The sequence below is a fragment of the Eleutherodactylus coqui genome, chromosome 10 (genome assembly GCF_035609145.1).
Source record: "Eleutherodactylus coqui strain aEleCoq1 chromosome 10, aEleCoq1.hap1, whole genome shotgun sequence".
In the NCBI taxonomy this organism is placed as follows: domain Eukaryota; kingdom Metazoa; phylum Chordata; class Amphibia; order Anura; family Eleutherodactylidae; genus Eleutherodactylus; species Eleutherodactylus coqui.
In genome coordinates, this window is record NC_089846.1 from 136,510,304 (window position 1) to 136,582,392 (window position 72,089).

At 44.3% G+C, this 72,089-nt stretch overlaps 1 protein-coding gene across 1 annotated transcript; it reads right to left on the bottom strand.

The window, feature by feature from the left end:
- Nucleotides 1-5,918: 5,918 nt before the first annotated feature.
- Nucleotides 5,919-42,673, bottom strand: LOC136580954 (endothelin receptor type B-like). The gene is made up of 8 exons (XM_066581899.1): nt 42,520-42,673; nt 20,705-21,217; nt 19,100-19,212; nt 16,145-16,349; nt 14,683-14,832; nt 13,379-13,512; nt 10,183-10,291; nt 5,919-8,826 (listed from the first exon to the last, which is right to left on the bottom strand). The coding sequence occupies exons 2-8, from the start codon at nt 21,143-21,145 to the stop codon at nt 8,677-8,679; spliced, it is 1,302 nt and encodes a 433-aa protein (XP_066437996.1). The 5' UTR covers nt 21,146-21,217; nt 42,520-42,673; the 3' UTR covers nt 5,919-8,676.
- Nucleotides 42,674-72,089: the final 29,416 nt, after the last annotated feature.

Genomic DNA, 72,089 nt, shown 5'->3' on the forward strand with positions numbered 1-72,089 from the left:
CAATTTTATAGTACTGATCATTACAGACACGATGATATCAAATGTGGGGGTTTTCTTACATTTTTTTTTATACAAATGTGAAAAATGAGCAAAAAAGGGTTTGGTTTTTTTTTTTCACCTTTTTTTTATTTTACACTCTTTATGTCCCTGAACCGTAGCAACTATGATAAAGTATTGCAGGACTTGTAATAGCAATCATAGACAATGGCAAGCCAGCACCCCAGTATCTGGCGTCCTGTTGCCATGGCGACCCATCTGCCCTCCATGGTTACATTGTAGGGGTCCGATGACGTCACAGAGGGAGCGCCCTTCCTCTGTGAACCCTTTACATGCTGTGATCTACATAGTTTGCAGCATGTAGGGATTAACCGTGGGGGTCGCTGTCTTCCATAGCAGGAGGCCGGCTACCGGTAACAGCTGGCTCCGGCTACGGGATGACACGGGCTCAGCTTCTGATCCCACACCATCCACAGGGCGTACGTTTATGTCCTGTTGCGTTACGTACCTTGCAGCCAGGATGTAAACTTTCGCCCTGTTGCGTTAATGGGTTAAATGCCCCACTTTTTGGAATTGTAAATATTGGTAAGTATGAGTCTGGAATATTTGAACAACCTTTTCCTGTTCGCTATTCATCGTATGTAGATTGTTGCCATGTCTGGTTAATAGTGGGCCGCCCTTGATATACCCAACTGAACGGGCGTGAGAAGACGACCCCTTTAAGGCAGTTACTGTTGCACCGGCCTCTTTCATTCTGGTATCGAAGAGTCTTGCTTTGCGTTTCGGTTACTGAATGTTTCATTAAGATGCAGTCTGAAGCTCGGAGAGCCGATAATCTTGGATTTGAACTTGTGTCCGTGCCACAAATCTGCTTTTGAAAGGTCTTACGCAGAGCTCTGAAGATGCTTATGCTTTCATTCTGTAGAGCATTTCCTCCCAGGTAATAGATTAAAGACTGTGCACATGGCTGGAGTGAGTCAGCAGCTCGTGCGCCGCGCCGGGAGAAGGAGGCTGAGCTGCTCGGAATACGGGAACACAAGCTCTTCACATTAAGCACGATGTTAATTGAAAAATAAAAAAAGTTATGCCTCCTGGGGGGTGGTCCGAAAAAATAAAAAAGGTCTCTGGTCCTGGAGGGGTTAAAGGGGTTATCCAGGGAGGAAAAGAAGTGGTGCAGCGGTACCGGCACTTTGGGCCCGCTTCGTACACGGGTCCGGTGGTCCTTCATGTCTTCTAGGGGGCTAACCGTTTTGTTCATGTTAATAACTAAGCTGGTCCCTTCTTTGTAGCAACCGATGCCAAGACAGAAGAGAGAGCTGGCTTAGCTATTAAAAGGCAACGCACTACCGTACCCTGCGGTGATGATGGAGGGCGCTCTACAGCATGGGACCTAGTTTCGGAACTGGGCCACAAGTGGACCTGCTTCTTACCATAGAGGACCAAGCGTATCCATGCAGTACACAGACAGCTGTTTGTTCTGGAAGTTGTGTAATGCTTCCTTCCCCCAGTGGTGGCGCTGCAGGGAACATTAAACACTTAGTTTTGCCACCGATTACAGTTGCTTGTTGGAAGCCCCCGCTGGGGGACGTCCTGTGATCAGCTTATCACTAGGAGACCCTTCTAACAAAACGTACGAAATGGGGGGTTGCGGCTTATTGTTTGGGCAGCCATGAGAGTAAAGATACAAAAATGGAAATTCAGCTCCACCCGCGTTTGTCTCCTCAGATCCACAATATGATGGGGGAGAATGGAGAAAGTCCGGCTCGTCCAAAACTCCATAAGAGCTTCTTGCTTTATTATACCATGGTACAATCTGTAGAAGAGAAGCGGCTTGGCACATAATCGATGGTTACGGGGTTCGGACTAACGGCTTCCTTGGTTACAGCATAAATGGCCATAAAGGCAGCACAATGTTTAAAAACAAAGCTGACCAACAATAGCAAAGAAATTAGCATACTAGTTAAGGGGGAGGGACTTGTTATTTGTATAGCGCCAATTTATTCCACAGCGCTTTCAGGTTTTTTTTTTTACCCCCCCAGCAAGCTGGATGCTCAGATTACCGACCACTGAAGGGATGAGTCAACCTTGAGCTACCTGAACCAGGTGCAGATTGAACTCACAACCTTCAGGTTGTGAGCAAGAGCTTAAAGGGGTTGTCCCGCGCCGAAACGGGTTTTTTTTTTTTTCAACCCCCCCCCCGTTCGGCGCGAGACAACCCCGATGCAGGGAGGTAAAGAAAGCTCACCGGAGCGCTTACCTGAATCCCCGCGCTCCGGTGACTTCTCTACTCACCGCTGAAGATGGCCTCTTCCTCCGTGGACCGCAGCTCTTCTGTGCGGTCCACTGCCGATTCCAGCCTCCTGATTGGCTGGAATCGGCACGTGACGGGGCGGAGCTACACGGAGCTACACGGAGCCCCATAGAAGACTGCAGAAGACCCGGACTGCGCAAGCGCGGCTAATTTGGCCATCGGAGGGCGAAAATTAGTCGGCACCATGGAGACGAGGACGCCAGCAACGGAGCAGGTAAGTATAAAACTTTTTATAACTTCTGCATGGCTCATAATTAATGCACAATGTACATTACAAAGTGCATTATTATGGCCATGCAGAAGTGTACAGACCCACTTGCTGCCTCGGGACAACCCCTTTAAGACTGCTGCCCCACATGAGACTAGGATATACCTACTAAATATATAATAGACGATCTTCCTGCTTCGCTCCTAATGGGAATCTTCTGCTTTATTTACATGAGCATTTTATTGTGGCAATTTTGCTGCAATACAACGCTCTCTGAAAATCGCGACCGTCGGATGCAGTGGATTCCGAAGCATCAGTTCAGATGGGCGATTTTCCGGTGTGCAAAAACAGCGGGCTAGAAGAGATAGAGCATACGGTGCACATACTGGCCAGCCGTTTTTAAGCTGTCTGGAAAAGATAGTTCTGGACCTATCTTTTCGCCTGGAATATGTCGGCAGGTCCCATAGACTCCTATGAGAGCTGTCTGAAAAGGAAGGAGGGAGTTTAGCAGCGGCTCTGCTACACTCCCTCCCCCTCTCCACCCCTTACTGGCTGTCGGGAAAAGGGAGGGGGCGGGAGATTAGCACACTAGCTCCCACCCTGTCCCGCCCACTCCTATTGCCGTCCTCCCCCGCCTGATGGTATATTGGGCTGCAGCGTATACTCGCCGCACCCGGGCCATCTGAACGGGCGCTTACACGGAGATGCAGCCATGACTTGGTCACGGCTGCCTCTCGCTCATGCAGTTTTCGGCCACGTGGCCCGCCGTAAAATCACAGCGCCTGTGTGAAGTAGCGCTTAAATTGAGGATCCAAAATTTCTCCCTACTGAAAACTTGTCTCCTCGAATTACCTGGTCTTGATGCTGTAACTCTTTCAGTGCCTCTGCAACAACAGGCCGTTCTGCTCCAGAGCTTCCTGCAGAATGGCCCTGTTACATGATAATTGGTCAGAATTAGAGATGAGCGAACCTACTCAGCCACGCCCCTTTTTCGCCCGAGCGCCGCGATTTTCGAATACTTCCGTACTTGGGCGAAAAGATTCGGGGGGGCGCCGTGGGTGAGCGGGGGGTTGCAGCGGGGAGTGGTGGGGAGAGGGAGAGAGAGAGGGCTCTCCCCTGTTCCCCGCTGCTACCCCCCGCTCTGCCACGCCTCCCCCCATGGGAATCTGACTGATAATCGCCCCGTGTACGCATGCAATGACAGAAAACAGAATGCTGCGCCGTCCGGCATCAGGGAGACTCTCTGTTATCAGCACTTTTTAATAGCACATTGTTATTTTTACGTCAATAAATCGCAACAAATTGTTTTTGCTTGAATTGCGTGATATCTACCAGCGGAGGAGGGTATATGCCCATACACAGATTCTATATCTCCTTCTACTAGGTATAGAGACCCCCGTCTGGAGTGGATGAGGGGACGGATCTTGTACTTTAACCTGCACTTTATCAATATCCTAATGATTTCCACGTTCCGGTTGATGAAGCCGACCTCGAAGTAATGGATGACTGAAGCATGGCTCATATACTGCCTTAGAAGACACACATATGGTACGGGGGCTACGCCGATGCTCTCCCGCTTGTTTGGAGTTGCGATGTGGCCCCTGACCACGAGGATATTAACTCTTGCTTGTGTCGGTTTTTGAATCATGCTAAATGATAATCCCTGCAATCTGTATATCACAGGTATTGCGCATTCTCCTCATGTGGTGTTTCTGGATGTAGAATTTAGTAGCGATCCAATTTCTGGTTGTGTTGATACTATTCTGTTTTGTAAGACTGTCGCCATCCCCGTGACAATGTAGAGTCGATTCCAGTGGGAGAGCGAGGAAGAGCAGAACGTACATGTTCCACCGCAGCGGGATACTGCAGTGCACTATGAGACAACAACTTCTCTAGAGCATCTATTCGTCAACCATCAGCAGTAAACATGCAGCCAGTGGTCTATGAGTAGCTGGTGGTTGTCTTCACAGTCTCTCTTCATGCCCGCCCTACAGGACTCTGTGCCCGCACTCTACTGCCCTTCACCATTACCGGAGCTGCTCCTTCATGTGTTTCTTCACATAAAAGAATTTCACCTATTATACTGTATACAGATATATAGTACCACCCCTCCCCCCTCCAGCACACCCGTACCCTTCACCATTCACATACATCGCCACGCTGGTCCATGGGCTGTCTTGTATTGCTCTGGCTAGGAACTAAAACATTAAATTCCCATTAATTAAAATCACCTGGACTGAGGGCAATGTATGGGCCGGACACACTGCCACACCTGTAAGCCTTCGATGATATACAGTGGATATGTGTTACCATCCTTCAGTGTTCAGGTCATCAGCCTGGAGAGTGCTGGTGTTATACCCAAGAGGCCACAGTGTTGTTAATAAACATAAAAAATAATGCAGAAATGGTATAAACAAATCATATGGAGGGAAAATGAAATCAATTGTCCGTGGCCACTTACTCTAATATGGAATGCATTTAGGAGGTAACATATATCATCATTTCTCAAGCACAAAGGAGGATAAACATAATTACCTGCAAAACATGCAGGATGAGAATGGCTATGGAAACCTTTGTAGAGGAAAAATCAATACACCCATATCTTACTAAGTCATCACTTCAGAAAAAAATGTTACACTTATCATTTTTTTTTGCATTGAGTTTTCCTTTTCATGCATTTAGAAAGCCTTATACTTGATTTTCAGGCCCTCCTACATTCAAGTTTCTAGCTTAGGAGCATTCCCAGCACTGATCAGCTGGTCTCCCTCAGGAAAGTGCATGAACTTAGCTCCTCCTCCTTCAGAGGCTGTGTAATATAATCACACCCACTCAATACTACACAGGTATCTTTTCGCCTATCTCACCCTCTCTGAATAGCTGCTGATACAGCCCTCTGTAATAGTAACTTTCGCTGCTCTGATGTCCTCCACCATCTCCCTGTGCTGTCATAGCTCAATGGAAAGGTAGTGAATGCACATTCACAACAGGGGAGCAGGCTGGGGCAGGAGCTGTCAGGATTTCAATTGTCCAGTCTGCAGTGCCCTGGAAAGCTACACAAGCATAGAAATTAAGCAATCAGAAGTTTTTAATGAAAACCAATTACAAAACGTCTGGAAGACTGAGAGCAAGTCTGGAAGGGGTTAGGCAGCGGGTCCACTACCCCTATGTGGGAGAAATTGGCCAATTGCTTTAATTTTTCATCCTATAATTTGGGCATCCCCCTGAGTGCTTCATTTGTATCTCTATTGACAATATTAAAGTGAATAGGGTTAAGCTGCAGTACCACGCACGACCTGTAGACAGGTGCGCTAATTTACTGATTAGAAGCAGGTATGTTTTTCTAATTCTGCACATCCCCTTTAAGACACCCGACTCAGCTGGGAAAAAAAGAAAACGAAAAACTTTCATGTTAAAAAATCTTTACTTTTATTTAAAAAAAATCTTTAATTCAATAATATTAAGTCAAAACACACATCCATGACCGGCCGCAAATTACATCAGCAACATGATGATATTATAGTGCCTCCTGCAGGTCGTTATGCTACACTAGTAAAAAAAGAAAAAGGAAAGGTCCTGTAGATTTATTGTACACATCAGTAGGCCACTGCTTGTTCCCTATGACTGACTGAACCGCTTGGCCAGGTTGGTGTTAAGGGTACTTCCACGCGGGACGTAAATTCTGCAGCAGAAAACTCAGGTGTTCAATATGGATTTTGGTTCACCTTTCACCCCCTCATTTGAGAGTTCAAAAAGGTTGAAATCCAGGGTGACAATCTGCAGCATAGATTGACATGTTGCATATTTAAGGCATACGTGAGTTTTTGAAAACTTTTTGAAAAGTAGCCCAAGTCTTGCTGCGGTGTGTAACAAGTTTGAGCTGCATTGCTTCATTTACCCTATAGGTCTTCCTATTTTTCTGCTCTCCTACTATTTGTAATCCACTTACAAGTAGGGGCAGTTATAAGACAGTCATTCTGCCAGTACTCTACTGGCCGGGATTTCCTCTCCCACACTTTCTATGCTGCCTTGCATTGCCCTGCTTCAATCAGCTCCAATCCAGCATCTAAATGCCCGCCACTCTTTTGCATTCAGTAATTAAAAGTGTCCCCATATTCCTGTTACTAGAGAAGCCAAATGCCTAAGGACAGGCAGTGGATTTGCAAAGCTGCTGGAAGGGAGACCCCTAGTGGCCGGCACTTCAACTTGATTTTCAGTGGTAAAACAAAAAAAATGTAATGCAAGTATATTATAAGATTGATAATACACGTAGGCTGTTGGATGAGCAGAAGTTGTTAGAAAAAGTGTCCAATTAAAATCCTCTTCGCAGGTCAATTAATGCTGCAGTGTTTACGCAACATGTGGCTGTACCCTTAAGGACTATTAAGGAATATTATACTTTCATTTGCCAAAACAGTCAAACAGAAAATGTGTTTTTTTTTTTGCCCAGCACAGCCAATCAAAGTCCAGCTTCCATTTCTTAAAGGGGCCCTGTCACCTCTCCTGACTTGTCTATTTTAGTAAATACTTGTATTCTCCATACAATAACAATTCTGGAGGATCTTTACTTAGAAGTCTGTGTTGTGTCGTTCCTCTGTTATTCCTCCTAGAAATTTAGGAATAAATTGACAACTGGGTGTTTCTTGATGCTGCCTCTTGTTGAGCCATGTCCTTACACGGTCTGTAACTGTCAGCACTGATGGCAAACTGTGACTGTGTGCTGGGATCCCACAATTGATAACACCCATCTCTCAATTTATTCAAAAATGTCTAGGAGGAATAACAGAGGAACGGCGCAATGCAGAGTTCTAAGAAATTACGATCTAGACTTGTTATATTATGGTGACTAAAGGTATTTACTAAAACAGACTTGTCAGGAGAGCCCCGAGAAGGATTAAAGGGGTTTTCCAGGCTATAGCTGATCAGTTGGGGTTTGCCTCTTAGCAAGCAGATTGCTCCGACCCCAGTGTAGTGGCCAGCGCTGGTAATTGCAGGCACAGCTTTCATTGATTTTAATGGGAGCTGTGCCTACAGTTACTAACAGCAGCCACTACACGTGGGAGCTATCTGCTTCCGCACTGTACCCTGTGTTTTGCTAGTGTTAGTTAGCACCCTAACAGCTAATCAGTTGGGGTCCCGAGCGGCGGACCCTAGCTGATCAGTCATTGATAACCTAACCTGAGGACAGGTCATTGAACATAGCCAGGAAAAAACCTTTAAAGCTGCACTGTGATTGGTTGCTTTGAGTTATTTGCTATACCTGGAATACCCCTTTAAGTTTGTTAAACCTAGCAATAACTGATTGATTACATATATACAAACAAGATGTGGTTTGTGTGACTCAGTCGTGTTCCTTTATGGTGGCTGTTGTCTAGAAGAAAAATAGGCAATATTAAAAAATACATGTAAATGGCAGTGTTAGAAAAGTCCTACCAGCGACCTTTATTTAAAGGGCCAGTAAGCACAAAAATCCCCCCTCTGTAACAATAGAAACTTTCTTCTGTACTTCGTATTTGTATAAACTAATCCCACTCCTGTAGATGAAGAAACCTGCTTATATTTATTTTTATGGCCTCCTGACATCCCGCTGTAAGATTTACCAGGTTTCTAGCTGCACTTCTCAAAATGGTAAAATATGGCAATGCATTTGGTATCCATGTACTGTGAACATTTCCAATTTCAGGCTTAGCCTTGGGATTTATGCCTGATTAAGCCTGCCCTTACATCTGTATCGGGGTTCCGTTTTACTGCTCCATTTGGGGAGCAGGAAAGAGGAATCCCCTCGCCAAACGGGTCTGTCTTATGACAGAACCAAACAACGCCGAATGGACCCCATTGACTATAATAGGGTCCATTCGGTTTCCACTCAGTTTGCACGCAGCGCTATTTCTTGCAGTGTTTTGCGTCGGACCTGCGATGGAACCTCCAAACCGAGGTTCCAGCGCAAATAGGAACTCGGCCTAATACAAGTTTGTTGCCACATTAAAGCATTGATTCATTGACAAATGTTTGTAAGTGTACAGTCCAACACGGTGGCCCAGAAGAAATGGGAACCTTCAGAGTGCTCTTAGGGCCTAAGGAACTTTTTGAATTTCCGTGAGCAATAAGGTAGAAAATTGGGGTCTATGTCCATTACATATAGGTATTTGATCTTAAGTTGTCTTCAAGAAGAGCTGTATTTGTTTGTAAGGCGAGAACTACTTCGATCCAGGACCAGGTCATGGCCATTGGCTTTCCACTTTCCTCCTGAACCTTTCTCATCCATAGGTGTGATTGCTAGACTTGGCCTGTGGCACCAGCAGCAAAGGCACGACTAAAGAAACAAAGACATTAAGATAATACATAATTAAAGGGGTTTTCAGGGACTTGACTTATCTATTGATGAACTATCCTCAAGATCAGCTGTTTGAAGTGGTTTTTCACATTTTGTAGATCTAAATGGGTTGCCTCATCAAGTTGGCCTGACAATCAGCTGATTACCGCAGGTCCAACTTCAGAAAGCCCCAGAGTTCAGCTGTTTTCACTGGAGAGAGCTGTGGCCGCTTCAGGAGAAATATAGGATTATCTGCAGTTTTTTTAATGAATAGCTAATCAGATATTATATGGACAAGAATGGTCTACTAGACTGAGACCAACTCTCTATTAGTGACTCTTCATCATGGCTAATATGTGGGGTACGAGGCTCCTGTGACATCCATATACCCTAGAGGAGCGTATGGAAAAAAATTGACCCCATGAGACAACTTATTTAACTCTTTCCCAATCGCATAATATAAATATACATCACATGGTCATGGAGGGTGTATGGAGCGGGCTCGGGAGCGCTCCATAACTGGTGGGTGTCAGTTGTTTTCAACAGCTGACAGATGCAGGCAAAGTCCACTATTGGACTTAGCTCCGATCACACTGGTTAACTATTTAGATGCTGCAATCTAAGCACCTAGCTGGAGGGGGAAGCCACCCTACAACTTAATTGCGCGCGGGGGGGGGGGGGGGGGGTCAATGTGTTAGTATGACACCCCAGACGTAGTGAAGGCTCTTAGGGCTGCCATGCATGGGTTCCTATATGTCTATTAAGCCCTGCCGGTGGCTGGGCTTAATAGGCAACATTGAAACGTACTATATGTTGCAGTATTGAGGTATTGCAGTATATAGATCACGTGATCACAAGTTCATATCTCCTGTGGGGGCTAAAAAATTGTGAACACATTGTAAAAATTAAATCCACCAAAAAATTGTGACATTATTTCATTAATTCATCTTAAAAATTTGTGAACATTTTTAAGTACATTAAACAGTATATTAAATGGTACCATTAAAATAAACAAACAGACCCTCATATAGGTATGTCAACCGAAAAATAGAAAAGTTATAGTACTTCAAAGGTTGGGATGAAAAATAAAAATAGAGAAACTATCTGGTTTCTTCAATAATTGATCGAATAAAACTATTATTTATATGTATGTATTTAGGGCTGGCTCTACTCTGGTATTACTTCCAATTTGGAGAGACACAAGGGAAGTGCTACTAATGTCTCCTTGGTGGGTAACATTCTAGAATGACCCTTTTATGAAAATTCCTGTAAGTTCAGAAGTTTCTTTTAATTGGAGAATAAAACGTCCTTCCTGGTTGGGGCGTTAAAGGCTTCATGATAACACGGTAATCTTACCCGGAAACAGTTTTTGAATTTTCGGCTGACAAAGTAGAGTGCGACGGGGTTAATGCAGGAATTCAGGGAGGCCATATTGATCCCAATGTAATTTACGACCAAGAAAAAGCTGAATAAGGAAAGAGAGAAGTGTGACAAATGTGAGCAAAAGCTGTAGAGATGCAACAATGTTACATCTAAGCATAAACATATTCTTTAGCTTTCTTCATTCAACCCTTTCCAATCCACTGTCTGACGTCTGAAGACACTATAATTTAAGGCTGTACAGCTCCGATGTTGGAAGACGTCCGTCGGGGTTCTCTTACTGTATATTGCCAGCCTCTCTGCTGTCGTAGCCTATCCAACGTGTCACCTCATGCAGTACTGGCTTTAGCCAGCAGATAGCGCCGTTGTATAACAGCAGTAAAAGACTAAGACCCCTAGGAAAACTGGGATACAAATTGGATTGGAAAGGGTTAATGGTTCTTCACTTAAAGAGATTATGCAGGCACAAGAAATTCTTGGAAACCTGCACAGCTTGCTGGAAGAAAAGCCTTAGGGTGCCTTCACACTTGCGATCGCGATATCGCTACGTTTTTTTAAACGCAAATGTCAATAGAACTATCTAATGTTACAAACACATTGCGATTTTTGTGCAATGCATTATTAACATTAGAAAGTCCTACTGACATTCGCGTTTAAAAGACTCAGCGATATCGCGATCGGAAGTGTGAAGGCACCCTAAGGCTGAAGGCACCCTTACTCAGCTCACCTGAGTTCTCACCGCTCCTGTACCACCTGTGCCTGAACTCCTGCTGTTCTCTACCTGCAATCATGTCCCATGTGACCACTGCAGCTAATCACTGACCGTGGCGGAAAATTGGCAGCAGCAGTCACATGTCCTGTTGTCAATGATGTCATAGCGGGAAGTAGAGAGCAGTGGAGGATCAGGCACCAGCAGAACGGGAGCAGTGGGAGATTGGGTGAGGTGAGTATGGCTTGGTTTTAGTTTTTTTCCAGTAGACAAAGCAGATTTGAAAAAAAATATTTTGTCTGCATAACCCCTTCAAAGCTTCTTGGTTTCAATGCAAATCCTGTAACAGGGCCTCTCCACCCACCATATGCCATTTATAATACTATAATAATAGTAGTAGTAGTCAGAGGCGTAACGTGAAGCTCCTGGGCCCCAATGCAAAAAATGGAACGGGGCCCCCAACTATAATGCTTTATTCATAGTACTGGGTTCCCTATATGGAGAAAAGAGACCTTATGGGCCCCCAAAGGCTCCTGGGCCCGGGTGCAACCGCATCCCCTGCACCCCCTATAGTTACGCCTCTGGTAGTAGTATTGTATTATAATTGGCTGAGGAGCCTTTGGGCGCCAGGGCCCGAGTGCCACCCGAATCCCATAGACTATTTTACAGTAAGGCCTCCCTCACACAGGCGTTTGCAGAAACACAGCGTTTTTCAACTTTGCGTTTACTGCTGTTTCAGCAGCGTTTTGGCCAAGGAAGCTGAAAAAAAAGCAATACTTACCTAGTAGGCGCCGTCCGATTCCCTCCCGCTGCTCCCCGGAGCTTCAGGCAGGCTTACCTGCACTTGTCAGCGCCAACATAGCATATCTTGCTGGTAATGGGGTTTGAAGACCCCATCTACAGCAAGAAATTGCTCTGATTGGTTCATCAAGCGTTGGCTCAGCTAATCAGAGCCAGCACTCGATGCACCAATCATAGCCATTGGCTGTGATTGGTTCATCAAGCACTAGCTCTGATTGGTTGAGCCAGCAGCTGATGAACCAATCAGAGTAATCTCTTGCTGGAGGTGGGGATTTCAATCCCCATTACCACTAAGAGATGCTTTGTCGGCGTGGACAAGTGCAGGAAAGATGCATCGCTAAACGCTGTACAAAAGCGCCTGTGTGATGGAGGCCTTAGATGATTGATCTACCCACATGGTTTTTAAACATGAGCACCTGGATAAAACATAATGCTGTAACCATATTACAACCTACAGGTCCAATGTCATAAGGCTGTAATATTAAAAAACGTATACATTTTATGGTTTCACAGGTTATATCTCCTACCTGACATATTTCATTAATAGTGAACATTTTAATAACTTACTAAATTGTAATAGTAAAAAAAACTAAATTAACCTAATTATCCTGCTGAGGCATTGTAACATCTCCCATTTGCATACCAAATTCCCTAGAGGAGCATGGTCCTTCAAAGTCTCCTCATGCCTACTAAATGGTCTCCACAAAAAGAAACTGTACCACTCCCAACCCACATCATAGGTCTCTTGCCCAGTCACTGATGAGGGACAAACCCCCCAAAACAGTCTGTCTGTTCATGGTTATCTTTTCCTTCTGGATATGACTTTGATTTTGAGTTTTATTCCCAGTCATGGACTCTTAAAGGTCAGACTTTGACTTGTAGGTAAGCTGCTTTCTAACAGGTGGAGCTGCATTGTATACCATTTGCATACCAAATTTCCCAGAGGTGCATTGCATGATCTTTTAAGTCTCATCACACCTAAGTGGTCTTCACAAGGAGAAACTATACCCCTCCCAACACACATCCTAGGCCTCTCGCCCAGCCAAAAACCTACTATACACTCATAAAGGGGGAAAACCCCCAAAACAGCCTGTCATGGATATCTTTTCCTTCTGGAGAAGACTCTGATTTTGGCTTTTATTCCTGGTCATGTTGCAAGACCTGTTAAAAGGTCAGACTTTGACTTATAGAAAAGCTACTTTCTAATATGTGGTGCTGTTGAGGCATTGCACCATCTCACATTTGCATGCCAAATTTCCCAGAAGAGCATTGCATGGCCTTTTGAGTCTCCTCACACCTACTAGGTAGTCTCAACAAGGAGGACTGTAGCATCCCAACCCAAGTCGAAGCCCAACATGACCCATCTTCTTATGCCCACTTATTTTCCAAGTAAAGAATGACATGTTGGAAAAAACTTGGACTCTGGTTAGAATCTCATAGTAAAGTTTAGCTTACGTTATTAATATTTATCCATGGTTTGATGGATGATTGAAGTTAAAGTTCATGCATAAGAACCTTAGAGAGTGATGGGGCAACATCCATGAATTAAGAAGATGTGTGTTTTTTCCATTTGTGAGGTCAGTATACCATACAAACTCATTTGCCAGTCTAGTATAGAACTCATTGTGTCCATAGAACAATCAGAAATAGTTGGTATCTTACCTGAGCAGCTCACACCTATGGGGATCAGTTCCGTCATATACAGTTTTCTTCAGTATGCTGCTTACATGAAGAGGCAACCAACACAGAGCAAAAATCACCACCAGACAGAACACGGTCTTAGCCACTTCCCTCCTCTGAAACAATAAAAAATATAGTCAAGCAAGTACCCTTTTTCTAAAGACACAATATCTAATTCACATTCAGCAGTTAGTAGTAAAAACCCCTAATTTTCTTGTTGGGATTAAAATTGCCCTTAAGCGTTAAAGGGGTTGTCCCATCAAGACAAACTTTTTCCTGTATGTCTTGGTCCCCCGCAGATAACAAAGAGAAACTCTCTCTCTGATAAACAAGACCTATCCATATATTATATGGGCAGCCATTCATTTGAAAGGCCAACATGTAATATTACAGTGGAGTGGTCTTCATGAGACAACCCCTTTAAAAGAGAACTCTACCTTTAAAGGGGAAACTAAATTTTCAGACAACTTATGTTCATCTAATAGCCTGTATGTGTCTCATCAATCTTGTAATATACTTTCATTAATTTTCTTTCATTTTACCACTGTAAATCAAGTTTGAAGGAGCTGCCACTAGAGGTCTCCCTTCCAGCCCCCGTGCAATCCACTGCCTATTGTCAGGCATTCAGCTTCCCTATTAACTGGGATGTTTGAATGTTTTCGTATCTGTGAGGTGAGAGCTATATTCACAGGCCCCTCCTCTGCACTCACACAAAGTGAACCAGCAAAGACATGCTTCCTATATGTATGCATATCCTCTTTCTTTTCGAATATAACAAATAAATCCAGCAGATAAGTAAAGCTAGATAAAGCAAGATAATAATTGCTGTGATCATGCAAACACACAAGACCTAGTAAAGCAGCTAATAAAGATCAGTTCAATAAGAGTGATACTACTTTGCCTACAACATAAAGATAAGTACACATACCAGGTTAGGAATATAACATTAGGCAGAGATTTTGTACACACTGACTGCGGATCTGAGAGCTGTGCGAGTGAAGGGGGCTGAGCCTGCAAAATAAGCGCTACCCACAGCTAAGAAGATGACATTCAAATGTCCTAGTTACTAGAGAAGCTGAATGCCTAACAACAAGCAGTGGATTGCAAAGGGGCTGCACTTAAACTTGATTTATAGTGGTAAAAAATAATAAAAGTATAAAACAAGATTAATGAGACACATACAGATGAGCATAAGTTGTCTTAAAAGTTATTGTCACTTTAAATAAGCTTTGCCCCTTCAACATGTTGGAAAATGGACAGCGTTTTAGCATAACACTTTGGCTTACCTGCTTCATGTGATCATTAAGTGCAATCCTCATCCCGTTTTTCATGCTTAGCATCTCACAGGACATCAAGGTGTAGAAGATTCCAGTACAGGCCAAGGGTAAGCAAAAGTAGAAACCAAACAACCACCAGACCTTCACTTCTTGATAGAACTAGAGCATAGAGACATATTATGTTAGTACAAGTTTTGTGGACTTACAGGGTCATTTATACTACTTGTAGGGTAAGTGTGCAACTTCCTTTAAAGGGCCACTTTAAGGAGTGATTTTCGTTCATTGTGTAGCTATCCCTCCGGTATATATAAGTAAGCTAGTGTTACATTGGTTAGTTATTTCTTGCTCAGATCAACTTGGGTTTATGCTGCCTGAAAATAGTATATTTCTGAACCTGTGTTATGCGGCTTCATGAATCCTACCACAGAAAGTGCCTAGAAGGGGACACAGACACTCCTATCACAGCTACTGACGATGATCATACAGCTCCTGTTACACAGTTACAATAGAGGAGATCACAGCTTATCCTCATGACTATATACTTATGGTCTGTAGGTCATTTAGGTGACTATAGAAAGTAATGATAATTAAGCTGTCCCCCCAGCAGGTACAAATAGTACAACCTCTAGCTAATGATGTGCTGATGCACATAAGCATAGATTTGAAAATGAAAGTAAAAAATCTCACTGTCAAGATGGTGCCTGATAAGCATCAGACAGGGGGCGGCACTACATGGAAGTGGCTGCACTATACAGAGAAGACCTCCAGAGTGAGACAAGCAATCAGGTGAGGGGATCAAAGATGGAAAAATGTGTTTTTCCTGAAGTGGCCCTTTAATGCAAGTTTTTGTCCATTGAGGGTATAGAAAATTTATAAGATTTTAATCCATTCAATAAAAAAGTGTCTCTCCTTGCACTTTATACCATCGTGGGTGGTTTATGACTTAAAGGGGTCTTCTAGCTCTAGGCAAATAAAGTTTTTTATCTGTATGCAAAGTTATACAACTTTCTAACAAACTTTGTGTTTCAGTTCTTCAACATTTTAATGATCTCCGCTTACCAGAAATATAAAAAAAACCTGTCCTGTCCACGTCCAACTCACCACACCTAATCAGTAGGCCAAGCGGCGAGCCGACTTGTCTATAGGAGTTATAACATCCATAGGCTTTAAGTTGTGAATGTTTGTCTATTTATGTAGTCTCCTCCTATATATTGTTGAACTGAGTCAATAAGTAGGAGGTCACGGAAGCTGGTGCTATAACAAAGATTTAAACCCCAATTATAGAAAGTTACAGAACTTTTCATTATGCAGGAAATAAGCTTTATTTGCATAAAACTGGAATACCCCTTTAAGTCTTTGGGTAGCCACATTGGTATTCTATGGATTGTTTTTCTATACTTCTGAGGAGGAAACATGGAAAGATGTGGAAGCACACACATTAAAATGCACTTGAAATATTTGGGCTATTTACCACCATGAACCTTGACGACTGCTCCAGTGGCAACATGCACACCAGAATGGTTTGCTCCTTAAACTCCAACTTGACCAAGTCAAAGGCAATGGCTTCTGGAACTGCCAAAGTGATGGCTACCGCCCAGATCAGCGTCAGCTCTATGGCCTTCCACACTGGAATCCCAATGCCCTGAATTCGGTTCCAGGAGGCCACTGCTCTATATCTGCAAAAAGATCAGAAATGATGTAAGAGCTGTTTTTGTACAGTTAGGATCAATATTAGATAAGTAACATTTGTATATGGAGTTTATTATACTGTTTTGACCATTAAACAGAAGATCGTAATGTACTGCTGCAAACACAGCTAATGATAGTGGATCTGGTTGCACTGAAATCTGGCAGGTTGGGATTTATGCCGATTGCTGTGTCACTATCTGTTTTCACTTACAGGGTGCAGAATTGTGAATACTGCTCTGGGCCATAATAGAGCCTGTAACTCAGGATCAGTACAAGATAAGTAATGCAATGTATTTAAAAATGTACTCAACTGTTTACCTAGTTGTAGATGTCTATACATAAAAGATCTATGATGTTCTAAGTGAATATATGATTTAACGGAAAAGTACATTCCATCTATTTCCAAAACTGAAACTTGGAGTCAGCAGCTTACAAAAGGCTGGTGGATGTGATACCTGTATAGGTGTAGCATAGGCCTGCAAGGCCGTAGCTGGAGGCCACCATGACAGGGTTAACAGGTAAGGTGGAAAGGAAGGGGTTAACAAGGGATAGAAGAGTGGGAGACAGTGAAGGGGGAGGAGCTACAAAGTACGGGAAAGCTGGGGTGGAGTTGGAGAGAAGTGCGGGAAGTGACAGTCTGAAGACAGGAGAAAAGAAGAAAGGACACAGCAAGGAGAAGAGGAAGGTTCCACGCTCCCGCACAGGGATATAAGTTAAGGGGTGAATTTTAGGGTTCAGAAAAAGGGGAAGGGATGTGTTGAATTGTCATGGCAGCGCCGCATAGGGGGGTACTTGGAATCGGCATGAAAAATGGTTAGGGGTGGAAGGCGGGGGGAGGGGGGGGGGTGGATGGCCACTTCTCCACCCTTCCCCTGTGATATATGGTAACTGGTGGGTCTCTCGCCTACTGGTGGATCTGTCGTCTTTGCAGAGATGGTGGAGTGTTTAGTCTTATAAAGGCTGGTGGGTCTCTGAGTCGGGATGTGCGTGGCTCAAGGCAATTGGGAAATTGGGTCTCCTGAGTCAGTTGGTGTGCGGCGGGAGGTATTTTGGATATTTCCCTTTAATAGTGAAGCGACAAATTTTGGGGGGCTCCAAGGATCTACCCTGTTCTGTGCGGCAATGTTAATTATTAATATTATAAAAATTTGTTTAATAAATGACTGCTGTGGCCAAATTATCCGAAGAGAGAAAGCGTCTGTCTTCATTTGGACATCGGGGTTGGAGACTTGGTGCGGTTGAAGGTGGAAGGCTACAGCTGGGAACGACTCCGTTATACTCGAGTCGTGCGTTTTGAGGCAAATGAGCCTCTTCTTTAGCACATTGTCCCAACATTACTGATGGAGGAAATACGAAAGATAAGGTGAGCATAGAAAAGGAGAAGAGGGTAGAAATGGAAAGGGAGCAAAACAGAAATAAAAAGGTGAAATACAGAAAAAACTGTATCAGTAAAGCGTACATTCATGAACAGACACTAATCATCTTCCTTGTTGTCTGCTCAGGTCGGCCGCTTCTCATTTTCATTTTAGTTTTGAGATGTGATGTAAAGTTTTTGTAACTTAATGTTTTGTGTTTTTCAGGCGTCTCTGAATGTTGTACATTTGCATCTATTTGACGTGTTCCATTATTTTATTCTTTGTGTGTTTAATTGAAACCACAGTTTTTCTGTATCTGATCTCTTTTCTTGTGTTTTTGTTTTTACTTCCTTTCCATTTGTGCCCCCCTTTTTCTTCTGTACTCGCCTTACCTTACATATTACTTTATTAGTACCTTATCCAAGAATTACTGAAGACGAGGCTTATTTGCCTTGAAATGCATTTTCCTGCTAATCTAAACAGAATAAAAGTGAAGTCGGCTACTCCTCCTCATTTCTATATTTGTATCGTTGGAAGCTTGTGCCATCCCATCCATCAGCCTTTTTTTAAGCTACCGACTTTTTGTTCTCACAAATCTCTACTAGAGATGAGCGAGTATACTCGCTAAGGCACATTACTCGAGCGAGTAGTGCCTTAGCCGAGTATCTCCCCGCTCGTCTCTAAAGATTATGGGCCGGCGCAGGTGACAGGTGAGTTGGAGCAGGGGGGGGGGGGGGGGGGGGAGAGAGAGATCTCCCCTCCGTTCCTCCCCGCTCTCCTTCGCCGCTCCCCGCCCGCTGCGGGCCCCCGAATATTTAGAGACGAGCAGGGAGATACTCAGCTAAGGCACTACTCACTCAAGTAATGTGCCTTAGCGAGTATACTCGCTCATCTCTACTCTCTACATATCAGTATCCTCTTGGTCGGGCAGCACCTTCATATTGCTATGCCATATCTTTCCGCTTCCATTGCTCATGTTAACTGCTAAGCATCCACCCATTTTTTTGCTTCTTTGCGCCAATCTCAAAATTGAAACTTGTCAGTCTTGATTATGAGATGGTCAGATCGTTATGGAGTCTAGGATGGACTATCATCAATGTGAAGACCATGTTAAAAATCCTAGGGTAGTTTTCCCTCCCTTTGACCACACAGTCCATATAAAAAATAACATCTCTCGAGCCCTGACAGAAGACTGGTCCAGTATAGGAGAAGTATGATGAATGAGTCTCCTTGCCGCTAAATTAAAGAGTCATTACTTTAAATCACAGTATACTATATGTGACATATTATAGCAGTATATCACATGTAGAAGTTATTTGGAATTCCCACAGGGACATCGTAATACATATGAAAATTCAGATTGTGGGAATCTTTGGTGTTACCTGTCTATGCTGAGCGCACAAAGGCTGAGCACTGTGACCCCAACTGATGCCTTCTGGATGAAGGGGAACAGCTTGCACATATAAACTCCGAAGGGCCAGTTCTCTGCTAGCAGCTGCAAGAACACAGAGGATCAAAAGTGTTTGTGTCAGCTAAATAATAAAATAATTAACCTTAACAAGTTTATTACTAATTACGGCAATTAGAAAACAAAGTATCAGTTTGCAGAATATTAGTAAGGCCTCTGCACTTCTATACCAGTAGTAAGGTAGGTCTATACATCTGTTATAGCCTCTGGTCCCTGTTTTAGGCTAGTCTCACATGAGTGGATTTGACTTACAGAATCCGCGACCGCCATCCATGTGTATGATACGCAGGAATTGACTTTCGAAGTGTCGCTCACTCTTGCAGATAGGAATTGCAGATAAAAATCGCAGCATACTGTATTTTATTGTGGATTCTGTGCATATGAACTCCATTGATCTATATGGATGCGTTTGATCCGCAATACATTGCTTATGGATGCAGATTCATACACAAGTTACTAGGAGGCCAGATAACCAATGGTATAAAAAAAGCAGAAATTTGTGGGCAAACAATGCAGGAAAACGTCTGGGGGGGGCAACACAACCATCCAGACTGCTGTCTATAACCTCCGCTCAGTCTTCCGGGCTCTTCCTGCACAAGAAGTGTTTTTTGTTTTTTTTAAAAGTGCTTTGTACTACTTTTAAAAAAGTAGTAGAAAACCAGCCGAGCCCAGAGAGCGGTATCCTTTTCTGAAAGTTCTCAGAACATCTCACCACAACAACACAGAAGAATGTCATCTGTCCCGTTGCCTTAGCGATAGAAGGGCATTTCCAGGGGCTTGGGCAACTTTGTGGTACGGACAATATGCTGTCATACACACTACATCCGCGCAGAAAGCCGCACGCATACGCGACCATATGCAATTTGCTTCCGCAATCATTCGCTGGTCTTTCGCTGCGGATTTATGCATGTGCAATCCGACTCACTCGTGTGAGCCCGGCCTTGTGTCAAATGAAACATCCGTTTACACTCTGAACTAAATGCATCTGTTTGAATCTGGATTAAACGCCTAAAAACAAAGCAACTGAAAACAAGGTAATTTTTCAGCACATTCTAGAAGAGTCCACATGGTTGGGGGTCAAGATAGGCATTCTGTTGTTTGGACAAACATCTAGCCCAGCTCTCGGGAGGACAGACTGTGCCAGCTGAGAAAATTAAACAGACTTCCTATCATTGGCTCCAGACTCAGATCTATGGTATGTACAGACTCATGTCATTTTGAATGTTCCTTTCAGCTGACCACAATTGGACCCTTTAGTTTGTCCGCTCGTGGAGGCCATGATTGGCACTCATCGGTTGGCTCTATGGGTCAGACACATTCATAGCTGCATCTATAGACACTTCTCACTTATGCTGCCTGTACAGAAGGTCTCTCAACTATGGCTTCCATATTGAACCCGTTTAGTATTCATCATGGCATGAATATGCAAAATAGGCATACATGTAAAAACAGTTGTTCTTCATTAATCATAAGTACCGTTTTCAGATTTAACAATAGCAATGGAAGCATATAAACCAACCTTGTAAATATTGATGGGAATAGCAATGAGGATGTAGAACAGGTCACCCAGTGCCAGGCTGGCGATGAGAACGTTGGGTCCATTCCTCATACACTTATTTTTGTATATGATTCTTAAAAGTGTGGAATTTCCTATAATTCCCACCAGGAAAATGACGCAGGACAGTATTGTTGTGACATATTTAAAGGCATACTTGATCTTGAAGCGGGATAGACAAGGAGGTGGTTGACGAGGGGGCATTCTTCCATAGTTTTCTTTGGAGACATTGCCGGTATCATTCGGTAGATTTGTATCCATCTGCACAATGTGGGAGGCTGGCTCTTGGTCTATTGTCTGTGACAGCTCAGAAATTTCTTCAAGAGACGACGCTGTTGGTGAATACTGACTGGAAACACCCACAAGTAGGCATAGGATCCAAATGGCAACTATACCAGGAGGCATGGTGTATATAGGTAGCTGTGCCGTTAGATGGATCGGGAGTTTCCTGTTGACGTCTCTTTTACATTTAATTATCTGTAGAGAAGAGAAAGACCCTGACATGAAAATAATCCCATTAATTACGAAAAACAGTATTTATGTGGGAAGCAGAATAAATGAATGTTTAGCGAAAGTGATCCAACTTAAAGGATTTGTCTATTTTGGAAGGGTTACCCATTCTACTCTGGGTAATATGCAAATAAGGAAGATTGAACCATACCTCTGCAGTGCCACCTACTGGATGGCAGTAGAGATGAGCGAGCGTACTCGGTAAGGACAGATACTTGAGCGATTATCGTCCTTACAGAATACCTGCCTGCTCGCCCGCAAAGGGTGCCGGCGGGGGGCGGCGGGGGAGATCGGGGAGGAACGGAGGGGAGATCTCTCTCTCCCCCCGATCCCTACTGTTCACTCCCACAACACAGCGCTCACCCCCGCCGTCACCAAAATCTTTGCGGGCGAGCAGGCAGGTACTTGGTAAGGATGATACTCGCTCGAGTATCTGTCCTTACCGAGTACGCTCGCTCATCTCTAGATGGCACCATTCCTTCAAATCAACGCTTGTCCATCTATACAGGTCTGAAGAGCAATGAGTGAAATTGAAAACCAAGATTTGAAGGAATACTGCCATCCAATAGGTGGCTCTGCAGAGGTATTGTTCCATCTCCCTTATTTGCATATTACTCAGAGAAGCATGGATGGCCTTATAAGTCTCCTCACTCACCTTCTTGGTGCTCTCCCTAAGGAGTCATGTTACTCTTCCTGACCCACATCATAGGCCTCTCACTAGCCAAGCGAGGAACCTACTGCTCACTGATGAGGGGCAAAGACCCCGAAACAGCTGTCTGTGCATGGATTCTTGCTTGGTTTTCAATTCCCAATCATTGCTCTACAGCCCTATATAAAGGGTCAATCATTGATTTGAAGGAATGCTGCCATCCAATAGGTGGCACTGCAGAAGTATTGTTCCATCTCCCTTATTTGCATATTACCCAGAGGAGCATGGATGGCCTTATAAGTCTCCTCATTCACCTTCCTGGTGTTCTCCCTAAGGAGTGATGTTACCCCTCCTGACATTTCCTAAAATCTATGGTCTGTACATGTAATCCAGGGCGTCCAGAGCAAGGCATATTTTTTGAAGTTGCCCTCCTCTCTGAATAATTGATGAGGGTCCAGAATAGGGAACTCTACTATTAAAGGGGTTGTCCAGTTGTAAACTATTGATGGCCTATCCACACGACAGTATGGGAAAAATTAAAATAAATATGGTAACTTTCATTTCATGCCATTTGAGGCAAAGGGAGTAAATTTTTTTTATGAATATTATTATTGTTTAGCAACAAAGATACATTCTGGGGTGAAACCCCCTTCCTCTGCCTAGCTGGGGTCACACTGTTCTTATGAAGATGGATGAATCAACAGTGGTCCCTTCTGAGTCGGCCGGCCATACCATTAATTTATTTAAGGGGAAGTTGGACTCCTTTTGCCTCACATTGTGTGAGTTGGAGGTTTGTGTTGTTACCAGACAAAGACTGCGGCTGTGCAGTTGAAACGTCGCCTGTTTTTTATGCCAATGAAAAATAAAGTGACCTCCATGTAAACTTTTATCATTGCTCCTAATTGTGCTGTTCATACTTCTTCTTGTTTGTGCTGTTACCAGATTTTGTTTTCACTTTTCCCTGTACTATGAATACGCCCTCCCTTAGGGCATATGCACATTTTCTGAATTGGCAGCACTTCTTTGATACCCCTATTTTACAATTTGTGTAGCTCTATATATGTCCAACTCAGAGGAAGCTCTACTTTTTCTTTACACTCTATCCACACAAGCGACCCTCAATACTAGATCAGCACGGGTCTGTGCCCTAGAGCCCGCCAGTCAGCTGTTCACTTGTTCAGTTTGATTGTTGTGCACTGAGCTGATTTCTGCAGGAAGCAGATAGCTCCATTCTTACTGCAGTGGTGAGGCTTGGTATTACGCACAAAGTTCTCTTTGCATTGAATAGGTGTAATACCCAGCCAGGCCAATGCAGTGGGAACATAGCTGTCTACTTCCTGCGGAAATTATCTCAGTGCATGACTGCATTGGCCCAGAGGACAGCTGATTGGTGGGGGAACCTGGGCATTACCATTGATGGCCTATCCTAAGTATAGATCATCAACAATTTACAACTAGACAACCTTTTAAAATCAGAATTAACTAATAGGGTATTTGCAAAAGGGTTTCTACACAAGTCAACTTCACAGTATGACTAATTTTTGTAGTCTTTTCAGTTACTCGGGTACGAAACAGAAGCTTGCTTTCCAAATATAAAGCTTACAGAGGTATAAGGTAAACCACTCAGGATCACATGAACCATACAGTTCCCCTGTCTTCAGGCCATGAAGTGTTTGTGACAGTCGGCATACAAGTAAACGTTTGTCCTTGAATGCGCATTGTTTTATTGTCCAAGGTCATGAGTGCCGTGCTTCTCCTGAGGCTTTTCTCATGTAGTGACTAGTGAATCCAAGCTTTGATGACCCATAGTAAGCAGCCAGTAAAGCGGGATATGAATGGGCCTTTCTGAACAACAGCACAAGAAGAGCATTGAGTGCAGTTTAGATTTGAGACATCAGCAAACCATGCCCTAAGGTGGCTGCACTTTATTACCAAGTGTAAATCAGATTGGGGCAGTATAATGGAGTGAATTTAGTAGACTGCTCATTGTTTCCAACAAACATGGGCGTAGGCCTGAAAATAAATGATCATGATGTTTAGTGTGATGGGTGCACAGAAGGGAAAACAAAAAGACCAGAGTTCCTGCAGATGTTCGGAGCTGTTGGCAAGTAGTTACATAAAGTTTTCCCAGGGCTTCAGTGAAGTATTTGAAACTTAAGTAAATTTCTCTATGGAGTTTTCAGAAAATCTCTATGTGATGATTGGCATTTATAGCAATGAAACAGTAGTGGCTCCAAAGTCTATTATTTCTGTCCCCTCCATAATTGTCATAGATGTCATGTCTTCAATGTAGATGCACTGTGCAAAGTGTCTTGTCTGCTGTTATGTGTATTGCATAGCCGCAGCATATGAGGGGTTAATGTCTGAAAGTGGCTGGGATATGACTGGAAAAGTATCAATATCTGTCTAGTCACGTGATGGCTGTACCCTATAAATGTGAGTAATTGGGGTGTGGTGCAGGGGTCCATGATCTTCAAGGGTAGTGAGAGGAGTGGGAGTGCCAGCCACATGGGGGTACCTTTAAACCTCATGTGGTGAAGAGAAAGGAGGCTGAGGAGAGGTATCCTGATGTCCCTTTCCCAGGTACCTTCATCTATGAGTGAGAGGTGAGTGGAGGGAAGAGTCTGTTGTGCACTGATCTCAGTGCTGAATCAAGTGAGTGTCTGTGGAGTGATCCTACCCCCATCCTCCTCCTCTGGAGTGTTTTCCTTCCAGGAGCGGTACCTTACAGATAACGTGGACTGTAGGACCGGTGTCATCCTGTGTCTCCTCCCTGACCTCACAGTCTACTGTCCTGCCTGCATTGGTGTGTATTAAGTTGTACACTGTCAAGCTTCAAGTAAAGCTTTTCCAGCCCCTGTCTGTTCCCAGGGACTGAGGTACTAAATTCAATTGTGTGTGTGGACTTCCTCCATTTCTCCACTGAAGATCATACAGGTGTGTAAGGAACAGTGGCGTCACGTGTGACAAGTCTACAGTCATACACACGTATATAGGTAATCGCTGCCCAGCATTGTCTGGAAGAGGCTTAGCGGTACTTGGGTCGAGCTTGCGTGCGTCCCTCCAGGGAGGAGTCTGGTTAGAGTTACCGTGACAAGTGCCAACTCTACCCTCCCAGCTCCTCAGCGTGGGCACCGTGTTTTGGTGGCTGCTGGGACACCACAAAACCTTTAATTATAACATTTTTTGTTTGACATTTTGATATGTAGACCAGGGGTGTAACTATAGAGGATGCAGGGGACCCAGGCCCAGGAGCCTTAGGGGGCCCATAAGGCCTCTCTTCTCCATATAGGGAGCCCAGTACTATGAATAAAGCATTATAGTTGGGGGCCCCGTTACAGGTTTTGCATTGGGGCCCGTGAGCTTCACGTTACGCCTCTGATGTAGACTTTATTTCAAGCTGTACCACCAGTGCAGTAATAGGGCATGATCAGCTATTAAATGAAGTTGATGAAGTTCTCTCTGTCCCTTTTTGTTTTTCTGTAGATCTCTCTCTTGATACATAGCTCCAAATCTTTTGCATAGATATTGAAGGGGTTATCCAACTCCTACAAATGCTGTAAAATAATGAAAGCAACACTACTTACCTGCTCTTTTCCCTGGTGATCCAGCATGGAAACTTCAGCAGTCCTCCCGATCTTTGCTTACAAATGCCTGGCACGTGACAGCTGCAGCTACTCAGTGGTCGTGTGTTATACTAGTGGCATCACTGCCCAGAGAGGGGAGCAATGATGCTGGGAGTATGGCGCATGACTGCTGTGGCCACTGATTGGCTGCAGCAAGTCAGGTGCTTACCGTTTGTATACAAAGACCGGGAGAAACGTGGGAGTTTCAGAGCTGGATCACTAGGGAAAAGAACAGATGAGTAGCGTTTCCTTTATTTTTTCAAAACCTTTTCACCTGTTTTTAAAAACATTTTTGGAGAGTTGGTTAGCCCCTTTAAATCAAGCAATATGGCTGCATGCAACCACCACCAGGGGAGCTTACTGCCTACTGGTTATACATTAAACTCAGGGCTCAATCACATGGATGTTTTTTCGCACGATTTTTTGTGCGCATAACTGATGCATTAAAAAAATCGCGTGACCGAAGCCAGCGGCACGGCGGAATAAAAAAGGCTGCTAGCAGCGTTTATCCGCCCAAAGGGCTCGGTCACACAGGCGTCTGTATGCTCAAAAAGAGCGCTGCCCACTATCCTCTGCCAGAGCTGTGCACCAGCTGTGGCAGAGGAGAACAATGTTCTCCCATTGAAGTCAATGGAGCCGGCAATACAGCCAGCTCCATTGAAAGCAATGGGTTGCCGGCAAGCGCTGTATTAATTTTCGGGGAAGGGCTTCAAATATAAGCCCTTCCCTGAAAACAATCCTAAAAAAGTGTAAAAAAAAAAAAAAATTCTATACTCACCTCTCTGCAGCTGCCGGGGACCAGCCGCGTCCAGTCGGCTCTTTCCAGAACTGCTTTCAGTAGTATTTAACAGTCGGGGATTTAAAATCCCTGCCTGCTGAATGGGCTGCCTCTGATTGACTCTGCACTGTGACCAATCAGAGGCCGCTCTCAGCTAATGAATGACAGCTGAGAGTTGCCTCTGATTGGTCACAGCACTCTGCCAATCAGAGGCAGCACTCACTCACCCATTCATGAATTCATGCGAATTGCTGTGTCCTATAATTTTCGCCGCATGCGTTTGTGCGGATGAAAAAGTCGCACATGTGACCGCTCCCATTGCAAAGCATTGGGTCTATATAGCTGCGGATCGCAAGCGCAGCTGTAAATCGTGTGAAGAAACGCCCATGTGACTGAGCCCTCAGTGATAAAAGTGTATGCGGTCAGCAGCTAAGCTCCCTCTAGTGATGGATGATTTATCAGCTCACAATATTGAACCAAAAAACTGGTTAGAGGTGAGAATTCATTTTAAGGTCTGCTAGGATTAAGAGATTGTAAGTTCTTAGCCATACAGAACTGTGGTAGTATAGATCTCGAAGGATATCAAGTCAGAAGCCACCCAGGGAGGCAAAAAGATCTATTCAGAAATCATTTTTATTACTTAAAGTCCATGTTCATTCCAAAAACTCTAAAATGAAAATTCAAGAAAGTTCACAATAGATTGTAATTAAAAATTTCCTATCGATGTTTGTACAGTTCCTATGCAGACTTATTGGTAATAGAAAGCAAACAAACTCCATGTAGTATAATCCTGCAGTCCTGCATGCTCATATTTTCTTCCATTTGTCCCTTACTGTGTGCTAACATACAGTCGGCAGTGTTAGCTAAATCTGCGCTTCAGGTATATTTGGGTAAAAGTAGAAGGTAGATAGAAAGGAATATGCACTGACTACAGGATCAGACTACACAGACCTTGTTTGTTGTCTGTTACCATGGAGACACATAAAACTGCATTGGAGCTGTAGAAACAAAATTAATTTTCACTCGAGACCTATTGCCCAGTTGTTTAATTATTCATTTTATATGCATTGAGAGAGTTAAAAAAGGAATATAACCTTTATAGATAGAGAATGTCTTTAATTATTATATTTATGGAGTACAAAGTAAAAGATCTTCCACTTGTATTCGTTACTAAGACATTGGACAATTGGGTCTCAGTTCATAACTAGAGATGAGTGAACGTGCTCGTTTAGAGCAATTACTCGATCGAGCATCACTTCTTTCGAGTAACTGCCTAATCGGGTGAAAATATTCAGCGGGTGCCGGGGGGCGGGGGTGAGCTGGGGGTTGCAGGGGTTGCGGGGTGGAGTGGGGGGGGAGAGAGAGAGCGCTCCCCCCTGTTATCCCCCGCTCCACCTCGGTGCCCCCCGATTTTTTTCGCCCGAGTAGGCAGTTACTCGAAAAAAGCAATGCTCGATCGAGTAATTGTCCTTAACGAGCACGTTCGCTCATCCCTATTCATAACCTATTGAAATTGCTATTTTCACAATTTATGGAGTTCTATATATATTTTATACCAATCAGCACAACAGGACAGAACTTCCAATATATCACAAATATCTTTAGTGTTATTAAAGGGAACCTGTCAACATGTTTGAGCCCCATAAACTACGTTATCAGGCTCAAAGGTGAGGGACCGGGGAGTCCAGGGAGCTGTGTCTCATACTCACTGGGTTCCCATTTTCAACGCTGTGCCCCCAGGAAATCAGTGTGCGCCCACAGTGTTACTTTTTTCAGACAACTGTGTGCGCATGCTCTCATACAGATCAATGAGAGTGCGCATGTGCACAGCGTTCTGAAATGAGTCATTAGGCATCATGTTTCTTAGGGGCACAGTGCTGAAACAGGGGACCTGTTGAGTATAAAAAGCAGCTTCCCAGACTCCCCATTCCCTCACCTTTGAGACCCTCAATCCCTTAATGACCGCCTGTGCGCTTTTTTTATGGTGGCCGTTAAGGGGCTTTATTCTGATGCAATCGCCTTTTTATGGGAATGCATCAGAAACCTGTCACGGGTCTCTCATGCCGGGGGGTGCAGATGCTTGGCTGTTAGATAAAAGCCTGGCATTTGATCAAACAGCAGGGAGTGGAGAAACCTCAGATCCCTGCTGTTTAACCCATTACAATGGGTCAATGTGATTGCGGCGTGAAGAGGGCTAACGGGGGTGCCAATGGGTTGCTATGACATCTAGAGGCTTGAATATAGTCTCTGAGTCTGCCAGCTATGGCGCCTAGAAGGCTCAGTCTCTTTCTGACCTTCATAGGCTTTATGGTACACTGATATACTAAAGTATAGCAGTGTATTATAAAAATAATAAAAGATGGTGCTATTTAGTTTCTTCAGAGGGACAAACCATGAAAAAAAAATGCAAAAACCATGGTGAAAATACTTAATTTTGCCTGCTTCGTCTTACAAAAAACGGAATAGAAAGCAATCAAACATCATATGAATCAACAAATGGTTAAAAGTACAACTCATCCCAAAAAAAGAAAACCCCTTAGGCCACGCTCACACACAGTGTTTCATACGCTGCATTTTACCGCGATTTCGGTCTGCGTTTTTGAATACAGGTTACTGCGTTCAACAGCACTTTTAATGCCCCCCATTATTGTGATGGGTGATAGGGTGCGTCAAAAAATGTGAAAACCCAAGAAAATAGAGCAAGCAGTGCTCAAAAATCGAAGTGTTAAAAATGATGCGAGGCCCTATTAAAATCAATGGGAGTGTTGTACCGCGATTAACGTGGCGTGCGGAACACTACACTAATCGCAGTAAAAAGTGCCAGTGTGAGAGTGGCCTTGCACAGCACCGTTAGGGGTGTTAAAAGTCTTTAACCCCTTAATGCCACAGGGCGTAAGTGTATGTCCTGGCAGGGTGGTACTTAACGCAACAGGACGTACAGTTACGCCCTGAGGATAGCGCAAGATCAGAAGCGATCCTGCGCTATCCAGCAGCGGGAGCCGTCTGTCACCGATAGCCGGCCTCCCGCTGCAACAGCGAGGGTGCATCGGGACAGTGACCCCGCTGTTAACCCCTTACACGCCGCGATCTATGTAGATCACGGCATGTAAAAGGTTCACATAGGGAGTGCGCTCCCTCTGTGATGTCATCGGACTCTCGCGATGTAATCACGAAGAGCCCGACGGGTTGCTATGGCAAAAAGACGCCAGATACTGGCGTCCTGAACTGCCAGTATCTATGTTCACTATAACAAGCGATAAGGCATTGCAGGACAGAAGTCCTGCAATGCCTTATAGTAGCTATCATAGGTGCTGTGGTGCAAGTCCCCCACAGGGACACAAATAGTGTAAAAAAAAAATCAAAACAGTGTCAAAATAGAAAAAAAAATGTTAAAAGAAGTAAAAAAAAACCTTTCTTTGTGCTTTTTCCCCTATTAATATACAAAAATTAAATCCCACGTATTTGGTATCATCGTATCTGTAATGACTTGCACAACAAATTGAAAACACTTTTTATACTGCACGTCAAAAAGCGTTAAAAAGCTGACGCAAAATGCTTATGTTTTTATTTTGCTTTCCAAAAAAGCAATACAAGTGAACAAAAAAGCTGTATGTACCCTAAAATGGCACCAATAAAAACTGCAGCTCGTTACGCAAAAAACAAGCCCTCACAGAGCTCCGCCCATGGAGAAATAAAAAGGTTATAGGACCTTGAATGCAGCGATTTAGAAAAACAAATGATTTTTAAAAAGTGTTTTTATTGCAGAAAAGTGGAGAAACCTAAAAAAAAGAATTTTGGTATTGTGGTAATCGTACCGAGCCGCAGAAAAGATGGATTGTGTCATTCATGCTGCATGATTACAGCTGTAGAAAAAACACCAAATCTATGGCAGAATTGATGCAATTTCTCTCCCTGCGATCATAAAAAAATTAATAAAAGTTTTACAATGTAGTCTATGCACCCAAAAATGGCACCAATAAAAACGAAAGTTTGCCACGCAAAAAACAAGTACTAATACGGCCGTGCCGACGGAAAAATAAAAAAGTTATGGCTTTTGAAAAGTGGAGATGAAAATCCCCTAAAAATCATTGCGTCCTTAACGCCAAAATAGACCGTGTCCTAATGGGTTAAATGCAAGTTGAAAAAAATATCTACATTTGTGTTCACATAATTGCGCCGGCCGGCAGAATTAATGTGACATATTACACCGCCCCGTCAGCGCCATTAAAATAAAAGCAGGCCAGAACTGCAGATTTTGCTAATACAAAGCCGTCATGTGACCGATCCTTGAATTGTGGCTGCTGCTCCGATATCAGAACTAAAAGATGGAATTCACAGGCTTAGTATTTGTGTTTAGCCGAACTTGTCCTCTAAGTAGTGTTTGTTACCGCCCAACTTTCTGCAGATAATTACTCTCGTTGACGAGCCGCTCGTCTCAGCTGGTTTTGCAAATCAGGAAAAATGTCCAATTATGCAAGGGATATAATTAGGCCTGCTCTTTACATGACGAGGTCCTTCTGGACATTGTGAGTTTATATACTACATAGCTGGCTGCTGGTTCCAGTGTCCTCAGCCCTCTGATGCCACATTCAGGGCTCATTATATTACTGTCCTTATCTACATATATAAACAATTTGACTTTGACCTCTTATATAAAGGGGAAATCCAGCACTGAAGCATCTTGGGAGATTCCACAAAGACTTGTCAGAACTGCAATCATCGCTGCTATGTAAGCTTGGACCTCTACCAGTTCCTTTATTGAAGAAGTGCAGGGCTCTACAGAGTACCTGAAATCCTAAACATTTGGATAGACATGACTGAAAACCAAAATTCTCACCATTTGTTTAAATGAACACTCCAGGAAAAACTGCTACACTGTGTTATGTCTAGTGCAGAACCTGAATAGGCGGTGCATGACTACTGTCTGTGGTGTTATCCAAATCATGTACTGCTCCCCTTATGCTTGGTCTGAAACGCGTAAGCATCCTGTCCAATGATCCTGCTTTTTTTGTAATCCTGGTTTTCAGATGCAAGAACTAACCCCCAGTTCATCCATAACCCATGTGGCCTCCTTTGTTGTCCTTATGCACTGTCGGGAATGTAGGGTGCAAAGTCAAGCCATAGCGTTGACCTGGCAAAACACTATCTACTACTGGAGTGCTAGGCATAATAAACAGTTTTTTCTGGAGTGCTTCTTTAAAGGGGTTGTTGCAAGTTTTAAGCTTATCTTCCATCCATAGAATAGGTGATGGGTGTCCATTCACTTGAGACCCCCACTGATCATCAGAAAGTGGTCCGGTCCTATGTCCTCCCTCTTCTGCCACATGAATGGCGCACTGATCGTGCATGCAAGGTGATGCTTCCTCCATCTCTTTAGAATTGCCAAGTACCAAGATGTATGTAGTAGAAGTGCACATTCTCGTCCACCACAGAGGGTCTATACAGACGTGTTTTTTTTACATGGACTACAAAAAAAATTACAGCATAACCCATTCTAGTCCAACTTCTCAGACAACAGTCACCCATACAAACCAATGAAAAAAAAGATGACACACAAATAGACATGGATGCCACATGGTCGTACACACATATTAATATAGGTTTGTTTTCATGCACCAAATCCGGAAATAAAATGTAAGCCCTACCCCAAAAATAAGCCCTGGCTGCATTATATATTTTTTTAAAAAGGAATACATTACCTAGTAGGCTCAGTCCAGGTCCCTCCCGCTGCTCTTCGGAGCAGTATGAACCAATCATAGCCATCGCATTGGTTAATCGAGCGCTGCTAAGCCAATCAGAGCCATCACTTCCTAGAGGCAGGATTTAGGAATCACGTAACCAGGAAAAGATTCCCTGTTGGTGGCCGAGGGCTACCAGAAGCGCGTCAGAGCTCCAGAGAGCAGCGGGAGGACCCGGACCGAGCCGGTAAGTATAATAGGACACCCCCTGAAAATAAGACCTAGCGCCTCTTTTGGGGCAACATTTTAAAATAAGACAGGGTCTTATTTTTGGGGAAAGACGGTATACAATATTTGCAACATTTTAGCAACAGAATTTACTTTTTTTTAAATCCAGTCAAAAATAGCAAATCTACATTTAGAAATATCTAATCCAGCATCCATTCATAGTGGGATTAAAAAAAGATATGACCCAGGTTTATTTTGGCTTTCTTCAACCAAAGGCAGAACTGTTTGCTGGAATCATTTCTAGCTTAGTTTATTAGAAGTTCTCTATTTTGTGTGACGGCGGCACATAACCCTTCATGGCTGCAGGCGGTGGAGTCTCACTGTGGCCACATCACAGGAAGCATCACTCCACTTGTCCATGAATGATGGCCTTTTCTCCCGCAGTACAAAGCTCTGATTATGTCACTTTTAGTTTTTGGCCTCCCCAGACTTTTGGTTATTAAAGTTTGGTAGTAAATTTTCCTGTTATTGGATTACGGAAGAAGGCCCCTTCACAGGAGCCGATACCGTCACATTAGGAGGTTTGTTACAAATGTATCTAAATCCAATATTTTTTATCTTCAGAAGGAGAATTAACGTTTAATTTGTTTTTTTTCTGATTAAATCAGCATACAAAGTTGTCTTTCTATCTCAGCCATCATTTCATAAACACACTTGGACCGTGGGAACATGTCCAAAAATAAAACTATTCTAGGGTAAGAATTCAGAATTCTACGATAAATAGTCTCCGTTATGGACTGCCCGGTGGTTGAGACAGACACACTTTAGGAGGGCCCTCTGTAGGGGCCCATGGACATGGATTAGGCCTCAGTTTTGTACAGAACAATAATTGGGCAGCCGTAGAGTTGCAGGAGGCCTCTACTGAACCTCAGTTTGCCCTAACGTTGGCACAAACCTTATCCCCTTGACATACATGTATGCCCTCCAGTGGCGAGGTTTATATGAAGCTGCCCGGGAGCAGAGCCCACTTCATACATGGCAGGTGCTAATAGTCTTTGATTGCTGACACCTGCCTACAACAGCCACGATCAGAGATAACTCTGATCACAACTCTTAGGACTCACACCCAATGGCGATAGACTTTCCTGCGATGCGAAAGTGAGTGAAAACGCATGATTATGAAACCAATGATTTTCAATGGTTGCATTCCCATTTGTGATGTCTTCACTCAAGGCTCACAACGCTAAGAAAAATCTGCACTATCGTCCATTGTTTTCAGCGGGGCCGGCGGCAGCAGCGTTGGCCCCATTGAAAACATAGGGAGCACATCGCGCTCCGCTCACATCCCTGGTCCATGATACTATCCCATTGCCAGCGCTGCTGCCGCCCTATTGAGAGCAATGGGATAAAGGCATCCAATGCAGCAATAATTTTTATTCTTTTTTTTGGTTGGGGGGGGAGCCTTGAAATATAAGCCCTACCCCTAAAATCATCCTTAGCTGTAAAAAAAAGTTAAAAAAAAATTAACTCACCTAGAAGAGCAGTCCGGCTCTTCTCTCTGCCCCTGTCAGTCTTCATCTGTCTTCTGATGGCCAGGGATTGAAAAATCCCCCCCTCTAGAAAACGCTGCCTCTGATTGGATGAGCACTATGACGAATCACAAGCAACACTCAGCTGTCATTCAATAACACAGGAAAGTCTATTGCCAGTATGTTCGAGCTCTTAACCATGTAGACGCCACTGTCGACTCTGACGGTGACATGTAATTGGCTGACAGAGGAAGTGAGCTCTATCTATGTTCGAATATCTTGGCAGGCCGGTTTCTTGTGAAGGCTGCCATGTATTTATGCCTATTAATATGTGTTGTGGCATGTCTTAATAAAATGCCTGCAGAAATAAAATAAACTGCAATACCAAACTATTGCAGTATACTATACAAGTAAACAGATTATGAACAGTTGAGGGACCGAATAGGGACTTAAAAAAAAAATACAAGTTGAACAAAGTTTCTTTGAATTACAACAAAAAAAAAACAAAACCCCAAAATGATGTTAATACAAGCCGTAGGTTGTCCTGCAAAAAATAAGCCTCCACAGAGGCTTTTTAAGAGAAAAATAAAAAAATATGATTGTCAGAGGTGAAAGAAAGCAATATTTAAAACAAACAAAAAAAAAACTATATCCATTTGGTATGGCAATCCTGCTGACCTACAGAATAAGTTGATATGTCATTGTTTGCCGCATGTTATACACTGTAAAGACAACCCACTCCCCCAAAAAGGGCGAAAGTTTGAGTTTTTTTTCTATTTCATCCTATTTTTAAAAAAATGTCAGTACATCATATGAGCCATTAAATGGTATAATTCAAAAAAACAACCCTCAAAACACAAGTCCTGTCAAGGGTGTCAACGGAAAAATAAAGAAGTGATGATTTTTTTGTATGTGAGGAGGGCAAAACTAAAATGAAAAAAAAAACAAAAAATGGCGCTGTCCTTAAGGCCACCCTAACAGATGCATCCCTATACTCCACTCAGACCCGCGGAATATAAATCTCCTACGTGTAACCAATATACATTCTGGTAGATCTACTATTAGAGATCCGCTAGTTTTCAGGTGTAAATTGCACCAAAAGATAGTTGACATCGTTTGCACCACATTCTATGTTTTTAGACACTTTTAGATAGTTTTTATGATTTTCCTGGCAAAGGGGTGTGGCTCTCTAACAATTAGGTGTGGTCTAAATGAAACATTCTGCTAAAAACTCTGCCAAATTGTGGCGCAATGTTTAGCATACACTAAGCCAAATAATGGGTGGTGCGAAGTTATACCAGACTCTCCGAAGATCAGACAGACTGTTCATTCAGCAGAACTGCTGCAATAAATGTGGTGCATTTTAAGCCTGGGTTCACACGGGGCGTATTCCCGTCGGAAATCTCGCGTTTTGGCCGCAGCAAAAACCGCGAGATTTCCGCCGGGTGAACCGCGGCGGCTTTGAAGCGGCCCGGCCGCTCGCTCTTTCGCTGCGGCCGGCGCTCCCATAGAGGAGAGCGTGGCCGCAGCGGAATGAAAAAAAGAATGGACATGCTGCTTCTTTTGGAACAGCGGCTGCGGTGGCCGCAGCCGCGGTTTCAGCCGGGTTTACCGCAGCAGATTAGCCGTCCCGTGTGGACGAGGTTCATGGCTGGCAAATCACGAGATTAGCGGCCGCGGGCGGATCTGCTGCGGCAAAACCGCGGCAAATCCGCTCTGTGTGAACCCAGCCTTAGAGTTTTTAGTCTAAGTTTACACTGCCTAATTACTGGATAGTATCAGTAAGTCGGCCACATTAGGCCGGATGCACAAGGGCGTATGCTGGTCTGTTCATTCTTGGTGCGTGTTTTTTACGTCCATGTTGCATCCATATTTATTCTATTTTCTGTTTTTCACGCTCACAAAACAAAATAAAAGAAGGTCCAACTGATGCCACTTTTTTGCCAACATGCATGGCATAAAAAACACAATGAATACGTATGCAATGCATATTTACTGCATTTTTACGCAATCCCATGGACTTTAATGGGTGATTTTGGTCTGTGATACAAACCAAAATAAGGGAGATGGAATAATACCTCCACAGCGCCACCTATTGAAAGGCAGCATTCCTTTAAGTCATAGTCAGACTTTTTATACAAGCCTTGTTACAAAGATCGGGAATTAATAGCAAAGCCTCTCACTAGCAAATCCAGACTCCTACTGTACACTGATGAACGGCAAAAACCCTGAAACAGCTGTCTGTACATGGAGTCTGGCTTTGCTTTTAATTCCCGGTCATTGTTACAAGGCTTGTATAAAGAGTCTGACATTGACTTGAAGGAACGCTGCCTTCCAATAGGTGGCACTGTGGAGGTATTATTCCATCTCTCTTATTTGCATATTACCCAGAGGAGCGTGCATGGCTATTTGAGTCTCCTCACTTAGTTTATAGTATAGTTGCTCTCCCTAAGGAGATAAGATAGCGTTTCTGACCCACAAACCAATATAGTACATGCTGCCATTTTTTATGCTCGTAAAAAGACGCACATCTGAATAGACCAATGAAATCAATGGTATTGCTTGCTGTCTGTAGTACGTCTGTAAGAAATATGCCTGGGTGCATGAGGCCCTATTCCCAACGCCCCACATGGTTCTCTCCATGATTGAGTGGGGTCATCAAGGTTAAAGGGGTTGTCTCGCGAAATCAAGTTGGGGTTATACACTTCTGTATGGCCATATTAATGCACTTTGTAATATACATCGTGCATTAAATATGAGCCATACAGAAGTTATATACTCACCTTCCCTGCACTGGCGTCCCCGTCTCCATGGCTCCGTCTAATTTCAGCGGCTAATCGCCCGATTAGATGCGCTTGCGCAGAAGGGTCTTCTCCCTTCTGGTCGGTCCGGGCACGAGCGACGTTCTGGCTCCACCCCCTTCTACGCGTCATCGCGTAGCACCGCCCCATCACGTGTGCCGATTCCAGCCAATCAGGAGGCTGGAATCGGCAATGGACAGGACAGAGCCCACGGTGCACCATGGGAGAAGACCGGCGGTGCATCCTGGGTGAAGATCCCGGCGGCCATCTTGGAGGAAAAGAAGGAAGAAGTTGCAGAGAGGGGGTTCGGGTAAGTAAAATTTTTTTTTTAAATTTCAACACATCCCTTGGGTTTTTCCTGCGCTGAACGGGGGGCCTATGCAAAAAAAAACAAAAAACGTCTCGGCGCAGGACAACCCCTTTAAGGTCCAAATGATCGACTTGTGATATTTAGGATGGAGCAATAGGGTCTTCAACACTTATGATGTAGGTGATAGATGCAGACACCTACCTTCATGTAAGGGTGGGATAAGTGAATATGGCCCCTACCACCTGTAGAAAGATTTTAACTTATGTTTTAGGATTATTTCTGTCAGAATTTCCCCACTTTACTGGAAATCCTCTATTTTTGTCGACCACCTTCTATTATTCTTCTTGCAAAGGTAAAAATGACCATGACAAGTAGAAGGTCCAAGGAAGGACAGATGTCTTAAAGGGGTTTTGTGGGCAAACTGTAATGAAGATCTGTCCTGAGGATAGGTCACCAATAGCGTTTGCCCGTAAGCCCCTCTAACTGTTGATGTCAGTGGGCCATCAGATTGTTCAGGAGCGCCACAAACTGCGAGGAGATGTTGGAATGAAAATGAAATGCTTTCTGCTGGGTACAAAGGGCCCTTTAGTCTCGCAGTGTCCTACAATGTGGTTGGAATTTGTATCACAATTACATATCTAGCGTGGATCCCATGTGTGTAGTCAGTGGCTTACATAGAAGAGAGAGGGCCCCATAGCAAAGATAGAAATGGGCCCCTTACTAAGATGCTAGATTTTGGCAGAAGGGTCTGGTGTTTATTTTCCCTCCAGTTCTTTTCCATGACCCTTCAGACATTTTTGAACCCCCTTGTTTTTGAATAGTTCAGTTCCCATGGTGGAGGGGGTCCTGCACTAGGGTAGTTCCAGCCACCCATTAGAGAAGGGGGTGGGACCAAACCGCTAGGCCCCCTCTCTCCATAGGCCTATATTAGCCACATGGTCTGCTTCTGTGGTATGTATGTCCTTGGCTGTAATATGTCACAGTCCATGGTTATATTCTGATTCAGGACTTGGATCTAACAAGATCAGCGGGTTTAGAGCAAGGAGGAAACTGTAGAGAACACAAATCTCACTCACAGTTTCCAAAGTGTCTATCCTCTTCACAAATTACCCGTAGTATACCATCTAGACTCCCACCAATCAGCTGTTTGAAGGGCTGTGGTACTCCAGCAAATGGTGTGTCCTCTTCAATGCGTACCAGGCACAGCGCTGTAGGTTTTACAGTGGTGATGCCTGGTATAGCAGCCTGTAGGCCACAAGCTGCACTTAGGCCATGGAACAAATGAACGTGATATCGCTGGCATGAGAAGAGGCTGTGGTGCTCTCATCAACTCCATATCCTTTTCAGACAGCTGATTGGCTATGTTCCTGGGCAGCGGACCCCCGCGATCTGATATTGATTACCTATCCTGTGCATAGGTTATCAGTATTTTAGTCCTCAAAAACCACTTTAATGTTCATTATTATAAGATTGTTACTGAATTGATTGTATCTTATTTACGTTCGGTGCACGCTAGCATAAAAAACGTTTCCGTGTTGCAACCGAAAAAACTGCATTTTTTTCGTTTGTGTACAGGTCTGTATGCCGTCCGTATACAGTCCATATACAGTCCATATACAATCCATGTGTCCATCTTCTTCCTTCAGTATGTCATCCGTTTTTCATGCCCCCTAAAAAATGGCGGAAAAAGGCCAATTCTTTTTTTCTGCATCTCTAAGAAGGGGTATTCCAGTTACAGGTCATTTTTTCAAGTTTTCTCCAATCCACTGGATGGCTGAAAACTGATAGAATGGTGGTGGTCCGATAGCTGGGACCCCCACTGATCTCAAGAATGGGGGACCCGTGTCCCCCTATTTTACAGTTGAAAATGGAATAAGCCATTTCTGTAGCCTAGTGCGGGAATGGAACCGTCGGTCCCACATGCGCAGCAGCAGCTTAATTCCTCTCAATGGTGCAGAAACATAGCTGAGCGTTGCGCTCAGCTACTTCCGTCAGCCCCATTGAAATGAATGAAGCGATGCCTCAGACAGAGAAAGTACGGGTGGAAACTTGAAAATAGATGCCATAACTGGAATACCCCCTTAAGAAAAACGGACAGTACAAGGTCTGCACACGGATGGCATCTGAGAGTTGTCCTTTTTTTGTATCATCATTGACTTGAATGGGTGAAGGTCATCCACACCTCAGTGTCTGCATGCAAAACCAATGAGGTGCGTCGTGCCACATTGCATAATATGGGGCTGTATGCTGCCTGAGCCTGATGCCGCCTGCACACTACCAGGTCGGATTCCGTATGCCCCCGGCCGGTGACCTCTGCGTACCTGTCCGCATTCCCCTTTTCTGTACTGGGGATGCGCTGGCCGCACATGTGCAGTAGAGATGATGCTGCGCTGTTGCTAGGCGATGACGCAGATCACGCGACCATTCCACAATGATGATTGCGGAAAGGCCAAGGGTTGGACGACTTCCATTAACTTCAATGGATGCCGTCCACGCGGAATCCGCTTTAAAATAGAGCAAGTAGAAAATGGTAATTGATTTTTGCTCGTGGGCAGGAAAAGGCGGTTTTACGTTGCATTTACAATGCAAATTGTTACGGGCAACAAGGTTTTACTGTTAGACAGTTTTGCTAAATGAGGCCCAAAAAGTTTTATCCCCGAGGTCACACCACAGTAGGCACTGCATTAGTCAGTCGTGATATACTACAACATGTATGACAGGAACTTGCCTACGGGCTCCATGTGTGCCCCGTGACAGAGGGGGTCACACTCAACGCCTCTGAGGTGGGAAACATTTTTGATGTTGTGCAACAAAATTTTTGAGTTTCTGCATTCATTGATACCAAATGTATGTATCTGAGCGTCATTAAAGGGGTTTTCCAGAGAAATACTATTGATGACCTATCCTCAGGATAGGTCATCCATAGTTGATCGGCCGGGGTCCGTCACTGGGGATTCCGACCGATCAGCTGAGCGGGCTGTCAACGCTGCAAATACACAGAGGTCGGCGCTGAAGCAGCGGAAGCCTCTGCGCCGACCTCTGTGTAGTGGCCGGTGCTTGTAACTGCAGGCATGGCTCCAGTGATTTCAATGAGAGTCGTGCCTGCAGTTACAAGCTCCAGCCACTATGCAGAGGTCAGCGCGGAGGCTTCTGCTCCGAACTCTGTATTTGCAGTGCTGACAGCATGCACCCGCTCAGCTGATTGGTCAGGGTCCTAAGGGATGGACCCCAGCCGATCAACTATTGATGACCTATCCTGATGATAGGTCATTAATAGTATTTCCCTGGAAAACCCCTTTAAACAGAATTAATGAGGCTTTCACATCAGGAAGATCATTTGTAATAACCCCGTATATATATATTTGAGCAGGAGTGTAGCTATAGGGCATTAGCGGTCGCAGTTGCACCTCGGCACTTGGGCTTGTGAGGGTGCCCAAAGGTCCCTTTCCAGCTGAAAGGAGCCCAGTATTACATGATAGATGAAGACCCGTGATACAAATATTACATTGGGGCCCTCTGTCCACAGGACCAATGAGTAGCAATACATGAGCCCACTGGGGCAAATTTACCAATACTTGAAATAAACAATGCGGCAAGGCTACACGGTGCGTGCTATCTTACAACACCAAGCTCATACATTGGTTGTGATGAGTAAGTGATAACCAGCTGTTTGGTGACGGTCCGTCTGCTGGGACCCCCACTGATCCCCACAATGAGAGTCCCATGTCCCCTGGGAGGCTGGAAAAATGTGCATCCTCAGCCACCACTCCATTCATTTTATTGGGAGTGCCAAAAATACTCAAGCACCCAGTTATCTCTTGGCGTATGTCTAGCTATTACTGGGGGTCCCAACGGTTGGATCCCCACGATCAGTTAGTTATCTACTATCCTGTGGATATGGGATACTATTGCCAACCAATCAAAGTTTAGCTTTAATTTTCAAAGCTACTCTGTAGAAATTTAAAAAGGGGACAATGATTAATTTCTTTGTGCAGCGAGACCGTTCTGATACATCTGTATATTATAGAAGCGGATGCAATATTAAGATTAAAATTCTCTTAATTAAAAAAAAACAAACAATCTGTATTGACAATCATCTATAAGACATTTAGACGCCACAGAGGGGCGGGTGCCTCCGCCGGGTCACCTCCCTATTAGTTAGAGCAGAGCAGATGCATAGATTGGCTCTTGCTCTGACTGATCTGTAAAGCACACTATACGGCCAGTTTAATACAAGCGTTCTGTAACACGTCCGTAGGGATCCATATCAGTATTTCATCTATATTTACGGTTATCGATTTTATTTTCTACTGGATAAATACGGATCCATATTTACCTGATAGAAAAGAATACAGATGATTGCAAATATGGAGGCAAAAATGGGTAAAAGGAGTGCAGCCCTTAAAGATACGGTCATGTGAACAGACACATAATGTCTCCAGCCCATATAATATGATGGATTGGATTTAAATACGCCTCTTCCACATTTGCATTGTTGACCCGTCCGCATTTGTTCACTATTTTGTTTATCATCTGTATTGCTACAATATAACAAAAACTGCAAAACAAAGTTAAGACTTTAACAAAAAAAGAAACAAACGAACAAGGATGAAAAGTGGAGAACGCAGAATACAATACCCAGTAAATGAAACACATTGTTAAAAAGTTCCGTATTGTGCCTCCGTATTTGATGTGTATTTTCATGACCATGTGAATGAGCCCCAAGGTCCATTCCATATGGGCATAATGCCGGCACACACAGTATCTTCGCATCATGTGGAATTAGTCTTAGCTGAACAGGTAACGATGATACAGGAGGGCAGGAGGAGGCGTCGTGATTTAGTATTGATTTCACCTACAGACTGATAGCTCAGTATTGCACCCTGGTGTCTGATGCCATCCATACCTACTATGTCAAGTGGGTGGCACGTAGAGGGAGGCACTAGTGTGTCCTCAGATTGCCATGGGGGCAGCTGAACAGTCCTGTCATGTCTCCTACCAGGGACATTTGTGTCTGACAAGTTGGATTTGATCTGTCCAATCTCATTGCTATCCTGCAGATAAGCGGTGCCAAAGATAAGCAGCTGCCCACCTATCCATCGCTGTTGGAAAAAAGCCTGCCGGTCCAAACTGTGCAGAACGAATCTTACAGAAAATACAGTTTTATAGCCAATCCAGATTATTGTAGCGACACATTGTTGTGGAGTCTTCTAACATTTATCACGTTCTTGCTATCTTCCCCAATTAACATAAAGAACTTCATGTCTGTAAACTTGTCGCTTACTTCGAAGTTGACGATTTGCAGTAAACTAACTTCTAATACTGTACAGAATCCTCTAAAATATCCAATTTGGAGTCTAATAATGTAACGCCTTGTGCTGAGCTTTACTTATTACATCATAGTTAAAAATGTGCGGTATAAAGGGGCGACCGGCCCGGCGCCGCATCGCACTTGTGTATATATACACTGGGATGGAAACTTTTGCAAGTGTGATTGATGTGGAGCTGTGAGATATATATATACTGTATATATATATATATATATATATATATATATATATATATAATATATTTTATATATATATATATATATATATATCTGTAAATATTGAGATAACGTATAATAAAAGAAGCTGCAGGTCTCTGATATTCTGTAATCCCATCTCATACCTGATCGCCCAGTGATGTCCTCAGGCCTCATGGATACTGGAAGTGTATAAATAAACCAAAAGTTACAGAAAGAGATCCACCGAATGATTAATCCTCTTCATGGGTGTCTGTGTAAGGACTGCTGCTCTATATGACTGGGACTATGACCAGTGACTTTATACTGATCTGCAGGCTGTCTTCTGATGTGTGTGGCCACAGCCAATGAGGTCTAACAGGGGGCTGTAGGACAGTCCCAATACTATAATAAGCACTGAGGTCTAGAAAAAAACAAAGTGCCTGTCAGAAGGGAGCGGAGTGATTAGTGCAGTGAGAACCGGAGGCTGTCCTGGACTCAGTGCTTGATGTTTCTATAGGGACTGTCCCCATCTATTATGGAAAGCTTCAGATATGTTTTGCTCAACAACTCTTATGGATACAAAAATGTACAGAATTAAAGTGATAGCGTCATTCATCAGCGGCACATGATGGCGGCACATTGGATTGTGTTTGAAAGGCAACATTGCCTCTGTTTGTGAGATTTTTTTGCTCTGAACCTTGTGATGTTTTTCTTTATGTTACCACAGTTGCCATAAACAGTAGGGGGTTTCTCTGACTAAAGTATTGATGACTTATCTTCAGGATAGATCATCCATAGCTGATCAGCAGGTATCTGCCGCTCAAGATCCCCACCGATCAGCTGATTGAAGTGACAGAGGCGCTTGGATGTCACCTCATTCCATACCAAGCACAGCGCTGTACATTCTATAGTGGCTGTGCCAGGTATTGCAGCTCAGCCCCATTTATTTCATAGTGACTGAGCTCTCAGGCCATGTGACTGATGAGCGTGATGTCATATGCCTGAGTAGAGACATCCTCTTCAAACAGCTGATTGTCAGGGATCCAGAGCGGAAGACCCCAGCTAGTCAACTATTGATGACCTATCGAAAAGCCCTTTAAAGAGAGCTTGTCATGTACTTATGCTAATGGGATTGTTTCATGGGACAATCCCTGTAATGATGTTAATGCACATGATGGATTATGGGACAAATATTATAGATATTCTTTTGCAACTAAAGTCACTTTCACATGGGCCAATGTTTGCTCATTGCCTTCTGTAATATGCCTGTGATAATTTCTCAGCCACTTAGAACTTTTATCGCCGGTGGCGGCATCGCAATGCAGATGCAGGATACGACGCAGCAGGTGAAGTTACTAAAATATGTATGTATGAACAAAGATATAAAGAGTGGATACTACTATTGTAGCAAGCAAACTGTTTAACTTGTACCATATTTGCAAATCACTAACTGCGGCTAACTAGATTCTGGAATTCTAAATACATTATACACGAGACAGAATAATACCAGAAGAACATTATCAACAATATCCTGCGAGGATCAGCCCTGCGAAATAGAAGAGAAATCATATAACGTAATACCGAGTTTCTCTATAAATGGGTTAACAAGTCACTGGCTGCACAATGGCGAGTGAAGAACACAATTGAAATATTCCCCAGTGTTAATGTCTCTGAGGGGGCCGTCCCAAATCTGGTCAATGCAACTATCTTTAGCTCAGTCCTAAGAGTTCAAATCCAGAAACTGAAATCACGCTTTGGATGCTCACTAATATCTCTATCTCTGCATACAACAGGCCTGCTGGCTAATTATTTGGTTTGCGGTGGTGTGCAAACTTTCTAACTTTAGTGAGGCTGGACTCACTTACAAATCCAGTGGTGTGCACACTTAGCAGCTTTAATGAGGCTGAACTCACTTACAACCCAATGTCAATGAACTTCTCGATATCCATTTTTGGTGCTGATCTGTGTGTACTGTAGTGCAGTCCTACACTCCCTCTGTCTCCGGGCAGTAGCTAGGCTCAAGTCTCTCAATGCAGCACCCACTGACCTCCAGGCACTCTCTCTCTCTTTCTGGTTTTAACGGAATCTTGGCACGGTTTTTGGTGCATCTTTGCATATTGTCATAGCAACCTGTAAACCATTTGGGGCAGCCCTTTGTATTCTCATGCAGGCATTAACCCCTTAACGCTCCAGGGTGTACATTTACGTCCTGGGAGTTCGGGGTTTGTATGGAAGGAGATAAGGAGTCAATCCCTCTCCATACAATGCGGGTGCTGGCTGTTTCTCACAGCTGACACCCGCCACAACAGTTTCGATCAGCACTCCTGCAGGTCGTAGCTGTTAAACCTTTAAATACCCCGATCGTTCATCTGCTATCTTCTGTTTTGGTTTTGTTCTCGCCTGAAGCTTTCACTTTCCTTTTTGAATTACTCCCACCCTTTTAGGTAGGGGCTTCCTTTATTTGGTTCTTGTTTCTCACGCGGAGAGCTAGAGCTTAACACCATCACCCCATCCTGTGCACACGCTACTGACTAGATGAAAACTAGATCTCTTAGCTGTTATATCTCACTTCCCTTTATGAGGATTTGTATTGCATTGTGTTTGTGACATTGTATGAGCGATCCAGTGATTTTTGGCATTTGTTATAATAATACCAATAAAATATTTTTTAACCAGAAATGCCCCGATCGGAGTTCGAGAGTCCAGAACGGCCCTTTGCAATGAGATCGTGGGGCTTCCTGAAGGCGGGGATTTACAAATCCCTGACCAAGGAGAAATGCCTGAAGACCACTGCCAAGGACCGGGAAGAAGACGCGCCGGAGCTGATAGTGCTTCTTAGGTGATGTATGTGGGGTTTTATTTGCATTTTTTGATGCAGCTAGGGCTTATTTTTGGAATAGGGCTTATATTTCAAGCCCGCTTTCCCCTGAAAATCCTTGCACGTGGCGCTACAGAGTTGCAGTGACTTTGTAGCACCATGTCCAACTTTGTAGTGCCCCATAATTGTGTTATTGGCGTGAGAATACAGCGATATTGCATGCACCGCCGAAGCCATATCGCTGCGCTTTTCTCAAATCCATATCGTGTCGCCCATGTGGAAGCGGCCTTAGAATTCGGCTCTGTTGACATCTGTGTTATGCTGGATTTGTTGTACGATGGATACCAGCAGCACCCATTGATTTATACTGCATGCTGGGCTTTTCTCTCTATCGAAAGTAACAGAACAACTAACTGAGTCTTTAAAATAGATGTGAACGGAGCCTAAAAAGTAGTACTTATAAGGCTCATATGAGCAGCTTGTACTGGCACCACTTCCTGCAGAAACAGATGCCTGAATGTTGGGCACCCTTGGCAGCTACAGAATCCTCTGGTGTACACGGTTTAATTTATCTTTGTTTCTGAGACTCTGCAAAATAAGGTGACCAGACGTCACAATTTAGGCGGGACAATCCTGCTTTGGGATCCTGTGTCCCGCTTTCCCTTGGGTCTGAAGCAGGACAGACATTTTTCCCACTTTCGGGATGTTTGCCCCGCTTTAGGGATGTCTTGTCACCATGACCGTGATTACCAGCCGGGGTGCCACAGCTCCCGGCTGGTAATCACTTAGCAGCACCACTGCTGGATACACACACTGACGGCACTGTGTGCATCTGGGATCTTCCTCCCCTGACCTCTCCTCCTTGGTTATGTAGAAGAAGAGGGGAGGAGGCGTTGCTACCGGGGCACACACTTCCACCCACAGCAGAGCCGAGAAAAAGAGCAGCGGCGCTCTGAAGACCAAATAAAGGTTGGATGCAAAAATGCTGCGGAATTTACTCCCTATCTTTTTTGAAACGGCCTTGTACTTTTTATAACAAAGGTGGTAAAAATCGTACAATGTGATAAGCCCCGCCTTTGACCACACCCCTCTGTCCCGCTTTCACCCTGGGAAAATCTGGTCACCTTAGGCAAGACTAAATGATGTATTTACAGTAACAAGATTATCTACTTCTATTTCATTTATTTGGTGGTTCCTGGTAAATACTTGAGTTCACGCAAACAGACGCTGCCCCCTACAGGCACCATTAATTCTGTTAGTTCATCAGATGCATGGGGAGATGGACTAACATATTACCACATATTACTGTCATTTCTGTTTTTGGCTGGAGTTTCAGGATAAATTAGGCCACATCAGTTGTTTCTCATCCCCACCAAGGGTGATGTTTGTACTCTAGTAAACACTATCTACTAAAAAGTATTTCAACACCACTATTAGTTAGCATGTCACATGTCCTAAACCATGCTACATACGATGCCGACCCTCAGAGGTGTCAGGCACAGCTTGTAATGGGAACTATACGCTATTGGACATATGGGTTGTGCCGCTGCACACAAGCCCTCCATCATGAAGCACAAGCATCAGCTATCTACCTTGGTGCAAGGAGCGTCATCATTGGACAGTTGAACAATAGAAGAACTTTCTATAGAGTGACGAATCACACTACTCCTTCTTCAGATCAGATGGAGGTACCCGGGTGTGGAGGAGGCCTGGGGAACGCCTTGTATTGTGTGTTGTGCCAACAGTTAAGTACAGTAGAGGTTCTGTTATGATCTGCTTTTACGTGGCATGGTCTCCATTCGTTGGTTGTAGCGGCAAGAACCACGGAGGTGGACCCTGACATTGTAGACAATAATGTGCTGCCAACAATATGACAATACTCTGGGAATGGTCGGCCATACTTCCAACAAGACAACGCACCTTGTCACTTATCCAACGCTGTTTTATGTTGGTTTGAGGATATGGATGCTCCATGATTGGACCGGCTGAACAGAGTTCCAACCTGAACCCTACTGAACATCTTTGGAATGAACTGGAACGCCGGGTCAAGAAATGTGAACAGCGTCCATCTTCTTTGAAAGAGCTCGCCAGACCCTTGCAGGATAATTGAGAGGAAATACCAGCTGAAGTGTATCAGACGGTGGTAGAAAGTATCCAGGGAGAGTATCCGACGTCATTAGGGCCACGGAGGCCGCACTAAGTATTAAGATATGGAAATAACGTAATCTTGTAGATGTGATACAAAAATATCTGATGTTAATGCGAGCTTCTGAACATCATGTATGTCAGCCAGTAAAAGGTCTCATATCTACAAGATTACTTGGTTTCTCTTGCTGAGAACAATCACATTTTGCTCTCCTGGCGACACCGGACCGAGCCTTCGTTTTCATATGGAAATAAATGCTACTTTTGATCATGTACTTCAATATGTGGGTCAGCTTCCAGACATCAGATATTTTTTAGGTTTTTACCTTGAAGTTCACAAATTTTTTGTTGTTTTTCATGACTTATACCTATCGCAGGCTTACACAGCATGGAGAGGTAAAAGTTCTTTCACATGGTGAACAGGCATAACTCACTCCTCACTGCCTGTTCTTTGGTTACCGATATCAGCGCCAACCTCAGTTACTGTATCTGCCAAGCAGACATATCAGCTGGATTATAAGTTGTATCGCAGCACTGCGGCTCTGACTCTTATTACTGGGTTTGATTCCCTCCACGCACCACATGCCGCTGTGTTTATTCATACACTGAAGGGCACCATTATTTTTGTCCTTTCATGCCCCATATTTCATCTTTCACTGTACTAAACACAGGATGACTGACCTAGCAGAATCAGCATTGTCCATTCAGAGCATTATCACATGACTGATCATCCAAAGGTTCGCTGCCCACTGCCTAGATTATATCCCATAGTGCATCACTTCAGATGTGTAAAAATTCCTTTAGACATTACCCCGTGGTGCAGCTTTCATCCGCTGAATATCGTGCTAGCAAATACTTATTCCTCCAACCAAGTTAAAGCTTCATCTAGGTGAGGCCATGTGCCCTATGCTTCAGCCTACAGTGGCAACACTGGGTATTTATTTATATATGAAGTAGAAACAAAGTGGATGAAATGTTCCAAGTCCCATTCATACACTGCAGAAATGATCTGTGCGGGACAGTAATCTTCAGGGCTTATTCAGACAACCATCTTTGCGCCGGCATTTCTGCACGTAAAAAAGTCGCCCGCAGATCGCGACCAAGTATGTGAAAAAACACGCTGAAGCGATGGCAAGCAATGATCGGAAGAAAGGCCCGGAATGTCAATAAAATGCCTAATTAGGGCGAGCCGTCCTTTGTTCCCAGCGTTGTGCGCAGGGGGACTCCCTCCCATTCTCTTTTTTACAGCTGCCATAGAAGTCTATGGGAAGCTTGCTACGTAACACGGTGAAAGATAGTGCAAGACCTGTCTATTCACGCCCCGCATGAAAAAAATAAAGATAGAGCAGGTCCTATTTTTTCTCGCGCAAATGTTTTGCACCGAAAAAAACACGTTTGACTGAACAAAGCCATTGACATGGGGGTGAAAACACACAGCATGCTTGTGCATGCGAGTGCGATGTGAGATCTCCAGTTGTAAGGACCGCAATTGTACCTCGCGTCCGCGGGTACATGGCACGTTCTGGAGCCCGGTATTGGGCCAGATTTCATGGCTCGGGCTGTGAAGCTCGCCTCAGTGTGGATTTATTTAAATCAAGGGCGTGTCAATTTCTGCCGCCGATTAGTTGTGGATTTGCTGTTCATATAGCAATTCAAAATTCGCAATAAAACCCAGTTGTTGTGGATTTTAGGCCTTTTTTTTTTCCACCAGATTTTAGATTTACCTTTTGATGTGCCGGCGGGTCCCATAGACTCCTATGATAGCCGAACGTCAAAGGGAGGGGGGGGGGGGGAGGGAAGGATGGGGAGCGGCATACTCGCTAATTACAGCCACGGCATGCTCACAGCTGCTATTCGTTCACCCGATGTAACGCTCAGATAGCCACGTGCGGTTATCTGAGTGTTAAAGCAATGTTCATGTGAAAGAGCCCTTACACTGCCCAAGACCAATAAAAGCCTTCTGTAACACCTAATGGCTCTTAGGGCTTATTCAGACGACCGTATATCGGCTCGGTTTTCACGCCGAGCCGATATACGGTGTCCTTGTCTGCAGGGGGGGAGGATGGAAGAGCCAGGAGTAGGAACTGAGCTCCCGCCCCTTCCCCGCCCCTTGCCACTATTTGCAATGGAAGGGATGGGATGGGGGCGGAGCTAAGCGGTGACACTTAGCTCCACCACCATCTCACCCCCTCCTATTGCAAATAGGGGCAAGGGGCGGAGAGGGGGCGGGAGCTCAGTTCCTGATCCTGGCTCTTCCATCTTCCTCCCCCTGCAGACAAGGACACCATATATCGGCTCGGCATGAAAACCGAGCCGATATACGGTCGTCTGAATAATCCCTTAGCTTGTATTCACTTAGGCAATTGTCATGCGTGAGTTATGCATGATAGCGATATGCATGGAACTCGCACCGGAAAAGATCCCATTAACTTCAACCAGTTTATTCACAGTGGCGATTTTTCTTTAAAAATTACAGCATGTTCTATTTTTGGGCGAATTCTTGTTCAATAATTGCCCGTTATTTCCTATAGGAGTCTGAAAAAAATGCATTGCACTCACTTGCCATGCAATGTTCATGCGAGTATGAAACTTTTTTTAAATCATTTTAACTATTGGAACCAGTTGTGAAAACCACAAGTAAATGTAATGCATTTTGTACAGTTTTAACCCAAAATGGATTGTTTACTCTTGAATATTGTGTGTGAAATCGCAGGTAAAGGAATGCCATGTAGGTCAGATTTTCTTAGTCCTACATCTCAGGCATTCCTGCGATTGCAGCCTTAGACAGGGCTATATGCACGGATTAGGGGTTTTGGTGAACTTCTGGATTGGTTCAAACTAATTTGGATCAAACGGAACTTTTTGCTAAATTTTGGCTAACTGGCCGAACCAAACTTTTCAAAAGTTCTCTCATCACTACTCCTGACTCCCCAACCCCATGACATGACAAATAGTGCCCAGAATTCCCTGCCATAATCCGGTAGGGGCCAGGTTATACCTCATAAAGGCACGTAGCTGTCCTCTTGGAAATGTTAGGTCATAAATAACCTCTGCCTGTATAGAGGAGGACAAAGAGTGCGGAGGCTTCCTGTGCAAAAACTGTGCCCATCCCTTACATTTACCAGCCCCATGTAAAAGTTCAAGCATTGAGACACTTTCTTACCGAGTTATGCTTAAAATAAAATAAAAAATTAGTCCACTACGTGTGCCCTTAGGAATAGTGTAACAGAAAGGTAACTCTTGATGTTTCCCCAGACCAGACCGGTATTATTGTATCTTGGGCATGCCCCCAGTTTTAATTGGCTGCAGGGCTGCCCCCCTTGCTTGGGCTCTCAGGTCCTGGCACTCACGGCAGCACAGCGGCTTCTTGACTCTGCTAACATCAACTCCCCTCCAGCCTTCCCCCCACCACACCCTCACTCTCCCTCACTGTCACCCAGCGCTGTCCTGTGCAGTGTTACTGCAGTGTCCCCGCTCCCCTCTAGCCTTCCCCACAGCCAATTAAAAACTGGGTGCGTACCCAGCCTGTCAAGCAGCCTGCATCTTGTCTCCACCCACACTTCCGGTGGTGACAAGATACAATAATACCGACCAGACCCCTAAATTCATTCAGACCCCAGAACAAAACCCCAAATTATATTACATACCTTCTATACAAGGTGCAAACAATATTACTACTCATATTACCTCCATACTGTTACTGAACAAAACCCACTACACCAACATTATCAATAATAAAACTATATGACCACATAATACCATCACACCATCATCACATATCACCATCACATAGTGACTAACTAATACCGCCATACTGATACTGCATAAAGACCACTACAAAGATCAACATTATCAATAATAATACCATATGAGGGTCATATAATACCCTTAGAACACGACCACACAATACCACCACACTATTAAATTAAAAACACTATTCAAATACCAACATTACCCCAAAAGAGTGACCACATGGTAGTAGATATCAGCTCTAAACTGGTGTTCTGCAGACTGTATAAATGATTATTGAAGATTTATCTCTAGTGATTACAGGTGATGTCCCCTGTGACTGGAGTCATTCACTTCACCTTTTCTTCTCCATCTGGTCCAGACTGCTACGATGACTTCTGTTCCCTGTAGAATGATACACAGATGTCTTTGGTGCATCAATGTTTAAGCTACCTGACTTTTTTCTAGAGACTTAGACAATTTCTTCATCCATAGTATTCAAGATGGTAATAATACCACCCATGGTGCCCCACATAGCAATGGTATCCCCCTTTTTGTGCCTCCTATAGCCTCTTTACAGTAAGTGCTGCTTTTAGTGCCCGATGCTCTATGATTCTGATCACAGGAGGGGATAGGTACCTGGAAGCATCTGTTGATTGAGGCTCCTAAACAGCGACTAGCTATTATAATGTCTCTCTGAAGGCAGCTAACTCTTGGTTCTGGCACAATATTCAATGTACAGCACATTATGTTATGGACTGAAGTACTTCATTTATGCAGGTACCTTATCATTACAACATGTCATATCATGCGAAAAATACTAGTCACATATAATAGACATACAACAGATGTACAAAAACAAATTCAATGGACTGCGTGGAAGTCATGACGATAACCGCGTGATATAATCATGGTCTAATTGTCGCTTTACACATCTCTTATTCCTGTTTCTAGACAAGGTTGGTTCTAGCTGGTTTATTGACTCTTCTAGTTCTTGGCAAATGTATCCAATTGGTCAGGTTTGCTCTGGTAGCGAACAAATATCTGTCACATGGAAGCTGTTTCTTAATCTGCAGCCGTCTGACAGTTCTCATCTGTTCTACTGCGTCTGCTAATTGATGTCCCATGGAAAAAGGCTAATAGCTGTTAGATACGACTATAGAGAGCGTTTAATGGACCTTTCACACGGGACGGAGTGAGTCCGTGCGGACGTGTCTGCCTCACAATATTATCTCGTTGGTACATGAATTCTGCATGTTAATATTTGTGCGTCTTCAAAACCGCAAGATTACATTTCGCAACGGAAAAGCTTTCTGCTGGGGGGTTCAGGACGTCTTGTGGGACTGCTGTTACAGATTTCTAACATATAGGAGATGTGATTCCGCCATTAACCCCTTCCCGCCCCATGACTTAAGGGTACGTCATGGGAGCAGGGTACTTCCCGCAAAATGACGTACCCTTACGTCATAGGGATAGCGCGAGATCATAGCAGATCTCGCGCTATCCTGCAGCGGGAGCCGGCTGTCACTAGTAGCCAGCGTCCCGCTGCGACAGCGGGGGGCATCAGAGATGTGCCCCTCCGCCCCCCGCTGTTAACCCCTTCCTGCCGCGATCTAAGTGGATTGCGCTCTCTCTGTAACTTCAGCCGGCTCTCGCGATAACATCGTGAGAGCCCGGCTGGTTGCTATGGCAACAGAACGCCAGATACTGGCGTCCTGTATTGCCATAGCCTGTGATCGCTATAGTAAGCGATAAGGCATGGCAGGAGAGAAGTCTTGCCATGCCTTATCTTAGCGATCTTCAGTCCTGCAGTGTAAGTTTCTCAGAGGGACACAGACTGTGTAAAAAAAAAAGAGAAAAATAAAGTACAAAAAATAAAAATGTAAAAAAAGTTTAAAAAAAAACATTTTTAATGCTTTTTCTAATATTAGCATAAAAAAAAAATTCAAAAATCCCACATATTTGGTATCGGCGCGTCCGTAATGACACGTACAATAAATTGAACATGCTTTTTATCCTGCACGGCAAAAAGTGTAAAAAAAAATGCTAAAAAACTGAGCCACAAAACGCAATAAAAGTCATTTAAAAAAACGTGTGTACCCCAAAATGGTACAGCTCGTCTCGCAAAAAATAAGCCCTCACAGAGCTTCGTTAATGGAAAAATTTAAAAGTTATAGCACTTTGAATGCAGTGAGTTTAGAAAAAAATAATAATTTCCAAAAAAAGGGTTTTTATTGTGGAAAAGTGGAAAAAGAATTTTGGTATCGTTGTAACCGTACCGCCGCTCAGAAAAAATGTAGTGTGTCATTTATGCTGAAACCCCCCCCCCCCCCAAAAAAATATCTATGGCAGAATTGATGCGTTTTCTCTCCCTGCTATCATAAAAAAAATAATAAAAGTTTTACAATGTAGTCTATGTATCCAAAAATTGTACCAATAAAAACTACAGTTCGCCACACAAAAAACAAGCCCTTATACGGCCGCGTCGACGGAAAAATAAAAAAGTTATGGCTTTTGAAAAATTGAGATGAAAAAATACCAAAAATCATTTGGTCCTCAACGCCAAAATAGGCCTGCTTAAAAAAAACTCAAGAAATTCTGCAAGAAGTTCTATTGTTATAAACTCAATAGTTCCGAGGTCTCTTTTAAAGTCTCCTTTCTTTTAAGCGAATTTTGAGCAATTCTCGTTGTATCTAAATCAGTCTTTACCTCATCTCTCTTTGCAATAGACTTATTAATTCCCCAGGGACCTCCCTCTACAATAGCAACATGTTAGGAAAACAGAGATTATAGGACTGTCTTGCAAAACTTAAGAAGGTGGATGGGTTGACAGATTAGCATAGGGATCTATAGTTCCTGCCAATTTACATCATAAGGGTGGATTCAGACGACCGTATATCGGCTCGGTTTTCACGCCAAGCCGATATACGGTGTCCTCATCTGCAGGGGGGGGTAGAATGGAAGAGCCAGGAGCAGGAACTGAGCTCCCGCCCCTCTCTGCCTCCTCTCCACCCCCTCTCCGCCCCTTTGCACTATTTGGAATGAAAGGAGGAGGGATGGGGGCGGGGCTAAGTTCTGGCAATTAGCCCCGCCCCCATCCCACCTTTGCCCATTGCAAATAGTGCAGAGGGGCGGAGAGGAGGCAGAGAGGGGGCGGGAGCTCAGAGCACTGCTCCTGGCTCTTCCAGGCTCCCCCCCTGCAGAGAGAGATGACGTATATCGGCTCGGCGTGAAAACTGAGCCGATATATGTTCGTCTGAATCCAGCCTTATATTGTAAGTTTGGAAAAAGACAATCTAGATTGATCACCTTGATGCAGGGTTGTTCAAGAGGAAGGCTAAAGAACCCTATTGTTACGATATCGATCAAAATGTAGACCCTTAAGCCACAATCAGTTTAGCATCGACCCATTCTTCACCATTAACCCTTGCAACATTAGGTATGGACTTTCCCAGTTGAATTCCTAGGTCACTGTTACAGACTAGTCACTGATCGACAATGGACAAGCTACTAGGGATGTTTGGATCAGAGGCACGAATTAAACCAAAGGTAGTTACTAAGAGAGCAGTCAGGGTGCAAAAGTCAAAGGAGGAGAGAAAATGAAATCAGAAAACAGGCCAAAACACAAAACCAGGAGATTTAACATGGGTACCAAGCGAGAAACCTGAAGGAGCGAGATGAGAGCAGAATCGAATTACAAGCAAACCTCAAGGTCAGCATCAGAGTCAACATGTTAGCCAAAGAAAGTACCTTGATTCACAGGCAGGCATTTCAGACCTGACTCTTCTTTAAGTGGCCACCAGACCAACATATTAAGTGTGCGATGGATGCCACAGCAAATCGTCACAGCCGGCAACTGAGAGCTGGGTAGCTGTGGTCACCATCCGGCTGGTTCGTGGAGAGATGAGTAACACTTATGAGATAGAAGACAATTTTCCTCATTTAAGGGGGAAATGAGGCCAAATATGGAGATCCGAATACATTTCTGGAGCCTGAATCTAGTTTAAACAGATCAAATCACTGATTTGATGAATACAGACCTGATTGGTAGTGTGTGGCTTACAAAAAGTCATTTTCAAATACCCTATGGGTAGAGAGTGATCTCCCACGTAGAACCTTCACTTAGTAGCCAGAGCAGAGAGAGGCAACAAAGGGAAACATGTGCATGTGCCCATGCATTATGGAAGCATTTTGTGATCAGTTTATCTTTAGAGGATCCCTTCTTACAAAAAGGCATTGTCTAAAGCAGAGAAACCCTTTAAAGGGAACCTGTCAGCTGCCCATACTGTCATGTTGTAGAGCGGGAGGAGCTGAGCAGATTGATATATAGTTTTATGGGGAAAGATTCAGTACACCTTGTACTACTGGTATATTCATTTATATCTCTGCTCATTCTGAGCTTAGAGGTCCAGTGGGCGGTCCTATCGGCTATTTCTGTATGTACAGTCATACACAGCTAGCTGTCAATCACTGATAGGACCGCCCACTGGACCTCTAAGATCAGAATGAGCAGAGATATAAATGAATATAATACAAGTTCTACTGAATCTTTCCCTATACATCTATATATCAATCTGCTCAGCTCCTCCTGCTCTACAACATGATGCCGCAGAACGCACTGCGTTTTCACGGTGACAGGTTCCCTTTAAATCTTATGCAGTTGGTTTCAGTGAGTGCTCATTAGTCCATAGTTAGGCTATTGCCAGAAGAACACTATTGCAGAAGTGTCACAAACAAAGAATTCTTGTACATTGTGTCCCCCCAGAGGAAGGGGCCATATTGTCTCCCCATCCAAGTCTTTCTATAAAATTATAGAATTAAGAAGTGAACATAAGTTCACAGTCTAATGCAATGGATAATAATTTACAAGTTTAGGTCAAACTGAGGACAGCTAGAACAGATGGGTATGCTAGCCTTGTTCCCTATAGACTCTGGCTGGTGATCTGGTCAGCCCCAGCTGAGCCTACACTCTTCCACAGCCTGCACACAATGCAGTGATTGCTCCATACATGTAACTGCAGCGCTCCTGCAGCCTCGGGATATTCAGGCAGACAGAATGATACTCTCTTCCTTGACAATATCTGTTTTCAAAAAGGTTTCTATATATTTGAGAATCAATAGAAGAATTGGGCACAGAGGCTCTATTCAACCAGGACTGTAAAGCCCCTTTATTGGGCTTAGTCTGTCTTTCTTCACCCCTTTGCAAAGAGACATAATTACAAGTGAACTGAAGAGAAAAGGGTGTTTTGTTATAACCTCCACTTAATACAACCCTGGATTTCTTTTGCCATGTCGATTTTCTGGGATGAGAGATAAGGAGTAGAAAGTACACTGTAGAAATAAGTTAAATTCAGCATTTTTGCAAGCAAACTGTGAAAAACATGGTCAGAATTAATGCCTTAACATTGCAAAGCACAAAAAGACAAAAAATGCAGCTCAAATTTAGAATGTTTAGAAGTAAATTCACAGCATAATTCTGTATAAGATGCTTCTGCAAGAAAGAAAGCGCATTGCATTTGATACAATCTGTATATAATGTCTTATTTAAAGGGTTACAACACTTTTTAAAAACTTTTAACATGTCAGAGTGACATTCCAAAAAGTTTTGATCAGTGGGGGTTCCACTCCTGAGAGCTCCCTCACTGCTTAAATGAAGTAGCTGCTGTGCCCCTTTGGCTTTTTTCGATGCCTGTCGGCTCCTCTCGGCAGCTGAAGACAAACACATAGATGTCTGTAGAAGTCTATGCATCCGTTTTTAGTTGTCGAGATGAGCCAACAGGCAGCGAAGATAGCCGAAGGGGCACAGTGCTCAGATGACCTTCATCCCCACTGATCAAAACTTTTGACATGTTAAAAGTTTTTAAAAAGTACAAAATAGGGAGTCGGCCAGTGTTGCAGTGGTAGTAGAAGGAGCTTGAGGGAAGTTTGTAGCAGACAAGAGAAGTAGAAGTTGCAGATCCTCTGCCGAGGTCACTAGTCAGTGGGACTATCTATTGGACTTCCACAATACCACGGGGCCTTGGAACATCTATAATGGTGGATATGCTCTAAAGGAGGACGCTGAGTGTAGCGAAGGGAACGCTGGGGAAGCACTGCTGGCTCTCGTAGCCATTTACTACTGTGTTTGACGCTGGTGAGATTAAACTGTGTCCTGTTTTGCTTGTTTTATTAGAATTTACTCCTGGGAGAGGGAGATGCAAGAGGGTCCACGGGGCAGAAACGCACAGAGCAGGAAAGGGGGTCTACTCATCTAAAAAGAATGAAAATTAGTTTTGGTAAAGAGTTTTGGCATTATTATAATGAGAATTATAAGCTGAGTTAGGCTGGTCTCACACAACCGGATTTCAAGTGTGAATCCGCCTTCATCACCCCCAGTATTCCGCATCGATTGACAAAATAGAACATTTGCATATCTGCTCAGTAGAACGGATAGTGTTTGCCATTTCTGCTAGTGGAAATAAAATCACAGCATGTTCTGCTTCTGTGCGGACTCTGCATTGACTTCAATGGAAGCCGTCCGACCCGCGGCCCATCTGCAATTGACGTTGTGGATAGGCTGTGGTTACCCGCATCATTGCATAGCGACGGCATGGGAAATACAAATATTTGAAAAAAATCTTTACTGCACATAACTGACGGCGAGCGTCCACGGTCATCCACAGTAAAGATAATTCAGGTACACGTGGGTTGTGGACCGCGGTCAGAGCCGTATCCCTCTGTGGGCTCCCGCATGTGGAATCTGACCCGTCCGCTGCTTATTCCAGCACTAAAATAACTGAAGGAAATCAATTTAAGATGAATTAGCATAAAAAACCAAATAATTTCTGATTGACAGTAAAGGATGAAGACAAATGCAGGACCTGAAACTAAAAAGTGAACTTTATTAACTCTCAGACAGCCGTCGTCAGCAGCTATGTAAAGTTATACAGTGTTGAGCGTTGTGGAATGGACAGCGCGTAGAATTTTTGAAGTTACTATTTCGAAAGGCTGCTCTCATTCGTCTCTTCAGTTCACAACATCAGAGGTGCCGCTGGGTATCCATCATAGACAGCTGCCTTAAACTGACCCTACAGGGTCAGAAGGATTAAGTCTATGGAACATAGTGGCCAAAGGAACAGGGCCGTGTTGTCCAATCCAGCAGGTTCTAAACCAATCTGCGAGCCACTAATGCAAGTCTCTCTGGAAGTTGGGTGGAGCGCCATCATGCTGGAACCAAACCCATTGACATTGTGCCATCAAGACCCATACACAGACCCTCGTGCAATGCCGGAAAGCTCTCTTTGGCCCCTTGATAGATAAGTTGTTGAACACTCTGTATAAGTTACATCAATAGGTAATCTATAACAAAGACAGACGTACAGATCTCCACCACCGCAGTCAGTTGACATGTCTGCAGAGTACATTTCACAAGAGTTCCATCAGATTACATTTTTCTTCTTGTAAGTAAAAAAAAAGCTAAATTTCTCGCCGAGAGCTCAGATAAATAGATCATGAACCCAGAATGTAATGTTCTGTCACTGACATGTTGTAACAACAAAACAGCGAGATAGCTGGATTAACACAGAGAGTGTTGGCCGCAACTGTCATCGTCATGTGGTGTGTAAACATCACTCAGTTACCATTATCTGATGGCTTAACCCGGGTCTTCTTTCAAGTGTTTTTATTCTGCATGGGGAGTAATGAGGGAATGACATTTTTGTAGCAGATGACATCATATTACAGTCTTATCTGGTTCCACTTCCTGACATAAATGCTTTATTAATTGCCAAGTAGTGTGTCCTTATGTTGATGTTATGAGATCGTCAAACCTCTACTTGCTGTTTGAAGGATCCACATCCTTTAAAGTCTGCTTTATGCACAACAGGGTAGATGACATACATTCAGTTCTTCCCATGTTAATAAAAAAAACATGGGTAATTAAAAGGAAATAGCTAAGGTCATCCCATTCCAATTTAGAGTTTAGGGAGGTTTGTGGCTTGACTGCCTTATGGGAAAGCAGGGAAATGGGTTTCTAGGAACCACTTAAGTTAATTGGTGTATAGTAGTGTAGCTGGAGAGGCTTCTTGCAAGAATGCAGATCAGCTTACCGTAGGGAAGACCACTTGACCCACCAGAAGCTTTACTTTCAGTTGGACCACTACAGGAAACCGTTGGGTGAAAGGCTAATCCCAGGGCCTGCCATGTACCTTACAGAATGGGTGCATCCATGGCCGAAATGATGACATCTGCCACTTGTTCACACAAAAACTTGACTCAGGTATAACGGAGTCGTCTTCGCTGCAGCCATACCCTCTTCAAATAATCTCCCCCAATCCCAGTTTAACTAAAGTAACCACTGACACCAATTCTTTGGATTAATTTGGCCACAGCAGCCATATTTATTAACAAACAAGACATTAACATAACACAACATTTTATAATTCTCTGGAAAACCTAAGGAGAGATCCTTGGAGCCCTGTAGAAACTCTGTTGCGTCACCAACCCAGGAAATAGCTGTACCTGCCTCCCACCACAAGCCAACCGACTCAGGAGGCCCACCACTCACTAACTTGCCTTTAGTTGCCGACCTCCCGACTAGCCAGACCCTGGCTAGCCACTCCCATGAACTTTGCAGGGCACCGCCCTGGCAAAGCAAAGATGCGACAGACCCACCAATTAATCAATCAAAGGGGAAGGTAGCTATCCAGCCCCTGTCCCCCCCCCCTACCAAACGTTTATGCTGACTTCAAGGACCTCTCACTGCCACAGCCAGCATGGCTTGACCCCCTGCAGCCTGCGCCGCCCTCCGCCGCCCAACACTATAGCTCATTCAATGCCCTCCTGAACGCCCTCTGCCCTATGTCATTCAAGTGAACCCCGTCTGATCTCCAATAATTCCCTGTACCTGCCTCCAAATCTACATGCCTAACTGCCACACCGCCATGGCGACCCACAAAACGAGAAACCTCCCTGTTCAGCTTTATCCTGGCCTTATTCATACACTTTACCAACTGTACCCCACTCCAACCCCTTTCTAGGGACTATCTCACACCATACAATCACCAGGCCCCGGTATGACGCTGACAGCCGCAGCATATCATACCTGTTTTCTCTTGAGAGGTCCCTAAACAGTCCCCTGCCTAAATTGTTCCCCCCCCCGCATGCAAAACTAGTATATCCAATACTCTATCCAGACTCACCATCCTCTCCACTTCCTTCAACACCCTACACCATGACATCCCTCTCAAAACCATCCACCAAATGTCCGCCTTACTCCTCCCAAACCTCAACTGCCCCCCTTCTGGTCTAACTACTGCTCTTTCTACCCCCCCAAAAATAGCAGTGTCCCAAAATCTACACTAACGCAGGACAATAACCTGCACCAAAACAAAACCACAGAATTAATAAACCTGCAGCGACCTCCACCTGTATTCCCCCCCCCTTTTCTAAATAAAATGAGGACGCATGTACAACTTATAACGCTCCGACTCCCAACGCCCTATTCTTTTAACTTCCTCTTCCTTCATGCCCTGCATGACACCTCTGTGGCTGCCCCCACTCTAAATGAATGTGACCCAAACTGCCCACTGTCCAAACCCAAACTCTCCACCACCCTCTTAAAAAACTGATGTGAATTGGAATTTAGATAAAATTTGCCCATCCACATGTCTCAGAAGAGGGCCAGACACCAACCCTGCAATCCACCTATAGTCTTCCTACACCCATACTGGGCACATTTACGCCCCTCTAACCCTTCCAAAACAAACCCTCTGTCCATCGCCCCCCTGATCTGTCTTTGACCGACGAATAAAAAGTCCTAGCCTCCCTTCCACCAATCTAACATCCGCCGCCTGTAAACTACCCCCCATCGTTTTAGTAGGCAAAACTAACTCCCTTATCCTTAATGCCCCCCAAAAAGCCAATGAGAACGCTGCCCTAAATAACGTTCTCTCAAATGCATCCACACAAATGGTAACCAAAGACGTCCCCATCCTCTCCAACAGGCTAAACGATACCGGTCTCCTCAAATCACGCCACACCTTCCCCCTCCTAAATCCTATTAATGCCTGCTTAACCAAAAAAGGCTTTGTAACATCCCTCCACCCTCTCAACTTACACCCAAACGCCACCGCGCCATAAAGCGATTCACCCGTGCTACCGACCACTCCCCCTCTGAACCCGAACAGGCCAACTCAATAATGCCCCCACCCTCAGAGTATGTACCCCCACACTGCAATATCCATGCCTCCCACTCGCACCACGCTGCATCGAATGCCACCCCGCTCGAACACTGTGCTAGTGACCCCTCATTCAGGTGTTCCACTGCGCGCTTACCACGTTCCAGAGCTGAGCTGGACAGGTCTTCCCCTCTTTGTCTGCTTGCGAAGCCAGCATCCTGAACCGTTTCCATTGAAAATAAGAGAGCATCCACAAGTGAGTTCTCTACCCCCAGAGCGTGCACTGCCACTATCCACACATACAATGACAGTGCTTCCAGAACCAGATGGTACAGCAAATTCACCACTTGGGGAGATGAGGCCGTCAGTGTGTTAATCACCTGAACCACTCCCATGTTATCACAGTGAAACCTCACCTTCCCATCCCAGAAGTGAGCACCCCAAAGCACAATGGCCACCACTATTGGAAAAAGTTCCAATAACACCAGATTCCAAGCCCGCCTGTTTGCAAGCCTTAGGCCACTCCCCACACACCATTGTCTCTGGAGGTATGCATCGAACCCAGCGCTGCCCGCCGCGCCCGTATACACCTCCCGATCTGCATTTTTACTTACACCCTCCACTATTACCGATCTGTCATTGTATTTCTCCAAGAAGGAGGCCCACACAGCCACGACACCTTTGTGACCCTTACCCATTCTCCTACAGAAGACACGGCCCATGGGCATTATTCTGTAAGCAAAGTTAAGTTTTCCCAGCAGCGACTGCAGTCCTCTCTTCTCCGCGGCATATTCTAGCGTCTCACTGCTATTCCTTGCCGAGTCATTTCCCTCCAACGTACACAACATCATTTCCAAGCTACATCCCCACCACAGAAAGCTCCTCCCTGCCGTCACATACCCGTAGTCCAGCACCTGGAGGCACAACCAAATTTTAAAGTGAATGTAACAACATAGCTAACAAAATATATTATGCCAGATTTTCTATTTCTGTCTATAATAAAGGTGCATTAACCCTCGTAACACCAACAACAGCAGCATAATTCCAGAATTACATGAACCTAAAATAAATAAAAAACACAACAGCCATTTTTAGTACTTCTGGAGCTAGAAGTTGGTAATGGGCTTCATAAAAATGCAAGATCCCTGCACCATCTACCATCATGCCTCCTTTCTTCTCTGCTCCTGTTATATTCTACTTTACAAGGGTATCCCCAAGATTGACTTTTATCACCTTATTCACCGATTCAGAAAATGGGCGTCCCATGTGCCAATTTTCTCTTCAGTGCGGCCTCACTGCACCCCTGGCAGTGATGTTGAGATTGCGTGGAGTGGCGATGAAACGTGTGATGCCACTCCATTCATTGCAATGGGGCTGACAGAAATAACCGGGTATAAGTACTCAGCTATCTCTGGCAGTCCCATTGAAGATGAATGCAGTGGCACCGCGTATGTTCAACTGCCGCTCCATTCAAGCCCCTCCTCACTGTGGGGGGTGCAGTTATCCCACAGTGAGGAGGAGAGGGCAACACAGGGCCCCCATTCTTGGGATCAGTGGGGGTCTCAGCCCCTACTAATCAGATTTTTATCAGCTATCTTGTGGGCAGGTGATAAAAGTCAATATTGAGAATACCCCTTTAAATGGTCACTGCGCTTTGAAACAATTTTGCTTTTGTGATAGCCAATATAATAATTATCAAAAGTGCAAATCACTTTATTACATAAAATAACATTTTTTGTGCTGGAAAATTCCTCTAAAGTGCTGGCCACTAGGGGTCTCCCCTCTTTCTAAACTGCTGTCCACTGCCTGTTGTCATGTGAACTTGGTGTCTAGTGGCCGAGATAACATTTATGGGGAAGTGTGGTAGGGAATGTTTTATTTATCAGCCCATTCAAGTCAATGGATTGTCTGAGTCATGTGGAACAGGACGGGTCTTCCAGTGCGATTTATGAGATTCTGCTTATTTGATCCATTAACCCTTTCCAATACAATTTGTACCCTGGTTTTCCTAGGGGGCTTACTCTTTTTCTGACGTTATACAACGGCGCTATCTGCTGGCTAAAGCCAGTACTGCATGAGGTGACACGTTGGATAGGCTCCGACAGCAGAGAGGCTGGCAATATACAGTAAGAGAACCCTGACGGACGTCTTCCAACATCGGAGCTGTACAGCCTTAAATCAGAATGTCTTCAGACGTCAGACAGTGGATTGGAAAGGGTTAATACGACTATAACGTCTGGGATTTTATTGTATCATTTCCTTCGAGCAGATTACTTGTGTGGTCAGCGTTAGCGCTAGTTTAATGTTTCCTTTGCTTTTACCAACTGTTGACCAATGAGGTCTTGTGGATAAGAAGCAGTAGAACTATGTTGTGTTTTCTCTTTCTTTTGGGGATCACAGCCTCGCCTCGGTGTTATTTTATTCATGGCTGTCTATCTCTGTGGCCTGCGGAGTCGAGTCATTATGTCACATGTTAATGTGCTGCACAGCCGGGCAATGCTCTTCATGCCCGTGGGCACGATGGACTCACACAGCAGAGGACGTCAGGCATCACAATGGGTGGCTGGAGGTAGGTTGTACTGATTAAAGTATATTGCTCCTTGTATTGTCTCTCTTGCTTTCTGTGTTCTCCTCACTAAAACTATCACTTCCCGACTCTCTTCAAAGTTTGATGTTTGCTGTAAAACATTTTATTATTGCATGTTTTATTTTTTATTTAAAAGCTGGGTGATTAGATATTAATATGGAAGCGACGTCTGCGGCTGAGAATATGCTTCTGTTCTCACAATACATTGCAGTTCACACTACGGGCAGCTTTACACGGGCATGGGCACTTCAGCACAACATACGGGCACAATCAACAAGCTAGATTTGCACACGTATCGGCGCATTTTAATGCACTTTTTCACATGTGGGGCAGGTTTTTTTTATATGCAAGACCCCGATTTAAATGGCTATTTAGTCTAATGAGGCCCAGATGTGTTCCTTTTTGCACAGAGTTGCACAGCGTATATGGCATTGAGTGCGCATTTGTGACCCCCCCCCCCCAATAGACTTCTATGGGGCCCTGTGGTGCCCAAATTCGCACAAAATAGAGCGTGTTCTATTTTTTCAGCACAAGAAAAGCTTGCGCAAAAAAAAAAAGGGACGTGAGCGCACCCAATGAAGTCAAAGGGGTCTATTACCTGCACATTGCGCACGCGTGTAGAAAAATGTGCAAATACGCCTGTGTGAAGCCGCCCTAAAATACACATAAATATATTGGATTATTTATGGTAAGAAAGACAATTATTGGTTCGGAACCTTGCAGCCCGAGATTCTGACATTGTATGATTGCTGAGGCAACCAGATCTCTGATTCTTACAAGGGGTGCCGAAAGAGATGGCTGCTTTATTTCAAAAATAGTGCAACACCCGTCCATGCATTGTGTCTGGTGCTGCTCTATGAAAGTGAAGGGGGCTGAGCTGCAATACCAGACACAACCTGTGGACAGGCATGGCGCTGTTTGTGAATGAAAGCAGCCATAGACCCATTTAAATTGGTTTTTAGAATTTACAAAAAGCATTGCTGGTGGGGGAGGGGATGAAATAATACTACAAATAAATGGATAATCACCTCTCTGCTCGTATCACAACACGCTCGTCTGAAACTGGCCTCAGGCTGCTTCCCTCATCGCAACGGCATTGTGTCACTATTGATTACCTTTCAAATGTACCAATGGTGCGCGTCATCTCCATGTCAAGATAGGAGCCTTACATTAGGAGCTCTTAAGATGGAATCCCCCTATGTAGATCCCCTCATTACTCTCAGTGGTTTCTTGCAGTCGTCAGAACTATCTTCATTCCACATCGACGTCCTAAACAATAGCCGTGAAAGTTGGAGAGACTGCGGTCTGTTAGGAAGTCTGTGGCTGCAGGCGCTGCCCAGTAATACCACTGGCATTCATCTGGAAGCAGCATCTACCCACCATAGGACAAGACAGCATTGTGCGTTCTCCCCCGCCGTGTGAAGTCTTCTCTTAGCTTATATTCACATGAATGATTTTTTTTTCCCGAAAATTGGGCAGAAAATTGGGCAGAAATGGCAGCCATTCATCTGTACGCACACGGGCTTTTATTTAAAAGAGCGTTCTCTTCTTGTCTGATTCTCGGATGATGATAGCACATGTACATGTGCGGGGCTCCGTACATCAGGCAGCACACAGATGGGGTGCCCATGTGCTGTGAGATTGGAGATGCGCCTGAGAATTTTGGGCACAACTTTTCTCAGTGCTTGTACAAGTAGACTCAGCCAGAAATCAAAGCAGTTCTTGACCTTTAGGACAGTTTCAGGCGACCGTATCCGCAAATTCGCTTACCTCAGCGCAACGTATTAGCGCTGTGAACGAGGCTGATTTCTGCTCATGTCTGTGCCTAGTGCTGCGCCTTTTATACACGCAGGGCCAGTTCACACATGCGCACAACACACCCTTTTCATGGATTAATAGGCAATTTAGCCTAATGAGGTCCAGATGTGGACTGGAGGTAGATCCCCTACCGTCTCGCTCCCTTACTTATAACAAATACTCATAATACTTCTTGGTGTTAAACGTGGGGTCGGCCACAGCTTTATTAACAAACTTTTTTAACATATTAACTCTTTTAAAACTTTTCAAAAACTATAAACCCTTTCCATGCTATGATACATCCCGATTTCTTGAATCCATAAAAACACCACGGGCGTTCGAAAGCCCCGATCTCCTTCAGGCTTGCTAACCTTCCTCATCCTAAACCGCAGCTAGCATGGAAAGATCTTCACCTCTAACCCAGCTGTGACGACATCCGAAAAAACTCAACACCTCCATATGTCTGCATAACCAAAACCTTGCCAGTAACCCTCAAGGGTGGGTGGGTGTCTTCCAAGTCCTTCTTCCTCCGTCTTCCATGCGGTGCTCCTTTACTGCTGTCCTTTCTCTTCCTTCTTCTTCCTCTTGTCTGATTCTCCTCCCACTTCCTCTTCTAACTCCACCCGTTCCCACTATGCTCGCTTCCACTTAACTTTTGTTCCCTGCCCTCCAGTCCCTTGCAGCTGCATTAGACATTCTGCTACATGCAGTTCTTTTTTCACGCAATTGCGCAGCATACTGCGCACTTCCATGCATATTGAGTGTGCATTCACGCACCTCCTGTAGACTTCTATGGGGGCCTTTGCTATGCAATATGTGGAAGGATAGAGCAGGACCTATTTTTTTGCGTATGCACAAAATGTTCATGAGAACATTGACATCAATGGTTTCTATTCTCAGCGTATTTTTTGTGTGCATTAACGTGCATAAATACGGTAATCTAAAACCGCCCTTAAATAGGTGTAAGTACTCTGCAGTGACATTGCCAACCATTCCGTATTCACACTGCACAGGTGCGGAGCTGCCAATTGTATAGATTGTTGGAATTAACAGTAATCCAGATAAAACAATCCTTGTGGCTGCGATTTTCCAGCGCTGTCATTACTGGGTATTTTTTTTCAATAATGTAATTTTTAAAAACATTTTAGGAACAAAACAATAGGAAATCCCCTCCCTCCCTCTACCCCCTCAGAACTCCAGAGCATAAAGCAAGTATACAATAGTGCAGGTTCTACATAGAGTCCAAAACTAAGTACATGGTCAATGGCATATAGAGAAACCCAACGCCTCACTCAGTTTGTTTTACAATTTGCAGTGATCCCATCACGACCCATATCCTGGCTAAAGTCAGTACTGCATGAGGTGACACGTTGGATAGGCTCCGACAGCAGAGAGGCTGGCAATATAAAGTAAGAGAACCCTGACGGATGTCTACCAACATCGGAGCTGTACAGCACTAAATCATAATGTCTTCACAGGTCAGACAGTGGATTGGAAAGGGTTAAAGAGATCTGAGAAACAGCTTCCAAAACATTCTTCCAGTGATCCTACCCAATTGGGTCAATATTGGACTCCCACTTTTCTTTGGCATTTAGGGAATGTCTAATCATATAGCGCTGAAGCAACTATTTCTATAAAGTCGAAATGCCTCCTGAGGTAGACCCTTCCGTAACTAGCAGGACAAGAACCATATCTTCCTGTTCCCTTGCATCAGTTTTCTTTCTTTGGGCAGCATAGGCATGGCATAGTTGAAGATGTTGATGGAACTCTTTATGTAAAACATAGTAACATAGTATGTTAGGCTGAAAGGAGACAATGTCCATCTAGTGCAGCCCGTTTACAACCCCCACTGGTTGATCCAGAGGAAGGCAAAAAAAAACCAATGATGCAGAAGCCAATTTAACCCATGTAGGGCAAAAAAATCCTTCCCGACTCCATAATGGCAGTCAGAATACTCCCGGGATCCACGTTTTGAAAGTTCCTAGCTGACTACAAGACCTGGATCAACAACCCTGCTGGTCACCTAATTTCTATATCCTGTAATATCCTTCCGCTCTAGAAAGGCATCTAGTCCCTCTTAAACTCCTGTATCGATTTTGCCATCACCACGTCCTCAGGCAAAGAGTTCCACAGTCTCACTGCTCTTACATGTGGCGAGGCAAGCTCTAACTGCAGTTGCTCTTACAACCTGAAGGTACCGGCTACCAATAACTGATGTACAAACATCATGCCCATTTATTTCCACTTTTTGAATCCCGCCAAAGAATGGGATTCTTCCAAATTATGGTTATTCCTCATGGGAGTATGCATGCTACAACCCACTCTGTTTCTTGAAGACTTCCTTTTATCGCATCAATGAGTATTTTTAAGTATAATTCATTTTAATTCCATTAATTAGATGCACATCTGTAGAAGAAAAGCAATGTTTGTCATTTTTTACCATTCTGCTGTACTTAGCGTTCCAGTAGTACATTAGAGTTGTTGTCTGTCAGTAAACGCTTCACCCTCAAATGATCATGAGATAACTCTGCTGACCCTACCTCAGTCTACACAGCTAAGTTGAAAACTGAGCTTCAGAAAACAGAAAATGTCAGCTTATGGTGTGTGCTCCGGTGGCCCGTGTGAAATCTGGAACCCTTCAGTATTATTTAAGCATATAGTAACATAAAAACACCATTTTTAATAATATGTTTTAGAAGAAAACCTAATGTAACCAATATGTCATTTTCCGATTATACATGATGATTTTTTGCAAATATTTTTCTGCGTGCACCATAAAAAGCATTAATTAATATCAGTAAGTATTGCATAATATAGACTAACGCTAAGGCTGGATTCACACAAACGTATATCGGCTTGGTTTTCACGCCGAGCCGATATACGTCGTCCTCATCTGCAGGAGGGGGTGGATGGAAGAGCCAGGAGCAGGAACTGAGTCCCCGCCCCTCTGCACTATTTGCAATGGGGAGGGGCGGGGCGAATTCTCTGAACTTAGCCCTGCCCTCGCCCCGCCTCCTTTCATTGCAAATAGTGCAGAGGGGCGGAGAGGAGGCAGAGATGGGGCGGGAGCTCAGTTCCTGCTCCTGGCTCTTCCATCCTCCCCCCCCCCCTGCAGATGAGGACGACGTATATCGGCTCGGCGTGAAAACCAAGCCGATATACGTTCGTGTGAATCCAGCCCACAAGTCATTCATGTTTTTGCCATGGTTTTTAAAACATAGTGTCAAATCCGTGCAACAAGAATGTGGATCAGCCTCATGTTCTAAAGGGAGTTTCAGACAATGCTTGTTATATTCCGAGTGCATGAAATATACAGATTATTCCAATAGTAAGTAGATAGTGCCAAAATATTGACATGGGGCCTCGGAACATGCAAAGAGTTCATTGTGTGGGACTTAAGGGACTACTATTCCCAATTTAATGCTTTAATAGGCACTTTAATTGAAAATGAAGACAGACAAACGGCCCATGGTTGTGTGATCACAGTTAATCTAACACAGCCTTCACAGCATTTGTATATTATTCATTGTTGGTGTGTTGTGTCAATTTACTTAAAGGGAACCTGCAGGAGATTTCTGCTGTCCGAGCCATGAAGCGTGTAATTCTTACAGGCACCCACATTACAGGCAGCTGTGGCATTCCAGAGACAACATGGTTTAAAAGGATTTGGGAATGGAGAGGAATCATCGGTGTGGCTCTCTGCCAAGTTGTCTTCGCCCAGTCTTAGCCAATACACTGCCAATGTGTCAAGTGGGTGGACCCCACAGCTCACTCTTAATGAGTGACATCAGACTATCCATCAATTCCAATGTCAGCCATTGAGAGTGTGTAGTGGGGACTGCCCAATTGATACTAACAGCACTAGGAGCTGGACCTTAGGAGGGCCTGTCCAGCCGAAGAGAGATGAGTATGAAAAAAGAAAACAAGGATGGGGTCAGCAGGGCCATGGCTACAGAGCCACGCAGCCGGCCCTGATGACTTTATCCTGTAACAGATCCTTGCTGTTCTTATCGATCCCCGCTGTTGCAGTGGGAGGTTGGCTATTGGTCACAGCCGGCTCCTACTGCAGGATGGCGTGGGCTCAGCTTCTGAAGCGTTAGGTGCCCTGCAATCAGGACGTAAGCCTTTAGACCTGTGGATGGTGCAGGCTCAGAAACTGTTGGCTTCGATAGATCTATGTAGATTGTAGCATGTAAAGGGTTCACAGAGGGAGTACACTCCCTCTATGATGTCATCGGCCCTCCATGAGTGTATTTGCGCACACGGTCATCTGATTGAGCACTAATTAGGCCGCCATGCGCTTTTTTTGGAGTGCATGAACAACACAGCGAATATGGATGCAACACAAACGTTAAAAATGCATACATACACCAAGAATGCACAAACACATTCAGTGAGAAATGCGGCTTTAGGGCTTCTTCACACAACTGTGTTTGCACTGGTATTTGCACGCACAAAATCTGTGCACACTAATTTAACACACAATTCCAATGGGTTCACCCTCAGGACGACGCTTGTCACACATTTCACATGCGCGTAAAAAAGCAGGACCTGCTCTATCTTTCTGGGTTTTGCGCAGCAAAGGGTCCCATAGAAGTCTGTGGGGGGTGCGCAAATACGAAAGGGGAAGCATGAAACTCTGTGCAAAAGGAGAGGAAAAGAATAGAGATGAGCGAACGTACTCGGTAAGGGCGATTTCGCAATCGAGCACCGCGATTTTCGAGTATCTCACTACTCGGGTAAAAAATACTCGGGTGCGCTGTGGGTGAGCGGGGGGTTGCAGAGGGGAGTGGGGGGGAGAGAGAGAGAGAGAGAGGACTCCCCCCCTGTTCCCTGCTGCTTCCCCCCACTCCCCTCTGCAACCCCCCGCCCCACAGCGCACCCGAGTACTTTTCACCCGAGTAGTGAAGTACTCGAAAATCGCGGTGCTCGATTGCGAAATAGCCCTTACCGAGTACGTTCGCTCATCTCTAGAAAAGAACACATCTGGACCGCATTAGGCTAATTAGCCTTTTAATTTACGTAAAGGGTGTGTCTCACGTGCGTGTGCAAGAAGTAAATGCTGTGTGTAGACACGTGCGCAAATGTAACTCATCCAAAAAGCAAACTCCTTTATTTACCGGTAATTCTGTGATTCTGGAAGGCCCCTTTAAGTATCCATGTACCTAAATAAATCTGTTCCTTTTGGCTCATTGGGAGGTTTTGCTTCTTATGTTTCAGAGGGTTTTTTTTTTTTAATAGAATATTTTACTAAATACTTTTGTAAGAAAAATATGCAAAAAATACAACTTCTAAAGCTGGATGCGTATCGGATACATGGCCAATATCTTTTTCAACAGCTGTTAGTTACAATCAATATGAGTCAGGGGTATCATGACTCCTTAAGGGGGCCTTCACACTGGCGAGGGTGATATTGGGGTGTGAATCCCAGTCAGATATCGTCCTCATCATTCATGTGAAACCCGTGGATGCGAGGCGTTTTCACATGGAAGCAGCTTTGCATCACTGCAGGGATGAAGGGAATCCCCCCCTGAGGCTGTCACAGCCGCTGCAGAGGATCGCGGAGTTCTCCCATTGTTTTCAGTGGGAACGGCGCTGCTGTCGCCGGCCCCATTGGAACCAAGGGGCGATATAGCAAAAAGATAGAACATGTTGCGATTTTTTTTTTCTTGCATAGCATCATAATGCGGAGCCATGCAGGAAAACATCGCAAGTGTGACTTGGGTTTTATATCTGTGCAAGATTTGTGCGTCTCCCAACGCACAAATCTCGCACGATTTTCACACCACTGTGAAGGCCCCCTAAGGAGAGCACCTAGAAGGTGAGTGAGGAGACTTATAAGGCCATTTATGCTCCTCCTGAAAATATATGCAAATAAGGAAGATGGAACAATACTTCTGCAGCGCCACCTATTGGATGGCAGCATTCCTGCAAATCAATGGCTAACCTTTCTTACGATTTTTTTTTGGCTAGTGAGAGGTCTATGGCGTGCGTCGGGAGGGGTATCTGACTGCACACTGATGAGGGGCAAACACCCCAAAACAGCAGTATGGATTCCAGCTTGGTTTGCAATTACTAATCATTGTTGCAAAGGCCTGTATAAAAGGTTGGACATTGATTTGCAGAAATGCTGCCATCCAATAGGTGATGCTGCAGAGGTATTGTTCCATCTGCTGCTGGGGAATCCCTCCATCCCCGCTGCAGGGGAATCCCTCCAACTCCCCTGTGGGGGAATCCCTCCATCTCCACTGAGATAAAGAGAGTCCCGCGGGGCTTCCCTTCATCTCTCTCCTCCCAGAGCAGCAATACACAGGTCCTGATCGAGTGAATAGGTGATTTCAATGCTAATTAAGCTCAGGACCTAATTGCATAAAAATGTCCATTCACATGATTTTCCGTCGAGTTAGCTGTTATTTCTTTGCGCGACTAATTTCTGCGTGATTTTGACACCAATGTGAATGAACCCTTAGGCCTTATTCACATGACTATATGCATTTTTAC

Coding starts and splice junctions, on each gene's coding strand:
- LOC136580954 (XM_066581899.1), bottom strand. CDS start 21,145: ATGCCTCCTGGTATAGTTGCCATTTGGATCCTATGCCTACTTGTGGGT. Junction 16,350..19,099: donor TGTGCGCTCAGCATAGACAG/GTAACACCAAAG, acceptor ATCTTTTTGCAG/ATATAGAGCAGTGGCCTCCT. Junction 13,513..14,682: donor TTAATGATCACATGAAGCAG/GTAAGCCAAAGT, acceptor TTATTGTTTCAG/AGGAGGGAAGTGGCTAAGAC.